Source organism: Pogoniulus pusillus, chromosome 4 (assembly GCF_015220805.1).
Source record: "Pogoniulus pusillus isolate bPogPus1 chromosome 4, bPogPus1.pri, whole genome shotgun sequence".
Classification (NCBI taxonomy): Eukaryota; Metazoa; Chordata; class Aves; order Piciformes; family Lybiidae; genus Pogoniulus; species Pogoniulus pusillus.
The window spans coordinates 28,201,312-28,273,400 of record NC_087267.1 but is presented as its reverse complement, the minus strand read 5'-3'; the positions used below and the strand labels follow the sequence as shown (position 1 = coordinate 28,273,400).

General features: G+C 37.5%; 1 long non-coding RNA gene across 2 annotated transcripts; it reads right to left on the bottom strand.

The window, feature by feature from the left end:
- Positions 1-42,576: 42,576 nt before the first annotated feature.
- Positions 42,577-47,464, bottom strand: LOC135175127 (uncharacterized). 2 transcript variants are annotated; one of them, XR_010302253.1, is made up of 3 exons: positions 47,428-47,463; positions 44,686-44,867; positions 42,577-43,143 (listed from the first exon to the last, which is right to left on the bottom strand). It is a non-coding gene; the product is annotated as an uncharacterized LOC135175127 (long non-coding RNA). The 2 variants fall into 2 exon arrangements; XR_010302254.1 differs by lacking the exon at positions 44,686-44,867 and having other exon boundaries at positions 47,428-47,464.
- Positions 47,465-72,089: the final 24,625 nt, after the last annotated feature.

The window sequence follows — 72,089 nt, the reverse complement described above, 5'->3', positions numbered from 1 at the left end:
GAAAAGACTGGATAAGGCACTCGGTGCCATGGTCTAGTTGACAGGATAGGGGTGGATGAAGGTTGAACTGGATGATCTTGGAGGTCTTTTCCAACCTGGTTGATTCTATGAGTGCTTAGTCATGAAGTAATTGAATGCTTTTCTCTCACTGTCATCTCTGACTCCATCTGTAACTCTAGTAACAGTTTCTTGACAGTGATATATGTTACAAGAGCATCTCTGATTTGTTCTTCTCTGTGTGTCCCAAAATTGCAAGGTTCATACAGTTCAGATGACTTCAACAAAAAACTTGGTATTATGAATTGAGGTGAATATACTAAATACATCTAAAGATTCCCTGATAGAAACTATTCCAGCCACTGCTCTCATATATGAAATATTCTAGAGAACTCCTTCATTGGGGTGATTTCTATGATTATTTTTGTTTGCAAAATACTTGTCCTAGTAGGGCATAAATCCTGCCAGGCCAGTTTAACCCTTGCTCTCCTCCTCCTGTTGCAGATCTGGGAGTAGATGAACAAACAATGGAGAGTTTGTTCTCAGTAAAGCCTTGAGGGCTAGGAGCTTAGCACCATGTGTCAGGTGTCTTGTGCTGCCCCTTACCATGCCTGCGTGGTTACATGAGGCACAAAGCTTTGAATTCATTGGCCAGAACAATGATGATAGTACCTTTTGGCCAGCTTCATTTTCAAAATTATGTATTTTGGGGTAATTTAGGAACTATGCCTTTCTGCACTGACCCTCCACTGGGAGCAGCACTCCATTTGTGCCTTGTTAACTGTGAATCACAGTGGCCATGTGTTTGCAGCATACAGTGGCAGCAACTCAGTGCTTCTCACCTTCCCTCTGCCTGGAATATTTTGTATTTTACCACAGGATCACTATTGTGAGTTTTGGAAGAGTCTTTGTACAGGAAACTTACTCAGAGACCAAAGTGTCATAAGTACCTGTGCTGGAGTTTATGCTAAGACTCCATAAGCACAGTTAGAATTCTCCTGTATTCACATTCCTACTTTCAAAGTTCTGATTCTTTAAACTGTTTAATTCTGTGTTTATAAATAACCTTTGTGCAACTACTTCCTGTCAACCAAAAATCCAAAGAATCTCAGGGAATTCTACCATTTAAAAATATTAATAAGAAAAAATATTAATAAAAAATCATATTCATCATTCATAACTGGTTATTAATTTCCACAATACTACACTAATTTGATAAAGAAAGCCAGAATGGTACACATATGTACAAAATTTCCATCTTGCAATGCAAATATAGTACAAAACATATCTATTTCTGTATGCTTTAGTTAAGATATTATGGCTTCAGACTTGGCTAATAGAAATTGCAATAGGTCCACAAAACCTTTATATTCATATTAGAAACTCATTCATAGAGGATTAAAAAAAAAAACAAACTTTCCAATTTTACTTATGTTAATCATTCTGTTTTCCTTCATATTTCCATGATTTTGTAAAATGTAGATCAAGAGCATAGACCTAGAAAGGATGCAATCATCACTGCTTCTTTTATACCTTAATGATAATTAACTTTCAGTTTTGATTTGCAATCATTTAAGCACAAATGTCAGTTTCTGAATAATTTAGTTGCTGCACAGAAAAGAGAGCATGCAATGTGGGCATACCTGAGAGGAAATACTGCTTTATGGTTTCATGTCAGTCTCTACAATGAGACTTTAACAGGTAAAGTATTAATAAAAGTATTCAATATGCCACTTATCTGTTAATAAAGCCTTCAGAACTCAGGAAAACCCACAAAAAATACTTGACACATTATTATGTGAGGCCGCATTTTAAAAGCCTTAAAAGACTTTAGGTTTTGAATTGCATTTCTTTATTCTTTTTTACCTTTGCATTATAGAATTACAGATCCATTACATTCCTTGTTTAAGTCTGAAAACCATTATAAATGCACTGAATACAAGTGGAGAGAGAAGACACACAAAAAAATAAGTACTACGAACCTAAAATCCAAGATTCAATGGCAAGATAGAGCAGTTCTATTACATCAACGATTGTATGTCAATTACAGTATTTTGACCTCTTGTGTTTGGAAAGAGCTAGGAATTGACAATTAAAAAAATCAATTTGTACAGTAATGAAGTTATTGATATTTATTCTAAAAGGACTACAGGACTAGGTAATAAATGACTGTTCCTCTGCCCTCTGCTATATAGATATATATAAGCGTTTTGTTACAGATTTTTTTTTCCATCCCCCCAGAAAAGTTTCTCTTTTTAAGAGTTTGGAGATGAAACAACATGCTTCAAAAAGAAAAAAAAAAAAAAAAAAAAAAAAGAAAAAGAAAAATAAGTTTGAAACTATGACCTGATGACTGGACGTTCATTTTGATGTGTGAAATTAGACTTGGGTCTCTTTCTTCACTAACAGCCCTTATTTCACCTGATAGAAAATGATGAAATTCACAGCTACAGCTAGGATTGTCAGAAGAACAGTAGGTGAGAAAGAGAAACCACGGTATATATGTACAGATACACGTGCATGTGTAGGCATTTATAGATGAATACATAATAGAACAGGACTCTGCAGAGAGATCTGAACAGGCTGCATCAATAGTCTGAGGCCAGTAGTAAGAGTGCCAATGAGGCCAAGTGCTGAGTGCTGCACTTGGGTCGCAGCTACTGCATGCAGCATTCCAAGATTGGGAAAGATTGGCTGGAACATTACCCAGCAGAGAAGGACCTAGGTGCATTAATCAAATGCCAGTTGAATATGAGCTATCAGCACTCAGGTGGCCAAAAAAGGCCAACAACATCATAGCCTGTATGAGGAATGCTGTGACAAGCAAGACTAGGGAAGTGATTATTCTGCTGTACTCAGCACTGGTGAGGCCACATTCTGAGTATTGTGCTCCTCACAAAAAGCAAGACATTGAGATGCTGGAGAGCACCCCTAGAAGGACAACAAGGCTGAAGAAGAGTCTGGAGAACAGATCTTATGAGGAGCAACTGAGGGAATTGCATCGCTTAATTTGTAGAAAATGAGGACCAAATGGGATCCATCCTAGGGTGCTGAGAGAGCTGGCGTCTGAGCTGGCCAAGCCACATGCCATCATTTATCCTGGCTCACTGGAGAGGTCCCTGAAGACTGGAAGCTGGCTGCTATGATGCCCATTCACAAGAAGGGCTGGAGGGGGGACTCAGGAAATTACAGACCTGTCAGTCTAACCTCAGTGCCAGGCAAGGTCATGGAGCAGGTCATCTTGAGCACCATCACAAAACACCTACAGGATGGCCAAGGGATCAGGCCCAGCCAGAATGGGTTTAGGAAGGGTAGGTCCCGCCTGACCAACATGATCTTCTATGATCAGGTTACCTGCCTGGTGAATGTGGGGAAGGCTGTGGATGTAGTCTACCTGGACTTCAGCAAAGCCTTTGACACCAAAGTGTGCCACAACAAGCTCCTGGCCAAGCTGGCAGCTCATGGCTTGGACAGATTCACTCTGATATGGGTCAAGAATGGTCTCGAAGGCCAAGTCCAGAGAGTGGTGGTGAATGGTGCCACATCCAGTTGGCAGCCAGTCACTAGTGGTGCCCCCCAAGGATCAGTGCTGGGCCCAGTCCTGTTCAATATCTTTATTGATGGTCTGGATGAGAGGATTGAGTCCAGCATCAGTAAGTTTGCAGATGACACCAAGCTAGGAGCAGGTGTTGATCTGTTGGAGGGTAGGAGAGCCCTGCAGAGGGAACTGGACAGGCTGGATGAGTGGGCAGGGGCCAGTGGGATGAGATTTATCAAGGCCAAGTGCAGGGTTCTGCACTTTGGCCCCAACAACCCCAAGCAGTGCTACAGGCTGGGGACTGAGTGGCTGGAGAGCAGCAAGGCACTGGGGGTACTGGTAGTCAGTAGCTGAAGATGAGCTAGCAGTGTGCCCAGGTGTCCAGGAGAGCCAATGGCATCCTGGCCTGCATCAGGAACAGTGTGGCCAGTAGGACAAGGGAGGTTATTCTTCCCCTGGATTCAGCATTGATCAGGCCACACCTTGAGTGCTGTGTCCAGTTCTGGGCCCCTCAATTCAAGAGAGATGTTGAGGTGCTGGAACATCTCCAGAGGAGGGTGACAAAGCTGGTGAGGGGCCTGGAACACAAACCCTCTGAGGAGACGCTGAGGGAGCTGGGGTTGTTTAGCCTGGAGAAGAGGAGGCTCAGGGGTGATCTTATTGCTGTCTACAACTACCTGAAAGGAGGCTGTAGCCAGGTGGGGGTCAGTCTCTTCTCCCAGGCAACCAGCAATAGAACAAGGGGACACAGTCTCAAATTGTGCCAGGGGAAGTATAGGCTGGATGTTAGGAGGAAGCTCTTCACAGAGAGAGTGATTTACTATTGGAACGGGCTGCGCAGGAAGGTGATAGAGTCACTGTCCCTGGAGGTGTTCAAGAAAAGACTGGATGAGGCACTTAGTGTCATGGTCTAGTTGACTGGATAGAGCTGGATGCGATGTTGGACTGGATGATCTTCGAAGTCTCTTCCAACCTGGTTGATTCTGTGATTGTATGATCTCTCTTCCATTAACTATCAGACCAAGTCTATGTGAACTGAAATACAGGACAAGAGGAAGTGGCCTCAAGTTGTGCCAGGGGAAGTATTAGGGAAAAAAAAGGAAAAAGATTTCTTCTGCACCGGAACAAGTTGTCCAGGGAAGTGGTGAAGTAAAAACACCTGGACTCATTTTAAAGACCTAGAGATGTGATGCTTTAGTAGTGACTTGTCAGTACTAGGTTAATGGTTGGACTTCATGATATTAAAAGTCTCTTACAAGCAAAACGATTCTGTGACTCTCTCAGTCAGTGATTTACACTCAGAAAACATGGAGCTACATCCAAAAGTGCAGGTCTATGCTGAGTGCTGGTTTAACTTCTGAAAGTCAGCTCCATGTTTCTTAAAAGCTACAATGATGCAGCTATAGTACATCAGTTCTGAATACATGTCAGCTACAAGCAGCTGTGTGACACTGTGAAGACCCATCCATGTATTCCAGTTTAAAGCATCAGAAAGTAAGGAATTGAGTTCTGCAGTGAGCACCTGGATCTCAGAGGCTGTTGCTGTTCTGGGCTCTGACAAGTGTTTCTGTGGGTTCTGAGGGTTTGACCAAAAAATAATATTTTTTTTTGTCAAATAAAATTTATTTATTTATCTCTGTATATATTTTGGTCATAAATGTTAGCAAACCAGAAAGACTGTTGTAGTTAAAAAAAAAAAAAAAAAGTAATAATAATTAATAATCCTGGCAAATGTCTTTGGTGTATTTGGGATTTAGTATTTCACTGTCCAACTATTTCCCGTTGTCAGAAGAAGACAAACATTTGTACCAGAACACTGGGTAAAGATTATCAGACTCTCCATCATTAAATCAACTACACAGAGAATAAAGTTTATAGTAATTTTATGGCTCATAGTTCATATCACACATGAGGTGAATTAATAATGTGGATATGAAGAAAAACAATTTATTAATGTTAATAACTCTTCCAATAAAATTTCCAGGAGGACCTATAGTGATAAATTGAATAATTATGAGCATAATTATGACTAACTAGAATGATAATTTCATGCTAATGCAATAATAATGACGTGAAAGTGTAGATCATGAATTTTAACTGTTCACTTATTCAAATTTCCATGAGCAGAGACCAGAAAAAAAAAACAAAAAACAAAACCAAAACCATAACCATAACAAGAAAAATTTCCACAAACACCCTCTCCACCTCAATTCCTCAACCTTAACATCTGATCAAATTATGCTTTGCTGTCAAAGAGAAACTATTAAATGCTTAAATAGACATAATTTTGATTATTTTTAATGGACTGAAAAAAAAATAGCAATCTAGTAGTATCCTTAAATCAGGAAATAGATAGTCTGTGGATCATACCATCAATCACCTGTTATTAAGCCTCTGATAGCCTCTGAGGATTATAAAGGAATACACCAAACAATTACAGTTAAATTTCATTTTCAATAAAGAACTGTCATACTTGAGTTATACTTTATTTCTGGGGAGGTGTGTGTAGAGGATAATCATCCCAGAAAAGCTGTGCAAGTGTTCAGTAGAGATATTAAGTGTAAACTGCACCCTACAAGTAAATGTAACTGAAGGTCAGATTAATTTTTTACCAAATTATGTTGAGCTGGGGGATAGTGAATTCAGCAAAAATGAGAGGAGTTCACAAAAGGTTTCTCTGAAACCAACTAATTTGATACCAAATAATTTATTATAAAAACTAATGAATCTCTCTGGCTTCAGGATAACTGAAAACAATATACTGTGGCATCCAAGCCAATTGCTGTAGTTTCAGTTTAGCATGGAAGAGACATGATTTAATGTGTTTTACTGGTGCTATAATCTGTTGCTTGTCCTTTAGAACTGCTGGGAATGAAAAGCAGTGGAGAAAAACTAATATATATTACTAGCACATGTGTCTTGAGCTCTGAATTTTATTTTATTTTATTTTATTAGGAAGAAAATGATTTCTGTTTATTCTTCACAGCATGGAGAAAATGCTTTGTCTCAGAAAATGATACAAAACATACATACATACATATATATACATAGCTACTTACTTTTTCTGTATGTGCACTCCAGCACATGAGAGTAAACAAATATATAAAAAATTATACGAAAAATACACCTGTGATTTAACTGTGTTTCTCTGATGACTAGTTGATTTACCCACATAGCCTGAAGGAAAAAAAAAAACAACAAACCAAAACAAAACCCTTCCATTTTATTAAACCACTAATCCCTGGGGTTTACTTGCAAAAGTAGCAGTTGGTATGGGCCAAATTTATACCAAGCAACATACTGATATAGTACCTGTAAGGATTTTTTTCATCATTATTTCAGCTCATCTAGTAGTCTTGTTTAGATTGAAGAGATAGCCCTTGCCTTCCTCCCATCCCCCTCCCATGTGCTGGGCTAACTGGAATATTTTAGTGAGAGAAATTAGATTGTAGGCTGTGATGAGGAAACAATGGTGATGTCTACATCACTCATAGGCTTGCTGAGATGTAGAAAATCAAGAACATAAACACAGATTACACAGTTGCTCTGTGTCTCTCGGCGCCTGCACTTTTCTCCCTGGCCTGCTTTCTGTGTAACTATTCATTTTGCTTTCTAACCCCCCTGGCTGATCCTCCAAACTCACCTTGCATGTAAGGCAAAGTCTAGGATAAGGTAGAAGAGTGGAAAGAAGGTGGAAGGGTGGTTGGGAGCCCCTTCTGGGGATTCTCTTTTCTGGGAGAGCTGTTGTGTTTCTGTATTACCTTTAGCTTGTATATTTCTGTATATAGCTGTATATATTGTAAATACCTGCTTGTATATTGTGCTAAGATGTACATATAAAGCTTCATTCCTTAATTTCCATCTGGCTGAATATAGTCTGGATGATTTCATAAGAGTGGGGGAATGGGTAACACACAAACCATCACTCCTCTCTTCTCCTCCCTTTTCCTTTTAAATTTGAGTTTTAGAAGTTGTTGATATAAAGCAGAAAAGATAAATTATTGTGGTGGTTTGGGTGTTACCCACCCTTCACACACTTTGGAAATCACCCAGACAAGACTCAGCCAGCTCTGGAAATTGAACAAAACTTATATTTACAGCTTAGCATAGTATACAAGCAGATACTTACAGTATATACAGTTATATACAGAAATATACAAGGTAAAAGGTAATACAGAAACACAACTCCCCTCCCAGAAATCTGAGTCCTCAGGAGGGGCTCCCAGCTACCCTTCCACCTTCTCCCACCCCTCAACCTTACCCCAAACGTTGCCTTGTGCCCCAAGGAAGAATGGAGGGTCAGCCAGGGAGGTTAGGAAGCAAGTGGATTAATCAGAGAGATGGAGGTTGAGGTTAGAGTGAAAATGTCCAGAGCCCAGGCAGTGCCTGAATGCTCTATGTGTGGTTATACTCTTGTTCTTGTACAACTCAGCAAGTCTATGAGTGAAGTAGACATCACCATTGTTTCTCTTTCACAGCCTGTGATCTAATCCTTCTCACCAAAACATTCTAGCTAACTTCAAACTAGCACAATTATGTGCTGTGTCACAACACTGATTTATAAGTAATATTAATAAGGAATGTCCAGTATACTACTTTAGTCCTATGGTGAGAGAGAAGATCATAGAAAACACAGGACTGTACCAGTACTTGCGATCAAGAGAACCTGCAGTGCTCCTTTATGATTGTGAAGCAACTTGTAGAAGACTACTTTTATTTAATGTCAACTAAATAAAAAGTTCATAGTTGTTTCAGCAGGATAAAGATGCTTCCAAAGAGATAGCAAGCAACACAGTGACACAAGATAACAATTAATCTAATTAAAGTGAATCCTAAAATGATTAGCCAAGGTTAGGGGTTTTTTTTAAAGTTTAAATGTTAAAAGGTATACCATCTGATCTTCTTCTATCTCAGTTTGATATCCAAATCTCCAGAACATCCAGTCTTTTACATATTTAGGCTTTTAAATAACATTACTTTTCAGCAATTCTCTTGCCATTTATGCATGATCAACAGGATAAAACTAAGACATATGCTTTCATGGTTAAGTTACGTGTCTAAAGTTGTGATTGTGGAATGAGATTTTTGAGACAATCAGGAGCTTGAAGATGATACCTTTACTCAAATCTCTGAGAAGTCTCAACAATCACCCATTGAGTCTTTCCTTATTTTTTCTTTCAAGAAAGTAAAAGGTAGCAAGAGTCACGAACCTAATATTGTACAGGGTTCATAGCAGTATGTTCGGCCAAATGACACTTGTCCTAAGACATTAAACCCACTGGATTTTTTTTTTCACCTTGCACAGCCATTTTTGTGTTATCATTAGCCCTTAGACAAGGATATTATAACAGTAGCTGGTTTTATGTTTGGTTCTTTGTTTTGTTTGTTTGTTTGTTTTGTTTTGTTTTGTTTTTTAAGAATCAGTGGAAGAATGATCAATAAAATAAGAAAAGAAATGAGCAAAAATAGCTACATGAAAGTAATGAATTGTACAGTGCTCCAAGACAGAGTTTCTAAATAACAGAATGAAATAGAAAACAAGCCACAGAATCACAGTAGGACAAATGAAGGGGATGGAAACCAGACGGAGTCATGAAAAATAGCTTCTTCCAAATTCTATGAGATTTAACACTAATCTGAATGGCCTAATTTCATCAAAACACTAGAGCAGGGTATAATCATCTCCCTTCCTGCATTTCTGGCTGTCCAGAAACTAGGAACATTTTAAAGCATTGATCACACACCTCTCCCATCAGTTTTCAGTAGCTAACAATGTTTGCTTTAAATTGTAACATGCAATGTCAATGTGGTATAAACTACGATTAAGCCAGATGACATTCCTTACTACATAGACAAGACATAAAAATGAATCTGATCAAAGGTTGATAATTAATATAATTCCCAGAAATGCTAGATTTTTTTTAATATTCAGGATGAACTTCTTAAATAAAAAAGAATAAGATTCTTGTTCAAAGGCTTTCGTGCTAAGATTAATAACTCGAGCAGATAGAAATTAATATGAAGTAGATATAACACATTTTCTCTTTCTTTTATTTTAATCTACCATTTGGGACCAAGTTAGAGAGTTATGAAATCTTAACAATGACATCTTTGAGATCTGAGTTAATATCATGGTGTCTTTGTCAGGGAAAAAAAGAAAAAAAATCTCATGGGTTGTTTAACACATTAATATTGAAGATCTTATGGTTTATGGACTCACATACTTCAACCAAGTTTTTGTATTTTCACTTAGAAGTAAAAAACTAACACAATCATGACAAAGAATTGTTAATGAATAAAATGTTTTGATGCTTTTGTTTAGGTCTGGTGTATGCAAATGAAAGAAATGTAAAGTATTTGCTCTCAAGGTTAAACTATCATTTACTTAATGTGCAGTTTATAAAGCACCTCCTACAGACCTCTGGAACACTGACACAGAAGAAAGTTCAACAAGAAAATAAATTATACGTAATAATTGTATAAGATAGTGAGGCAAGTCTTGTTTTGCTGATAGTACTTTTCTCCAAATCTTCCAGTATATTATTTATTGTTTATGGAACAAAGCTGCTGTTGAACATCCCTGCAGATAATGAAGTGTGACTTAGTGGACCAACGGTCACAGGTAGTTTTCAATACTTGGCATTAAACTGCCGTTCCAGAGCATGTATCACAGGTAGCTCCTTTGCTCTCTCCCCAGTCCAGTGTGGATGTTTTGAATGTCCAGGGTGTCTCTAATGGAAGCACATGCCTGTGTCAGCATTTACTAGCAACAACCATCATGTTAATGCTAATATGGAGGTTCTACTGTGTGCATGAAATTCATGCACAGAAATCTTATTCCATGATTTATTCTAATGAAGGGAGAATCAGTAACTGTAATCAGTTATGTTAATCCTATGAAAAAAAAAAAAACCAACACACTATACTAGGGTTTTGTAAATTTCTTTAAAGGAAAGTGGTATAATATGTCAGAGAAAGAGTACTATAGGCTGTGAGAGTAAGATAGCCACGAATATACTTATTATATATATATATATATATATTTATACATACTGCTTTTAAAAACAGAACAACAAAACCCACATCATTTTCTGTGTGCATAGCTAACAAATTCTGTGATGGAAATTCTAACAGAAATATTTTATAACACCACATTTTATTCATAACCATATTTTAAGATATCCATACTTTAAAATATATAGAAATTACCTTTTAAATGTATCCATTATCTTATCTGTACTGACTACCAATATTCTGAATAGTTTTCTAGAAACAAATGCATGCTAAGAAACCTGAAAGAAAAGTCAAGTTTTAACAGTCATTTGTGACCAGTTTCTTTTGATTGCTCATCAGATTTTCTGATCATTTGAGTTCTAATTTCAAAAAGTAGTATTTCAATAATACAAGCTTAGTAAAAATCAAGTCTGTATTCTAAAGATATTTTAACATATTAGGATGACATATTAGGAGGCCACTGAGAGACAGGAGTATTTAATCCTACATAGCTTTAGTATATTTCTCAAAAGACACAAGGGCGTGTGTTAAACAGAGACAATCAATCAAAGTTTACAAGTAATATACAAGGGATTTAACATGCTGTTTATAGCAATAGATCCAATTACTGCTAGTGTGTTGTACATGTGTTAATACAGATTTGGTGCCTTAGAGCCATACTCATTATTTTTTCTTTTGAGACTATGCAAATATAATGGTCATATCTTGATTGCTGTTCTCAAGTACTGAGATCAGATTTATTGTTTATATATTCTGAGGTGTTAACAGATGGAAAAATGCTCTGACATCCCAGCTTTAACAAGGAAGATTAAGAATGCAGTAAATACTTTTGTAAGCAGACCTCTTGGCCTTCCTCTGGAATAAAGAAGGAACTGAGGTAGTGAAAAGTATTAGATGCTTCCAAGGCTGACTAGCTACCAAAATTAATAGTTAAATACACTAAAATGTACAAATTTCTTTGTGCCTATATTGCTAAATATAAGCATGTAGAAGTCTCTTATTTTTGAAGACAGTTTACACATGCTTATTTAACTTTGCCTACAAGTTGACCAGAGGCATGCATAAGATCAGAAACTGTGCACTACTTTTTACAGAGTTTTAACACTAGTAATTTCAGTTTCTCATTTCATTATTAAAACTAGGGCTTCCAAACATTGTTAACATTCTGCTCTCCTTTTTGAGACCTGCCTTTACAAGATTTAAAGTTTTGGCACTAAGGCTTCAGAATTTTCTAGTAGTTGTAAATTTCTGTTTTATAAACACTTAGAATTATTACACAGCACTGCAACTGAATGTTGGATATACTAAGACTAAATAAAAATTGAAAACAAAACTATGAAAAGTCCAAAACATAATTTTATTTTAATAACACAATTGATGGAATGTCTATAACTACTCCTTTCATGAAAGCTTTGTCTTCAGGAGTACTGTATACAATGAGAAAATGAGGGCATTTGACTTACATCTTCAAAACCATCTGATTGTAAGAGATGCAATTTTGAAGTAGAAAAGAAGCACATGAACAACTTGGCACAAGTATTAATAGATGATTAATGTAAACAATTTAAAGAATGTGTGTGCGTATGTGTATATATATATATATAACATGAAGGAACATGAAGGCTATGTTAACTCAAAACCCTGCCTACTTTCAGAATCACAGAAACATTCAGGTTGGAAAAGACCCTTGGGATCGCTGGGTCCAACTGATAACCCTCTTCTACAAGGTTCACCCCTATCCATATCCACAAGCACCACATGTACAGTCTAAACCTACCCAGATGCAGTTTGAGGCGATTCCCCCTTATTCTATCACTAATTACCTGTGAGAAATACCCAGCACCAAGCTCTACACAGCACCCTTTCAGGTAGCTGTAGACAGTGATGAGAGCTCCCCTCATCCATCTTTTTCAAACTAAACAGCTCCAGCTCCTTCAATCACTATTCATTAGATTTATTCACCAGGTCCTTCACCAGCTTTGTTGCCCTCCTCTGCACTCACTCTAGCACTTCAACCTCTCTCTTATATTGAGGTGTCCAAACCTGAACACAACACTCAAGGTGTGTCCTTGGCAGTGCCAAGTACAAGGGGACAATCATCTCCCTACTCCTGCTGGACACAGTATTTCTAATACAAGCCAGGATGCCATCGGCTTTCTTGGCCACCTGGGCACACTGTTGGCTCGTGTTCAGCAGCCCTGGTCCCTTTCTGGAGGTGTTGGTTCCAGTGCTAAAGACTGAGGCAAAGTAGACATTGAGCACTGCAGCCTTCTCCTCATCCTTAGTCACTATGGTTTAGTCTGCATCCAATAAAGGATGAAGATTCCCCCCAGTCCTCCTTTTGTTGTTGATGAAATTACAGAAACTTTTTAAAAATTATCCTTAATGGCTGTGGCTAGGTTGAGCTCTAGCTGTGCTTTGACTCTCCTAATTTTCTCCCTGAATAGCTTTACTACGTCTTTACAGTTCTCATGAGAGATTTCTCCCCTCTTCCAAAGGCCATAAACTCTCCTCTTGTTCTTGAGGTCCAGTCCAAGGTCTATATTCTTCCATGCTGGATGCTTTCCCTGCTGACTCGTTTTGTCAGCACACAGGAACAGCCTGCTCCTGTGCCGTTAAAAATTCCCTCTTGAAGTGTGTCCAGCCTTCCTGGACTTCTAAATCCTTCAGGGTAGCCTCCCAAGAGACAGTCTCTAAATAAACATGCATTCCATTATAAAGTATCTATATATTAATTGCTTGAGATATGAAGTCTTATGCCTTAGCCATTAATTGCTATGCTAGCACAAAACCCTAAGAAATTTAATAGTCTGTTGGGTATCAGCTGTGTTGCTTCAAGCCCACTGGTACTTCCTCAAACTGTGTCATGTACAGATTTCCCTCAGGCTCTTATCTGAGATATATTTGAAGGGAAAAACATTGCAGATTTCTACATAGGCAAAAATGTTTAATATAGAACAGACTCAGACTCAATTAGATAAGACTATTTCATCTCATTTCATTTGAAATGCCTGAACAATTCAAGTTAAAGCATGTAATTAAGGGGATTGTTCAAATGCTCTTCTATTATTATTAAACATGGATTTGTAAAGTAGAAATAAAGCTGGAAAACTGTATAGTCTCCTTTTCTGCTACTACTAAATACCTAGAGGAACATGTCACAGTGACGGGAAAAGTCAGAGTAGGAAAGAACCTTTAGGTCTGATGTTGCACCAGACATCATGTGTACACAGACATAATAGAAATGAATTGTACACATAATGAATTATAGTTTAATCCACAATTACATGGTTAGAAAAATAATAATAAAGATGCATACTCTTTTGAAAAAGAATGAAAACAGAAAGTTAACCACTGTGAAAATCACAGAAACTAAATCAGTAAAGGATTATTATTTTATTCCCTGTTCTGTTCTTCATTTTATTGTAGATGTTTAAAAGAAACCTGTGAAATGCTTTGTGAGAACCTGAATCTAGTGCCTGTTAAAGCCAGGAGGAATTTGTTTCATGGTTCAGTGAAATGCTCTGAGCAAGCTTCTTTCTCAATTGCTTCTCAGTTGCTGCCATTGAAGCAAAAGGTAGTCAATATTTTGCATATTTAATTCGTTACTAAAATGGAGACTTTGAAGGCTTTGCATCCTTCCTTAAACACTGGTACATTTCTTTTTGTCAAATACATCTGGTCAGAAATGAATTAATTTGTGAAGCAAATTCAACAGTCACAGTCAAATTGTGATTGTAACTTCACTGGTACAAATGAAATCAGTGTAAAATCCCCACTTTCAGAAAATGACAATGATTTGAGTCCTTTTTACTCTTTATAATCAATTGTTTATAACACTTTTAAGCAAAAATGACCATTAAATTGTGATAAAGGATATAGCAATTGAATTTTTGTTTTAATGTATTCACTTATTTCCCAAACTGTCAAACAAGTAAAGGCAATTTCTGTGATGGAATAATTTACACAGTTGTGATAAGTTTCTTCTGTGAAGTCAGATTTTTGCAGTATCCTTTAAGTTATCCCAGTGGTAACATTATACAATTAAAACTGATACATTTGCTTCCTTCATTGCTTTTGAAGACTTTTTTGTTAAGTTATGGTACAGATTTATCCATCTAATTGAATTAACAAGGTGAAAACAAAAGCATGTCAATTAATAGGTTATTCAAGGAGATAGCAATTTTATGTAATTGATTACTTTAAGGCAGACACCTCATTTAAGACTACATTTTATTAAAGTATCATTTAAGGAAATTCATTTTCATATTTGAGAATGAAAGGTAGAGGCATCTAGACAGCCTTAATATGTCAAATGTTATTGAGAAAGCCACTGAAGGAATATGCTTCATATATGCATTTTGCACTCTTAGCTGCTTATATTTTAGAGGGGACAAAAATCTACACAATATTATTTTTCAAGACTTAATGGAATTCTGAAAAAATAACTTAAATTCTTTTGTGCCTTGTTCATCATCAACAGAACTGTCCATTACCTTTGAAATTCAACAGCAAATTCTGACATAATTTTCACTTACTATATTATACATGAACAGATATGCATTAACTCTTGAATTCCAGGGTGACAAGACTATTATCTGAAATAACTGTCTTTCAGCTGAAGCTGGGCAAATGTTGCCTTAGACAGAATCAAGGGTAGTATAAACATGGTATCGACATAATATAATTTGCAGATAATAATATTTTAGAGTGGAAATACACTTTAAGCATTGCAGTTTTTTATCTACACATGAGGCTCCTGGAAGAGCTAAAATAAAGGGAATAAAAACCCACACAAAATTTCATCCACTTGGGTTGCATATGTAGTGATTTCTTTTATAACAAAATTGCTCAGATTACATATATTTAACTTTTTAAGTTTTGCTTTTGTGTTGTCTAAGGTACATATATGATATAGGTGTTGTTGCCTCCCACATCATCCTTATTTTAATTTCTCTTGAATTTTTACACTAGTAAGCTGTTTTTCTTCTGTGCTTGTGCTGCTGAAGAACTTGTTTCTTACGTAGGTATTCTTTATTAATATTATAATGTTATTAATACAAATTTACACTAAATTGGTCATATGTTTGGTAGAGTGAGACACCTTCCATATGTGCAGAGAGAAATTCATTTAACTAAGTTAGACTTTTTTTCTTCTCCATTAAAGCATAGCAAACCACTAGAAAATACCTGCTATGTCTGAGGGAAGATTTCATCTGCAGAACGAGTGTCTAGAATCCATGTTGCCTGCATGTTAGATAAGCACTGTATCTCTAGATTGTTACATAAAAATGAGTTGCAGCAGCAGCAGTAAAGCTCTCACTCCTGAGCCACAGCATATTAAACTTTTCAGGGAAATTAGGAAATTAGAGATTGGATTACTACAGGGCAAGCACTGAACACAGTTACGTGGAAAAAATATAACACTCAAAAATAACTCACAAGTCTTTCATGTTGAGGAGCTTAATAGTGAACATAGATGGGCACAGCTGAAATGTTCTAGACAAGTGATAGAATGGATCTCGGTTATGGGACATATGTGGGTGAGTGTTGGGGCTCGAGCAGAACTGAGCAGAATTGGGCAGCCTTAAAAGAAGGGGAACAGGCAGGGTAATGTTAGGTCATTCTGATAAGGAGGCACATCTGCAGAAAAGTGGCCTTGGGAGGGCTGGCAGAGAAGCTGTGAAGGTTAGTTATTGTCTGTAGCTAGCTGCTCAAGGGATCTTGAAGGGGCAGGTTGGTCAGGTCTGTCTCTATGCATGTGGACAGCCCATATTCTGCTGTGTAACCTATCAGAATGATACATGTTGTATTGGCCGCTATATAAGCATCACTCAGCTTCAATAAATGGAATCCACTTCATCCACCATATTGGTGAGGCTGTGTCATTCTGGTTCCCTGTATGGATCCTGAAGAGAGGAACACACGCGGCAGGTGAGAAATTCTAGGTGGATGAACACGTACATTGTTATTAAATTATATTTAATATTTTTTATCTCAATTGTCAACTTCATCACAACAGAGAATCACCTACAAAAACTGAACTGTTTTCACATACTTTCAAGGGCATAGACATTGAAAGGAGAGTGCATTTGTGCTGAGTTTAAGCAGAAGGGAAAATAATTCAAGAAAATAAAGGCTAATATTTTGAGCAAATATATAACTAAATGGTCAAGTTCTGAAGCTTACGCTCAAAATACTTGAACTTGATAACAAAGATATAAAAATGTTTATGAGGAAAACCAAAATGTTCACAGAGTAATTGCTTGTTACAGTGGTAGCTCCACTGACTTCATCAGTTGTACTCAACCATGTAATGGTATTAAAATAACCTGAGGACTCAAAGTCTGTTTTTCGGAAAATAAATAATTGAGTGAACCAGAAAAATAAATCACTGTAGTGACCAATATGTAGTTAAACAGCAACTTTTGTGTCACTTACTAGGAAATTTTGGCTTCTAGGAGAGACTACCGTACTTCAAGCAAAGAAACTTTGGATCTCTCAAATAAACTCAGTGAGACAGAAGCACTGTGTGAAAGTGTAAGACTGTATACGGTTGAATGAAATAACATGATTTTTTCAATTTAATTATTAACATAATATCTTTAACTTTGGGGTTAGTGTAATAGGCTGTCAGAGATCAGCTCCAAGCTGTGACTGCCCTGATTAACTTCAGTCAGGAGTTCCATATTGGCTCAGCCCTTGGCACTGAGTCTGTTGTTGCTTGCTTCTAGCCTGGCTTTTTCTGCTCCAGAATTGTCCTTCCACTTTCTCAGTCTAACCTCAGGCCAGAAGTACATTGATGCTGCTCAGTGATGCCTTGATTATGGCTAGGTTCTCCTGCTGCCACCCCCAGTTCCTCTCACTCCCTTAGGGAATGTGAGTTTGTCTGCTTGTACTATTCCCAACACAGGAAGTGGTATACAAAAATTACTTGATTAGCAGATTTCCTGATCAAGGGAAACTAGATATTTGTCAGATATGCACTGCCTAATTCAGTCTGGCTTGGTGTATCTGACCATAAAACAGTACTTCAACGTCACAACTGAGTTCCATTTTGAAAGATCGTGGCTAATGTACAGAATCTTCCAAACTCTCTTTCAATTTTTTTTTAAGAGCAAAATAAACCACAATATATATATATATACAATGTTAGAAAGCGAATAATGATGTCATTTATGCTTTAATAATCTAATAATCCAATAAAAATATAGTAAAAATCATTATATCTAAAGCCCTTCCTTAATCTCAGTCTTTAATATCTCTTGGCATCCTGAAGATGACCATGGAGTCTTTCTCAAGAAGAAGGTGAGGATGCCCTACTTTTTAATATTGAGATCTGGGGTTTTTCTATTTGTTTCTTTCATCACCATGGACTGCTGCTTTTTGGCTGCTCCCAGATGAGTGTGAGTGTGGTCCTATGGCCTCTTACAGGCTTATCTCTCTAGGGACCTTTGTTGGGCAGTGGGCCCCTGGGTTTGCTAGGCCCTTCTCGCAGAGTTTTGCTGGTAATTGTAAAAGCTAATTTTACTGGGTTATGCATTTTACTCTTATTTGCCTGTAAACTATAAAATCACCACCAACCTGAGCACTTATACATTCATTATATTAAAGTTTTGGGGTTTTTTGTTCGTATCCCATATGTTACATAACAAAAGATCAGCAGAATTTGGAACAATAAAGTGTGTACATACACTATTACAAATAATACTACTTCTCAGTTAAAGAAATGCAAATCAAGAGAAATCCTAAGACATTTATAAATGTTATTTTTTTTTCTGGAATGTCAGTTAATCATAAAAATCTTAGCCTGACACCAAACATCTTTTTTATTTTTAGAGGTGCTCTGATATTTTTACATTACTAGTAACAGCTGGTATCTTTATGCAATTTGTCAATCATGTTGACACAACTCCAGTGTTCATAATTATAAAAGGTTATTATAGATTTATTTTAAGTTCACATCCTATGACAAAGAAGGAACATTTAATCATAGAGTTAATTTAATTCCATTTAAAATTAACAGTTGCAGCACTTTGTAGTGATTAGTTTTTAATTCTCTTGTCACGGTGGCTTAATATACAATTATTGATGTAAAAATGTTTTGGATAAAAATAAGTGAAATCACAGGGAGAAAGCAATATATTTTCTGTGACAAAGTTTTTTATTCGTGTGAAGGATATCCATACTGTGAGTTTTAAAGTTGGGCTAACAATACATGTTAATAAAAACTTAATAAGGAATGAAATGTTTCAGTCATTATAAATGTAATCCTGTTGTAAGAGACAGAGTTAAGAGTAGGGGAGGGAAAAAAACACTTATAAAGTATATTGAAGGTCTTGTGTTATCTTCTTTCTGAAAATCTTTACATAATTATCTGTCATTTAGAGATTACATTCTTAAGTTTCTTTAAGCACATTAAAACAAACAATAAGGGGCTAAACTAAACCAGGTTATTTTCATTCTTATATTGTCATGCAGATTATCATTATCCAAACAGATCTGAAGAAGAGATGATTAAGAAAAGTCAGTGACTTTTGCCTGAAAACATAAAGACTTGAGTTTTCTTTTGTGATTTACAATAGTTCACTTAAAATGTTGTTGAACGGTAGCCTTCTTCTGATCTCTGCAGGCAACAAAAAGACTACATGGTGACCCAGAAAAAAAAATTCCTTACATGTGTAGTATCATGTGAACAAAACTTTATTTGTACACCTTGAGTTCATGACTGACAATCAGCCTAACAAGAGAAGTAGGAAGCAGTGGGAATCACCCAAGTGATTGTTGATGGTATACACCTGGTACTGAATATGCTCTGCTCATGTTCACAAAGAAACCCACACTGCCCTCAACACTTTATCCATTTCAATCCTAATAAAACAAAGCAAACCAAATAATTATCTAAAAAGTATCTAAGACAGCTAAAAATCCCTAAATTATAAAATGATTAGTGTCTACAGTGGTCATTTTTTCTCAAGTTATATGAATTTTGCAAGCCACAGTGTAGTTTTTAAATGGTGAGGAGGACTCTCCCCGGCACAGTTTGAGATTATGTCCCTTTGTTCTGTTGATGGTTGCCTGGCGGAAGTGACCAACCCCCACCTGGCTACAGCCTCCCTTCGGGTAGTTGTAGACAGTAATGAGGTCACCCCTGATCCTCCTCTTCTCCAGGCTAAACAACCCCAGCTCTCTCAGCCTCACCTTGCAGGGCTGTGTTCCAGGCCTCTCATCAGCTTCATTGCCCTTCTCTGGACATGCTCCAGTATCTCAGCATGTCTCTTGAATTGAGGAGCCCAGAACTGGACACAGCAGTGCTGAGCACAAGGGAAGAATAACCTCCCTTGTCCTACTGGCCACACTGATCCTGATCCAGGCCAGGATGCCGTTGTCTCTCTTGGCCACCTGGGCACACTGCTGGCTCATGTTCAGAAGGCAATGAATCAGGAAAGAAATCTCATCCTATACCCACAAGTCCCAAACTGTCCAAGGTTGTAAAACAAGTCGCAGGGTTGGACTATATGATCTCTTTGGGTCCCTTCCAATCCCTAATAATACCCTGCAAACATTATGAGCTAACCAATACTGAAAGTGTGTTAAGCATCACAACATGGACCGATTGGTTGGGTAAATCAAGCCACAAAGAACTCTCTAGCTGTGTGGTTAGACTGGCTAAATGCATTCCTTGTATAAATTTGTTAATTTACCCTTGTCTCAAATGTTCTGGCAACACACTGAAATCTACAGTATGGAAGTTCCACCTGGCAAAATCTTTAACCAAGACCATGCTGTAATGTTAGCAGATGTTTATTAAATCTGTACTCATGGAGTCAGCATAATGGCATCTAAGTTTTGCTTTTCATTTACAAAAACAAACAAAATAAATAAATAAATAAATAAATAAATAAACAAAGTCTTCCCAAAACCAGTGAGATTTTGTAATTGGCTAGAAATAAAGTCAGTATTCAGTTCCAGTTTATCAAGTAAACAATCTATGCAAGCAATATGGTAACCATTTTCACAGGGAATGTCACCAGAAAAATTGAGATTCTCAGGATGCATCATCCTGCCACCACCTTTGTCACCAGCATCCCAGACTTCCAGAATCTGAAAAGATAAGAGAATTTCTTTGGAAGAGAAACATATAATGCTGTTTGCTTCCACATGGTTTAGAATTCATGCATAATACATACCTGCCTACAGGCCCTATAATTTTGTTTCTTGTCTCAATACCTTAAATACTTCCTTCACTTCTATATAGGAGATGACTCCCTACAAAATATTTAAGCACTGTTGTGCTTATATAAATGCATGAATGTCATGAATGTGCTCTTTCTATTTCCAAAATACAAAGTACAGATAAACACTGTCCTCTTTGCTTTAAGACATTCTTCTTTACTAACCTCAAAACCATAACTGTAGTACCTCTTGTACCTCTGCTAGAGAGGCAAGGAGTAAGCATCTTTCTCTGCGAATGTTTGTATATTTTTGCTAGTCATTTCTAGATCTAGTTATTCCTTTGCATAATGTTTCCATGACCATTGCCAAAGAACCAATTATTATTTAAAGTAGTGGTCAGGGGTGGTGAGAGTTCTGAATATAAAAATTAATAAACAACATTAATTGTGAAAATCATATCTTGCATCAATTAATTACCTCTCCATAACAGAGGAGTAATGGGTTTAAACTCGAAGAGAGGAGATTTAAATTAGATATTAGGAAGAAGTTCTTTACAGTGAGGGTGGCGAAACACTAGAACAGGTTGCCCAGGGAGGTCATGAATGCTCCCTCCCTGGAGTTATTCATGACTAGGTTGGATGAGGCCTTGAGTGACCTCTGCTAGTGGGAGGTTTCCCTGCCTATGGCAGGGGGTTGGAACTGGATGATCTTTGAGGTCCCTTCCAACCTAAACCATTCTATGATTCTATTCTATTATCTCTTTATTAAATTTATCCCCACTTTGCACAACATGCGTTCAATAAGCTAATTAATGACACTAGAATAGAAAATTATGTAGAAGAGTACAAATAAAGAATGACACTAGAAATTGTGAAAAAATGTTAATTAGTGATGACTAAACCAGATGAAAGAAGTATTTGAGAAATTGAGTCAATGTATTAGTATGATTTAGAACATTATATTAATAGTCTTATTCTGTTTTTTAGCTTGCTGGAATATTGTTGCAGTTTGTAAATGTGTAAAGTAATGACTTCATAAGATAAACAACTGATGGTATTATGTACTGATAGTGATATTAAGTCGTATAAGTGTGTTAAACTAACAAGTTAGATATTTGTTACTAATTCATAAGCCATCAGAGACTGAACTACTCTCAAAGTAAGAATAAGATAAAGTTGTGGGTATTTCACTGGACAGGGAAGAAGATAAGGTAGTGGGAGTTTTGATGCTAAAGTCTTGACAAAAGAAGTGCAAAGAGAGGCAACTGCTACAGGAACATGCAAAATTAAGCTATTGAGTCTTCAAGGACAAGGGGAGCTCTTACTGCTGACCATGGTCCCTTCAGAGTGGTAGTCATCATAAAGAACAGACAGTAGATGTCAACAGAGACTCTGAAAAACACATATTCCTTGAAGTTAGGATGTTCTAGATTAGGAGAAGTTATGTTAGATAGTTTATGTAGAAATTATGAATATGTTTGTTTTGGGGCTATAAAAACATTGCTCATTTGGGGTTTGGTGGTACACAATTCCAGGAGAGATTGTACATACACCAGTGTTGCAATAAAGAATACTGGCTTGGCAAGTCACATCGGACGTTGAGTATCAATTCTTTGTTTCAAAGCGGAACGCTGTGAGTTAAGTGAATCTGCTGATAGGGTTAACAAAGAGAAATGAAGTACAAATGCACTGTAAAGCTGCTAACCAATGAAGGAGAAGCAATGGAACAGATTGTGTTAGAAAATATTAAAAAGTAGCTTAAATCAGATTCAAATCTGAATATTCAAAACAAGTTTAAATCAGATTCAAATCTGATATATGAGAAGGAAGAGGCTTTCTTCTACGAGTATCATATACTTCATAGGGGTAGAAGTAAGGATATTTGTCATACCTCCACTACATTCTTTTAAAGGAGTCTTTTTGAGGAAGAATAGCTATCACCATCTACCTAGGGTTAAAGGGATATTGTAAGGATAAGCACAATACTCTAGAAAAAGTAGAGAGTTGCTAAATGTTGTCAGACAATGACAGTTTTAACTTAATTATCAAGAAGTATTTTTTGTACTGATAAAATAATTTGGACTAGAAGTGTTAGTACTATTGTTATTGGACTAATAAAACCTCTTTGCTATATTTTAATTACACTGTTAAAACATTAATTGTACTAACAACAAGTTCTTGGCTCTGCATACAGCATGTATTCCCCTGTGCTCATAACAAGATTTTGAGAGTAACAGTAACCATCTGCGACATGTTGACCATATGGCAGATATGGCAAGTGACCTCCTTGTAATACTGTTGGGAATCCTTCTGACAACAGCAGTATGAAAACAACGGTGAGGTCCCTACAGGTAGCTGATCTCTTCCAACTTTTTTGTGCTGATACCTGAGACAGAAAAATGAATAACGAGATGACTTTTGCGACTCTCCAGATTGCTTTCTTACAACACTGTGATGAAACTGGGACATGTACATTGTATGAACTAGTCTGAAAGTATATGATTTACTGATGTGAGTGATGATGAGTGCAGAAACGATATAAGAAAATTACTTCAAGTTTGAGAAACCATTGGGTGCAGCTATGGGTGTGTATGGCTGGCCTGCTTCCCTGCCAAGTAAAGAGTTTGATTTCTTGCAGGGCAGAGTCCAAGAGCAGACTCACATCTTTGCAGGTATGATCAGGAGTCTAGAACACTGAAACAAAGCAGAGAAATTATTTTGTAGTACAGGCGCAAAATCTGTGTTTCTCCTATAAAATAGTGACTGCTATATTAAAACTCAAACCAAGAGCAGATTTTATCCAAATGTTCTGAAATTCTGAGTTAATAATTTTCTTGTTCAAAATGAAGTATTTTAAAGAAGATGCCAGTAGAACAAGCTTTTTATTCCATGATGGAATATCTACTAGATTGTAAAAGAACATAAACAAACAAATAACACCTTTCCTGATCACCTAAGCTCCATGCTTTCTTTGCTGTCAATGAATAAGCAAGACCTAAAGCTGTGAAATGCAGCTTTATTTTTCTTTTAGGAAAACAATCACTGGATTTCACTTAGCTGTTTTCCTGCTTTCTGTAGATTCATTTAAGAAGCACCTATATTTCACTTCTCAATAGAACACAGTCTGCAGGGTCTGACAACTAATAACTTGTAGGATGCTTGAACATCTGTGAGGTAAGGACTCACAGATGTTCTTTTAGCTACATGAAAGAAATCCCTTGTCACCTCTCTCCATGCAATTCCAATTCTCAACTAATTATGAGTTTGTATATAGTGATGATCACTCCCAAGTGTCACTGAAGGAATTATGAATAAAAAATGTATGCAAATGAAACTCTGCCTTTCTCCACCAGAAGATGGAAGTAGAAAGGTTGTTTTTTTTCCATTGGAATTACATATGTTTGGGGTTCTCAATGAATATTTTCTGTAGTAGTGTATACACATAACTACTTTTTGAGTTAATATAGGGATCGGAGAAGAGATCTTCTTAGTGTAGAATGGTACCTTTAAGTATTTCCATTTTATTCATGAAAATCAATGTTATAGAAGAAGAAAGAATTCTGCCCTGTGAGCTTGATGTCTCAAGAAGAGGCTTGTTTTTTCTGAGTTAATTTTCCTAATTCTTATTGGTAGAAATTTGCTATATTAAAAAAAATACCCATGGTAAAACATTTCATAAAGTAGTATTTATATTACTTATAGAATTGCTGATTTCCAAAAAAGAAAAAATTCCTCTTTATCACCCCAATTTCATTATGAGTCATTGATACCCTTAATAAACAAATAAAAGAAACTTTTAAAAGCATCCATGAAGTTTTAACATGAGAAAATCAAGGCTGAATCTTCCATTTTACTTTTGTGTTAATATTTTTATCGACCGTATCTAACTTAGTATGGCATAGAACATAAACTGTAACCAATAATTATGATAACTTTCATTGATTTGGCATGGAAGCATTTTTAAAATTCATCTCAGAGAGAAGTGAAAATAGAGTTGTGCTATTTTGAATCAGGCTAGAATGTTTTGGTGAGAAGAACTAGATTACAGGCTGTAAAAGGTGATGTCTACTTCACTCATAGGCTTGCTGAGATGTATAGGAACAAGAAATAAAAACATAGAAAACCACTCTCGCTGGTGCTGCTGGCTGAGCTGCATCTTACTCTCTAATCACTTTGCTTCCTAACCCCCTGACCGAATCTCTATTCTCCCTTGGGACTGGGGTAAGGTTGAGAGGAGTGGGGGGGAAGGTGAAAGAGTGATTGAGAGCCCCTCCTGGGGACTCAGGTTTCTGGGAGGGGAGTTGTGTTTCTGTATTACCTTTTTACCTTGTATATTTCTGTATATAACTATATATACTGTAAATATCTGCTTGTATATTGTGCTAGCTGTAAATATAAGCTTCATTCATATTTCCAGAGCTGGCTGAGTCTAGCCTGGGTGATTTCTACAAGAATACTGTACAATCCGCAGTTAAACTGGAGGAAACTTTTTGTTAAGTAGTATGTCAAAACCTTTGACCCATTTCCACTCGAGGTTAAAACTGGAACTAATTTCTAGTGAATAAAATTCATTCAAATTGCAAATGAAGGGTTGGCAGGAATGTATGAAGGAATGCCTTTATTAAAAAGACTGAAAGAAATTATTTCTTCCGAAAGTAATGATTATAGTTATACTATCATTAGGAAAAGAATTATCTGAACGTGAGAAAAGACTTCTAAAAATATTGTTACAATTGAACTATACATGTAGAAAGAACATTAGACTGAAATATACTGTCCTAGAGGAGGTGAGACAAAAATACTGGCAATATTAAAGTATAAGAAGGGTATATGGAAAATTGAGATCATCTGCTCCTTTAACAGTATGTGGTCAAGGAGCTTTTACAGCACAAAACGAGCTAACAAAAGGGGAAAGCCATATACATTATCATATAGAGACACAGAGCTGATCAGGCAATAATGAGAATCAAACATGGTCAGAAACACTAGCTATAACAATAGATGGAACATAGAAATATTTATTTCAGTAAGACTATCTGAGGACCTTGCCAAATAGGATACTAAGTAAAAGAGGTAAGCCACAGACAAATACAGAGAGACAGAAATCTGGCAGTCAGTATGGAGGCAAAGATAAGAAACACAGCCGGTCATTTGCACTAATTAACGGGCTATCAGGAAACTGCAAGAAAAAAAGGACTTTGCGAATGTAAGGAAGAAAACCTGAGAGACCAGAATGTTCAATAAGATCAGTGGGACCGGTAAGGGAACACGCAGAAGTAGTAAATCAGAGTGAAGGGAGTATCCCGGGTCAGCGCAGCCCGCTCTTGCAAGCCTGCACACACACACACACACACACGGAGAGACAGAGACTGTCAGCTTAAACCAGTACAGTGAGCAACACGCAGAAAAGAGTTCAGAAGGCCTGGTTCCGTGTGAAACTGGTCAGTACATTCATTTGGCTGGGGCCGGTGCCTCACCATTGCAGTCTATCCTGTCTTCCAGTATCTTCTTATTAAATATTTACTTAATTATCTTTCTTTGTAATCTCACTTTGTCCTGTGTGTGTTTATTACAAAGAACAGTGTGTGTATGAGTTGAATTCAGTGCCAGCTACTAGAGTCAGGCTGGGGCTGTGGATGTCTTCAGCCTGTAGTGTCAGCCACAGAAGTGAGCAGAGTCTCAGCATGAGCAACTGAAATAAGCAGCAGTTTCTAACCTTCAGCTACAGGGTGGGCATTGTGAGCATCCCAAACCCCAGCTACCAGGGGACTGGTGTGACTGAGGAGCTCAGTGCTGGCAGCTGGAGTGCAATCTCAGGACACAGATGGTGCATGTCTATCTTCTCCAGTCCTGGTGTGCAAGCAATTAGAGGGGCCTCAGGTTGGGGCAGAGATATCAAATGAGTGGAGGATCCACACTAGTATCCATGAGACCCATGACCACGGGGTGCGTGTGGGATAAGTGTGCAAGTGCAGCATGTGTGTGGGAAGCATAAACTGGATCAGTGGGTGAGTAGGAAACCAGTGGGGTGGGTGTGGTGGAAGGCCTGAACAGGCCAGAATAGGCCTGAACATGTCCTGGCTTCCCCAAACATGTTTTTCTGCTCTCCCTCCTTCTGTTGTGGGGAGAAACAACCACGGGAAAGGAAGACAAAAGGACCTGGTGCCACCATGTCTGCCCAAATTTGTTTACAGGGTACCCACACATGTTTATACACTTGTTTGTGTTCTGCCCTACCTTCACCCAATATAGTTAAGCTTGGCTAAGTGTATAATGTTGTGTACAATGTTTTGAAGACCATTGCACAGAACCAAGTATTATTAAAAATGACTGGGCAGGAGGTGAGAGAGTCCTGAATATCAAATGTAATAAACAACATAAATTCTGGAAAAATCCCACCTCACACAGATTAATACCCTCCATTACACTGGATAAAGGGACCAAGATGAACAAAGGAATCCATGAATAAGTGTGTGTATGCTTGTGAACCTGGAAAGTGCTGTGTGTGCTGCAGTAGTGACCTCCTATCTCTGGCAGACCGAGGGGATGAGGTGACTAAGCTGTCTGTGCTTGTATTCTACACATCTTGTATGCAGATGCTGTTGAAGGCAGAACCTTGTCTGCAGCAGTTTGTGCAACCTGCCATGGCAGTGTCCACCTTGCGTGTCCATGTAGATCTGTATGCTAAGTTTCATTACTGGTTGAACCTGCAGACAGGAAAGTGACAGCTGCATCCCTCAGCCTGGGTGGAGAGCCCAGGTCCCCCAAGGAACAGGGCTGGGCTCTCGTGGCTGATGGGAGGAAGTCTTGGGCTGGTTCTGCTGGAGGCAGCCTCACTGCTGACACACATTCCTTAACATGAAGTATTAGAGATACTATAAAGTGATCTTGTAACATGGTTTTCTCTTTCAAGAACTGATTCACTTGAATGGGAAAAAACACCTTCAATGTTTGTTCACTAACTCTTATCTTTTTGTTGTTGTTTCTGCAGAGACTTAAACCATCATAATGCTCTGATACTATGTATGAGACATTCATATATAATTTATTTCATTAATTTATTTGTATGGATTTTTCAATGGCCATAAACTTCAAAAGACATTTAGGAAAAGGTAATATGTTCCCATTTCTGCTACACATGCATAATGTGGCACAATGAATCAAAACTGACTAGAGGACTGTTTTCAGGAATGCTGCCATTATGTGTCTACATTTTGTCTGAGAGATAAGGTAAGTTGGTTTAGATATAACCATTAATTTAGTAATTATCTATCTTCACAATTTTATAGTTAAACAAATAAATACAACTCTTACATTTAATTGTTTTAAAAATTACTTGTACATTTAATTTTCAAGTATGTTTACTAGTCCATTACTTCATTCAAGTGATGACTAAAGTTTTGTTTATGTTTTATTCATGCCACTCTCCAATTCATTACTGAAATCACCTGAGAACAATTTAGTTTTCTTAAAATCTGAAAAAAGGTGATCACAGTTGTTTTACAAATACTTTGCTGTATCATCATATTATGCAGAAGAAAAAAAAAAACTTTTGAGAAACTAGACAGTGCCTTTTTGTCAAAAATTCATCTATGAAAATACTTCAGTTGTAAAATAGCTTTCAAAAACTTGCACCAATACTCAAAAAAGTGCAGTTTCCAGAGTCTTTCCTATAAATTACAAGTAGAGTGTGGAAATATTTTTCAGTAAAGAAAATAGAAGCATTATGAATCCTCTCCAAAGAAAACTAAATGTTTTTTTTCTCTGAAAGGCAGACAGCAGAATTTTTAATCGACCACTTCCTGAGAAGTCATATATTATTTGGATACTGGAGAAGCTGATACATCTACATAAATTCCATTCATTCATTTATAATGAGTAAGTTTGTTATACTCACCTACTCACCAGACATTTCTCTCTCTCTCTCTCTCTTTTTTTTTTTTTTACTTTATCATTATCATACATAAACAGGATATTTTCTTTTAAATAAACATCTGCTACCTTTCATTTCTGAAGCTATGCCAAGTTCCTTCTCAGAGAAATGCATATTAGTTTTCTTATTTATTATATAGAGAGGTACATAATTCTTCCATACTGTTATTCATACTGTTGTCCTACTGTAGAAATAAAATTCAGGAATGAATCCAGTGGAGGATCAGTGCTTATAAACAAAGGGTGAAATGGAGCAACATCAGTGGCCACAAATATGGCCCATGAAACTGTGAGGAGAGGGAGTGTAAAACTACCTCTAACAACTTTTCTCAAACAGCAGATCTAATACTTGGTGGGAGTTGGTTCAACACAAATTTTGTACTCTCTGCTATGATTCTTCCTTGAAAGGATCTCTTTCTCATGATAAGGAAGTGAAGTTGTAGGAAAGAACAGGAGAAATAAGGCTTAAGAAAAGTATTTGACAATAGAAAACTGATGGGTACATAATCACTTTGATATTTTAAGAGGGTCTTCACTCTACTCAGGGACAAGAATAAGGAAAAACTAATTCGCAACTCAACTTAGTTGATGTTAATAATCTACTCTGAAGTTATGCTGTGATAACTCACCTTTCTTCTGTGATCAGTGATAGACTGGATGCTGTTGCAAACATAATTTTAATTAGTCTTTTTGTCTTTAATATAATCTTGGTTCAAAATTTGCTGTAATATACAGAAAGGGAATATTATTATTCTAGTGCATACCTTGATGTTGAAGTTCTCTCTTTCCAGTGATAAAATGAATGGGTCTGTATTGTCTGATCATAAATTCACTTTTAATATGTCATATACAAATTGAAAGCTACTTTTCTGATTATGTACCTATTCAGACTGTACTGATGGATTTTCTTATCCTGACATTTCTCCTGGATTATTTCTTTGACTGAGCTTTAGATGACTCACATTACATCTGTAAGCTTTGCCTAGATGTTTTAAAATTTAAACTTCTTTTGTTGAAATATGAATGTAGTGTAAAAAGTTAAGATTTTTCTAAAGCCAAACTTAATATGATTTACTCTTGATGCTCTGTCATTTGCTGTGAGCTGTTCAGTTTAAAAAAACCTCAGGATACTACTATCAGAAACTCCACTGTCAGAAAATGGAGCAAAAGAGAGACAGCAGGAGAGATCGAAAAAAAAGTTACTACTACAGAGTCCTCCTTTGGGGGGTGGAGAGAGAATTTCTGGGAATCTGAAGATGATATTCTGCTGTCACTTTGGCTGACATTCCTCCAGCTCGTGATGTTTCTCAGTTTTTGACATCCTGAGTATCTTTCCCCATCCTAAGCTGCATAACTCAGGATTTTTATACTGTTGCTGGTTCATTCATCATAGCTCCAGCTAGGCCATGCCCTTGTCACATTACAATGCATTTGTGACTTCAAGGTGCCTCACAGTGGGCTTTCAGTGGTCTACTCCAAGTGATCTCTGTCTTTCTTAGCTGTTCACCACATCCCCTGGACAATTGTTATCTTGATGGGTGAGGATGACACATCAGACCGGTCCTCCTTGACAATCTTATTTTATTGAGATATTTCTTGCATTCTTGATGTAATAATTATGCTCACAAGGTGATTTTTTGTAGTCATGAGATCATTCTCATAATTTATGAATTTTAATCATCTATTTTATAATTTTTAACTCAATAAAATACTGCATAAGTGGAGTCGCTGTCTCTGGAGGTGTTCAAGAAAAGACTGGATGAGGCACTTAGTGCTATGGTCTACTTGATTGGATAGGGCAGGGTGATAGGTTGGACTGGATGATCTTGCACGTCTCTTTCAACCTGGCTGATACTATCATTCTATGATAAGAAACCATGATGATATTTATTCTGTGTAAACTGAAGATTTGATATATTCACCAGTGTGTGATTTATGTAGAAAAATTATGAACATTTTTAAGTAGCTCATATTTGTTTGCTCAGCTGAAAACATTTAAAAATGTTTGATTTTAAGGGTTTTTACTGACAAATACTGAATTTTAATGATTATTTCTTAAATCATTCTAAGTAAATTTGTTCTTAAAATTGTAGCACTTTATCATACTAATAGTAACTACTGAAAATCCCAAACAAAATATCTTTGTAAGTGCCAAGTCACCTTGATAATTTTCAGATGTTGTTTCATATTATGTCTAAATGAGATGGATTTGACTTTTTAGTCCATTTATTGTCTCTGAGATTGCACTGAGACGCTGCAGCATATACTGCTAAAGCTGCCATATTTCACCCCTGAATGGAGAGGTTTTTATATAGACCATTTAATATTACCGTTGCTTCCATTAATTTAAAGTGCATGTCATTTGATCCAGGACTGTGAAAAATATATGCAGTTACATACTAGTGTGGTTGCAACTGAACTCTGTGTTTGCAAATGAAAAGGTATGATTATCAGAATGTGTTGATAATGCTCACCAAAATAAGATAATCAAATAAAAGTGTTTGAGGGTTATTTTTGTTTTTGGTTTTTTTTTTGTTCCTTTGTGTCTCTAGACGCAGATGTTCTCTAGGCAAGACAGTTTTAAATAAGTTACATAAGAAAAAGCTGTGCCTCTAGAAAGCATTTAAATAGGGGCAGAGTGAAGTCTGTCATCTTCAAGTAGATTAGCCTATCCTGAGTGAAGTATTTCTGTAATGAGTGACTTCTATAATGGGATTTCTCTAAAACCTTTTGAAGCTGAATACTTCACTCAACACTGCACAACTTAAATCCTGTTATCACAACATCACAATGCAATGATGATAAGATATGCCACAGCTCTTTCAGATCTTTATTTAGTAGTAAAGACTCAGACTCTTTCAGATTCAGTTAAAACAGATTCTCAACTGTCTGGAAACAGGAAAATTTTTAGGACCTTCAGCTTCAGAAATCAGATGTAGTAGGAGAGAAAGCCCATGTGCTGTCAGTGTATGTGTGCTCCATTAACATTTCTTAGATTAGAGAACTGGAGAATGAATTGGACAGCAGATCTAAATAAATAACTAACAAACAATTTAACTTTTCTTTATATGTTGACTGATAAACATTAACTGAACTGTAAGAATTAACTGATCGATTTTTTTTAACAGCATACCTACATCCTGAAAAAAGGTATCTTGTTCATTTAGATCCAACTCATGGTCCTAGCAGGTTAATTGGGAACAGCGGACTATGTTCAGAATTAAACAAACAAACAAACAAACAAAAACAGAGCAAAATATGTCCAAAATAGATAATTGCATAAATATTCGCACTAGATGACAATTTCTGAGAACTTACAGTAATAAAACAGAAAGAAGGGTTATGATGATGAATTACTTTTGCTAAGAAAATACACATTACAAAGAGATTAGGCCTTTCTCTTTTGTTCCTACAGCTGCTAGATTCTTGAACACAGATAAAGCTTATTAAATTTTTAGGGTCCCTAGACTAGTGAGTGTTGTAACATTTCTATATTTAATGGTTTGAGCATGTCATAATTGTGTAATCTAATGTATCCATTCTAACCTTTTTTTGTCTTCTCAAAATTTACAAATTTCACCTAATCAATGTTAATTTAAAAAAAAAATGAAGAAAAATCATCAGTTTGATGAACTAGTTGAACTAAATGTGTTTTGGAGCTGCCAGGATTCACAAATTGCAGTGGAAGGCAATTAAATGACCCTATATGGATATATCAGAAAGAAGTTACCAAAGAATTTATTCCACCCACAAGTTTAAGAATAGTGTTTCATATATAAATGCTTCCCGTTATCCATGCTGCCTTTTCTGACAAAGAAGGTATATAAATTCTATATTATTAAAGTTTAATATAAACTGTTAAAGTGCTGATACAGAAGTCATAACTTTTTGTTTTGATAATTATCAGTGTGTCTTAATTTCAAGCCTTCAGATATCTCTGGTCTTCTCTGATGACCAGGGAGGTGATTGTCCCCCTGTATTCAGCATCAGTGAGGTCACACCTCTAGCATTGTGTTCAGTTTGGGCACCACAGTACAGGAAGGACATCCAGGCACTGGAGCAGGTAAGGGTTACTAAGCCTGGAGAACAAGTCCCATGATGAGTGGCTGAGGGAACTGGTGCAGTTTGGCCTACAAAAAAGAGGCTGAAAGGAGACCTTACTGCTCTCTACAACTATCTGAAAGAAGGTTGTAAATAGGTAGGAACTGGTCTACCCTCACAAGTAATTAATGCTAGAACAAGAGGGAATGGCTTCAGGCTGCACCAGCAGAGGTTTAGACTGAACAACAAGAAAAATCTTTTAATGGAAAGGGTTGTCAGGCACTGGAGTGTCCAGGGAAGTGACTGAATCACCATCACCACAAAGCCATATAGATCTGGTGCTTGGGGACATGGTGTAGTGACAGATTTAGTGTAGTGAGCAAAATGGCTGAACTTGATGATCTCAGAGGTTGTTTGCAGCCTGGATGATTCTGTGATTCTATGACAAATTTTATATCTATAAAATCCAGAAGGAAATAAAAATATCTGTACTATGACCTATTATCGTTTGACTTAAACATCATTCCAAACCTCTTTATATTCTCGTTGTATCTACACCAGCTTTGGCCACTGACTTCTGTAATTTAACTCCTAGAAAAAAAATTGCATGGATTTCTGAGTTTGAAAATTGTTCCATGCCTATATCATAATTTGATTTTAAGAAAAAAAAATCATATACTGCACAGTTCTTTAGAAAAAAATAATATCTTGATAAAAATGCAGTTTCATATTGGTACAAAGCACTGTAACTAAGACCACAGTGGCATTCTTAGAAAAGTCAGTGTCAAGATCTAAATCCATCAAGAGTTGAATCTGAAGGAAAATAATTCATTTACCCTCAGAGAAGATGTTGAAAGTTTGCCTGTAGATATGTATAATCAATAGATTCCTGTTGCATGCCTTTGTAGGCAAATCAATCAATTAATAACAAGATCAGAGAAAAAGAAGGAAATCATGTGATGTAATATTTAAAGGGAGTAAGAAGAATCTACTGAAACCACTGATGTTTATTCTAACAGTAGGAAACAATAATAGTTAGCATAAAATGTTCCCAGAGCTATTGATCCATTCTTCTATCTTCTGACAGCAATGCTGACAAAACGTTTATTAAATACTTGATGAAAGGAATAGAAAAGAACAGAACAAAACAGAGCAGAATAGCTATTTTCTTCTATTGAGCTAGAGACATTGTGCCAACACTTCCCATTCCTCAGAGGAAATGGAATTATTTTACATGTCTTTTCTATGTAGTCTCCTCCTCTGACCAAAAGCCTTGTTAAAATACCATATCCTCTGGGCTTCTCTGTCTCAAAATCCTGTTGTTTTCTTTATAGGTGAAATCCACCTTTACAGCTCTCTTAAGACCTGTTTTAACAGCTACTACACTGGAGGACAGTATAGTTTAGTGATTCAAATATTCTACTGGGAAGAACAGTTTTAAATTATCTTGAGGGAAGCAAGCTATAAGCCAGCATTAACAATTTCTAGTACTGCTGGGAATTTTCCAGTAGCTTTTAAATAGAGCAACAGAATCTTTCTCCAAGATGAGCCAAACTGCATTTTTGTTTGATTAATGTAGTATAAAACAGTTTTTAAAAATAGATATTTTTCTTCAAACTAGTGCATAGAAGTTTTTCAAAGTCAGAGTACTACCAAGACTAGAATGTAAAATGATCTGGATCGACAACATAAGGTGAAATATCAGTGTACAGAGAAGAGTCAGAAAAGCCACTAGCAGCAGCTGGAGAAATGCTATCTTTGTAAACTTATTTGTGTTTTGAGTATAGTAGAGGAGGCAAAATAAGCTTAAGGTCATCATGTGTTGTGATAGTAGATGGACAAAGTGACACACACCAAGCTAAGGGTGAAAAGCAGTACCCTGTATGCCAGGCAAAAGACAAAAAAAGGTCCCGGCCATCTCGCAGTGCCTCTTTTTATCCCATCATGCAAACAATGCATTAACATAACAGCCCCATCTTTAACATACATCATGTCCTGTTTTTCCCCTCATCAGGGAACGGTATCTTTCCTCTCCTGTGGGAGGAATCCTAAAACTGTGGGAATGAAGATTGTATGTTTATACACAGCTCGTTAGGAAGTATGGGTTAGATGAGTGGATGGTGAGGTGGATTGAGAACAAATTGAATGACAGAGCACAGCAGGTTGTGACCAATGGCACAGGGTTTAGTTGGAGGCCTGTAACTAGTGGTGTTTCTCAGAGATCAGTAACAGGTCAAATCTTGTTCAGTATTATAATCAATGATAGTGTGTACTCTAACTGATGTTACAAAACTGGAAGGATTGAGTGACACACCAGATGGCTACTGTTCAACAAGACCTGGACAGACTGGAGAGATGGAGGGGAAAGGAGAACTTCATGAAGTTCAGCAGGGGCAAATAGAGAGTCCTGTACCTTGGGAGGAGTAGTCTTGTGTACCAACACATATTAAAGACTCATCTGCTGGAAAGCAGCTCTGTGAGAAGGACCTGGGAGTGCTGGTGGATAACTAATTCACCATGAGCCGGCAATATGCCCTCTTGCCAAAAAGACCAATGGTATTCTGAGGTGCATTGAAAAGAATGTGTCCAGAACCAAAGATGGTTATGCTCCCCTACTACTCTGCTCTAGAGAGATCACATCTGGACATTCTGTGCTAAACTTTTATTTAGAAAAAGCCTGTGAAATATTAGCAGATAATTAGCATCACAGCAACTAGATTTCTCTGAGCACTGGTAGCACACAGTCAAATTCAGTCAAGGTATTGCAATATTGAACATGAAGGACATTGTATGAGAAGTGATTAATTCATATGGTCTACATCACACAAGGAATTTAATGTAAAAGTGGAATACTGAAACATAGAAAAATAATACTAGATTCCTGATCCAACAAAAGTTTTAGCAATAATGCAGGTTAAGAAGACCTTATTCCTGAATTCTATAAAGGTAATAAGCTGCACTGAAAACAGCACATTGAGGAATAACACCAGACACTGCTACAGACTAGGGGGCATTGTGCTGGAAAGCAGCTCCATGGAGAAAGACCTTGACATCTAGTGGACAGCAAGTTATTCATGGGACAGCAATGTGCCTTTGTGGCTACAAGAGCCAACGGCATCCTGGGGTGCAAAAAGAAAAGTGTGTCCAGCAGGTCCAGGGAGGTTCTCCTCCCCCTCTACCCTGAAACCATAGCTAAAAAACTGTGTCCAGTTTTGGGCTCTCCAATTAAAAGAGAGAAAGATCTGCTGGAGAGAGACCAATGTAGAGCTGTGAGCATGACTGAGGGACTTGAACAACTCTTCTATGAAGGAAGAGAGAGAACTGGACCTATTTAATTTTGAGAAGGCTGGGAGGGGGATCTTACTAATGTCTATAGATATCTGAGGGGTTGTCCAGTGATAGAATAAAGAACAACAGACATGAATGAAAACACAGGAGGTTCCACCTCAACACGAGGAGAAATGTCTTTACAATGAGTGATTGGAGTGGGCTGTCCAGCGGGCTGTGGAATCTCCTTCTCTGAAGACTTTCAAAAACTGCATGCATGCATTGCTGTGCAGCCTGCCCTAGGTGATCCTGCTTTCGCAGGGCAACTGGATTAGATCATCTCTAGATACCCCTTCTAACCCCTAATATTGTGTGTCTTTCCCCTGGAACTATTCATTTGAAATTAAAGAAAAACAAATCAGAAAAAAATCATAAGACATTGTACTCTAATAATATTTTTTCTCTCTGAACTGATGCTTATACTGCTTTGACATTTCATGTTTGTAGATGTTAAATTACACAAATATACTCACATTCAGAGAAGTAATTGATGAACATAAAATGTTAGATCCTTAAGTGCTGTAATAGCTATATTATTTTTGATGTTTAGGCTTGTGACCAAACGGTTTTTAGTCTGTTAGATTCTCAGGTATTTTTATCTGCCTAACATAGAGAGTCCACTGACAAATCAGTTATTCTACTAATTTTCACCTCAGAGTAATATTTTTAAATTTATATATATTACACTTTTTGGGTTTCCCCTTATTGCAGTGTCAAATAACTGCAATAGCATATTGTTTGGTTATTCTATTCTCCAAATATAGCAACACATCATAAAAATGTTACTCTAAGGAATGTAAATATTGGCAGATGGAAAATTACTAGAATAATTGGATCTTATTTTTGTTGTTCTTTAGCTAGTTCCTTGATGTAATTTCTTTCTTAAAGCAATGTAAACTATATGAAGCTGCTATTGTCTCACTGCAGGAGATACTGTTAGTCAAAAGGCCTAAAGCATCATTACTCAAGTGAACTATGATTGTTAGGAAAGCCTTAACCAATTTCCTATGCTTTGCCTTTGGCAATAAATACAGCAATGTATTTTGCAGATCTCTGGCTTCCTCTTAGCTTTCACCCAGAAGCTTTGAAGCTATTGTAATGCATAAAGGAGAGACAGAACTTTAATGACATTGTTTTATCCGATTGGAAAAAGATTCATTATACTTACATCAAAAAGAAAAAAACAACACAACAAAGCAACAACAACAACAAAAAAAATCAACAGTTGTTAATTTCTTTAAAATCTGCTTTGCAAGGGAAAATGAGATTGTTAAATGCATTTAACCAGGACAAAGTGATTTACTCAAACATTATTTATTTTAATTTGTCCTTCAATCTCATTTAGTACATGTATCGCCTATGGCTGCAGTCAGAGCTGCTTAGAATCCCTTGAACCAGATTAAAGATCAAAATCCTTCTTAGTGCCAGCTTATTGAATAGCAAATACAAACTCAATGCAATCAGCAAGCTTAAAATGAGACTTAGATGTTAGTTAGCAAAACCTGTAGAGATCAAGGGAAAAAAATACAAAAAACAAGGTGACCCAGAACAGAGTATCAGAGAGTCTTTAGTATTTTTTGGTTTTGACTAAAGCTGTGAAATCATTGTTGTGCATATAGAAATATCCCCAAATGATATAGCTGTTCTCAGGAAATTTTTCTACTTCCAGCACATAATTTCAATTGAATCTATTTTTACCACTACTCACACAGAACTACTTCTGTATGCTTTGCACATAAATACCAAATCATTCTCTACCAACTTATCACAAGCAGAAGAAATGGCTCATTTCTTCATTGTCTGACAGAGGGATTTTTTTATGTTTGTTTTGCTGGGTTTTGTTTTGTGGGGGGTGGTTATTTTTATTTCATTGTGGGTGGGTTCTTATTTTGGTTGGTTTGAGGGTTTTTTGGTGTTTTGTTTTGATTTTTTTCCCATTTGTTTTGGGCTTTCATTCTTTTAGTTAGTTGGTTTGTGTTTAAAATAAAAGATGGGTTCCAGAATTGCTGCAGTTTTGGTATTCTCTAAGGACCAGAAAGTTTCTTCTTCAGCACTGTGCTACCAGTAATATCTTATTATTTTGTCAGTGCTTCATATCATTAGTTACAATTTTTTTAGTTTGTTTGGGCTCTTTTTGTTTTGGGTTGGTTTTGTTGGTTTTTTTTTTGGGGGGGGGGGAAGTGGGTTGTGAGATTGTTGGGATTAACTTGTAAATATTGCTCTTCCGCTCATTGTGTGGGGGGAGCAGACAGGTTAGTCCTTACACTAAACCATTACAACCCCCTTAAACATTATTAAGCACAATGTTGTGCTACGAGAACTCCTGGCTTATGGAAATGCATTCATGATACTGGTGAATAAGCTACAATAAGTAGAGATTTAACTTCCTAACACTGACATTCACAGCAGTTGATACCCAAAATGCTTGCAATAGGATATATATGAAACAGACTTTGATACTAACAGGAGGGTGGAGAAAAACATATTTATGAAGCAAGATCCAAAGTCTGCAATCATTTAATTCCTGTAGAGGCTTTGGACACGTGGGAATTCATCTGATTAGGTCCACAGTTTTGCTTCTTCCATAGATCCCAAAGAGGACCTGCCGCTGTCAACATTTTTTACAAGAGATTAAAAATGTCTTTGGCTATTTGAGTTCTAGCTCCAACTTGGTCTGCTGGATTTGAACTCATGTCTTCCCTATTCTAAAAGAAGGCCATTTGCTGGCTGCAGATTTCATTTTACTCTGCAGTTTTACAGAGATTGTTGTGCAGGAAAATTGAATTAAAAAAAAAATACAGTCTAAACACTAGAAGCAGAGGAAGTAAAATCAGCGAGTTTCAAGTTATTTCTGCTCTGGCACTCAGGTAAGAGGACACAGTCCAGGCTGTTGCTGCAAGAGAAATTTAAATGTAGTCAGTGAAGTGTCCTTGGAGTAAAGCCAATAAGCAGCACTCCCATTTTTTCCGCTTAGGTAAAAATGACAACTAATGAGTTATTTTGGGCATCTGATATACATAAAAATATGAAAGAATCTAAGTGCACAAAACCTTAAAAGACATTGTATCTAACAAAGTTCAGTATACTAAGCTGTCTTTACTAAACACCAGATTCCCCTGCCCTAAATACAATTATTATACTGAAGGTGTGTGGTAATTGTATATTTCCCATATATTTATCCATATATATATATATCTCCATGACTTGCAGTATTTACTGTACCTATGAAACCCACCTGATAGAAATACTTTCTTTTGTTGGTCAATAAATAGTGATACAGAAGAATCTTGGACAGTAAAGGTCATTTTGCTTTGTATTGCCTAATGGCAATAAACAGAAGAATGTAATTAAAAAAAGAATAGATCAGCTGTTTTAAAATAGTAAAATATGGAAAAAAAGTGTGCATACTGAGATTTTGCATTGTAAAAAAGGTCGATATATGCAAAATGAATCTGTTGTCCTTTCAACTCAAAGCTGGAATCCAGAATAAAAAAAAAATAAACCCATATGTTTTCTAAAATAACATTGCTGTTGTGAATTCAAACTTTAAAAAGAAAAGGATGAAATATTTGACACCTAGACTTCATCAGTGGTAAGTGTATGTTATCTAGGTATAAGGCAACAACTCTATTTGAGTATTTAGAGTATTTTTGACCATTAGATAAGATGGTTAAACCTAAAATTCTCCTGCATCTTATCCTCATAGATATTCAGAATTGTGTTTTCTGAGTAGTTATCTATCTCTGAGAGCTATATTCTGGTTCAAATTTGGTAGCCAGCCTATCTTCTTTCCTTAGAAGACATTTGAGAAGTTAATGGGAACAATGCAAGAGGTAAGAGGTAGTGTGACAGCAAAAGTAGTGCCATTATGATCATAACAGCTTGATGGAGCTCACTGAGAAGTGACGAGTCTCCATATTTCAATAATATAGACTTTAGCTACTGTAAGTACACCAGTCTGAGAGAAGTAAAACAACACAGCTCTAATCAACAAGAATAATGAAAATAATTGCTTCAGAGATATTTATCTAATTAAATTATATGAATATAAAGTATCATATTAAATCATAATGACAAAATTGTGGATGCTTTTTCACAAGTTATTGTTTCAAGGACCTCTTGAACTAATGCTATGACGAGGGCAGAACAATATACAGAAAATGCTGGCCCAGTCCAAATGAAGTAGGAAAAAGCTCTAATTATTAAAAAATTATTTGTTCATGTATCCCTTATATAGTCCACAATGAGTTAAATGTACATGTTCAGTTCTAGCTGTGCAGAATACTATACCTCTGCTGTGGACTTCAGGTAGCATCAAAAGACATTTGTGCACAAGGAGCTATAGAACTGATTTATAACTGTTTAGTTATGCATTTTAATATACTTTAATTTGAAAGATTATTTTTTACTTCCATGAAGGCAGATTTTTTCCTTTAGGTTATTGAGATTCCTTTAGGCACTTCTCTATTGCTTTGCATATTTTACAGAAGAGCTATAGCAAGTTACAGAAGTGAGCATTTGACTTGGAAAGGGAATTGTGAACAAGAGCTCAGCATCTTTAAATTGTGAGAAGGCAAAAGGTTTTCAACTTTAGAGAGAAATTTAAGAAAAGGGACCATTTCATTCATTTAATGGAGTTAATTTATTCTGTATTTGGTGAACTTAGTTGCATTTTGTTTTGAGTTTTTTGGTTTGTTTGTTTTACATGGGAAGTTTTCTGCATTTCCATGAATAGATTATCTACTGTGTGAAAAAAGTAGTTATTGTAATAAATGTTTTATTTCTTTCCACAGGAACAGAAAAGATTGTTATCTGACATGGTTTGACCACAGCTGGCAACTAAGCGCTCCTGCTGTGAGGAAAGGAAAATCTTAAAAAAAAAAAAAACAAAACCAGTTTATTATTACCTTTATGGGTTTTTTTGTTTGTTTGCTTGTTTTTGAGATATTAATGATTTTAATGAAAGGGTGAATTAATCAAGTTGCAACAAAAGGAGGACTAAGAAGAATCCATATCCTTTAGTAGATGTGGAAGGGGGAATACAGTGGTCAAGGATGAGGAAAAGGCTGAGGTACTCTATGCCTTCTTTGCCTCCATTTTCAGTAGTAGGTCCAGATGTTCGCTGGGTACCCAGTCCCCCTGATTTGGAAGGTAAGGTGGGGACCAGCATGAAGCCCCATGATCCAAGAAGAGATGGTTAACAACTTGGGCATACACGAGTCTACAGGAGTGGATGGTATATACCTGAGGGTACTGAGAGAGTTGCAGAGTGCTCATGAAGCCAGCTCTCTTTTCATCATCTACCAACAGCCCCAGGTAATTAAAGAGATCCCAATTGGCCTGACACTGACAAATGAGACACAGAAGAGCCAGAAGAAGCATACATGGAGCTACAGATCTCTCACTCTGACCTCAGTACTGAGAAAAGTCACAGAGTGGATCATCTTCAGTGCTATTAGGCAGAATGTGTAAGATAACCAGGTAATCAGGCACTGGAATGAACTGCCCAGGGAGGCGGTTACATCAGCAATCATGGATGTGTTTAAGGGTTGTTTGGGTATGGTGTTTAGGGATATGGCTTAAAATGAATCTTGTAGACTAGGATTGTAGGTTGGATTTGGTGATTCTGAGGGTCTTTTCCTCCCTGGATGTTTCTGTGATCAGACCCAGTCTGCATAATTTCATGATGGGCAGGTTCTGTTTGATAAATATGATCTCCAAGAACATGGCATGCTTAATGAGGGAAAGACTGTGGATATTGTTTACCTGTACTTGAGTAAATTATTTGACACTGTCTCCCACAGCATCCTCCTGGAGAAACTGTCTGCACATGGCTAGAATGAATGGATGCTTAGTTAGATTTAAAAAAAAAATGGCTGGCTGGGCCCAAAGAGCCATTGCAAGTGGGCTTAAGTCCAGTTGGTATCCAATCACAAGTGGCGTTCCCCAGGGCTCAGTTTCAGAACTAGATCTGTTTAATATCTTTACTAATGATCTGGACAAGGGCATTGAGTGCCACCTCAGTAAACCTGGCAGGTGACCCTAAGCTAGGAGGGAATGTCTATCTGCTTGAGGGTAAGAAGGCTCTACACAGCCTGATCTATGGGCTGAGGTCAATTGTATGGAGTACAACAACACCTAATGCCAAGTCCTGCTCTTGGGTCACAGCAACACCCCATGCTTGGAAGAGTGCCTGGAATATTGCCTGGCAGAGGCAGACCTAGGCATGATGAACAACAGCCAGATGAATAAGCCAGCAAAGTGTGTGGGTGACTAAGAAGGCCAACAGCATACCAGCCTGTGTCAAGAATGTGTGACAAGCAGAACCAGGGAAGGGATTGCTCCCCTGTACTCAACTGTCTTTACCACCCTCCACCTTTTTCTATACTTTGATTCATTAACTTCCCATATTTATCCACTTAGACTTCTAGAATAGCCACACTAATAAGCTTCATTCTTACATAAGTATTAGCAGGCAGAGGTGACAAGCAAAGCAGCAGAACAGAAAGATACTAATGTACTTGTTGTGAAGGGAAATTAATTGATGAGAGATTATATTTTTCCAAAATTAATATTGCTTATTTATTTTGATATTCAGAACTCTCACCACCCCCAACCATTAATTTTGATAATATTTCAGTGCTTACACAGTCATGAAAACATTCCATGGATAATATCTAGGTAATAACCAGCAAAAAATATAAACATTAATTGAACTGGAAGAGAAGATTCCCACAGTCAAATGCCACTTGCCCAGTAGATGGGCTCAAGGAGCTCTTTTCTGCTCATGGTAGAAGGCAATGGAGAATTACAAAGAGGCATTTAAGCATTTGCTCAGAAATTATTACTCAATTCATGGGGCTTAGCCACAGCCCAGACAGTGCCCAAACACTTTCAGGGGACTCTTGTTGGACGCTGAGACTTAATTCTTCTTGGCCTCTGGGGAAATGATGCAGACAATCTCTGACCTTGTCTCCTGGCTTCTGGACTTCTAAGAAGGACTTTCAGGTGCAGAAGGCAGGATGTCATACAATGTGCATGATGTCACACTGGCCACACAGGCCGATGGTGTGCAGGCATCCAAGATCTGCTCCTGGTAACTTGTGACAGTGGAGTTTACTAGGTAAACAATAAGACAGTGTGTAATTGCAGCAGGCAATGGCAAAGCATGGCTGAGCACAGGAGAGAACGCACAGTGAAGAATAGGGAAGCAAAAGCATGTTGTTCACCTGCATATCTCCTTTTATCAGTGTGGGCCAAGATTAATTGCTCTTTGGACACAGAATAGCCAATCAGGGTGTCATAGGCTTGCTTTTACCCAAATTTGGGAAAAGCACAGGCTTTGTGCAAGGCAGGCACAAGTTAAGTGTGTGTACCTTGTTTACCAGAGGACCCTGGGCAGGCCAGACTCAGTGGCTCCAAGTTCTTTTGTGTCCTTTTCCCACACTTGCCTCTCTGGTGGAGCAGAAGAAGATGCCTAGACAAGGCAGGACATGTATAAACCTATTTTTGGCTTATCAAGCCTACCACAACAGTACTTCAGTGTTTCAGAAAGATTTGTGGGCTTGGACACAAACTACTTCAGTAATATTTTGATGTCTGAAGAGGATCAGCATATTCACTTTCTTTAAAAAAGTCTGTTTTTTACATCAAGTTAAAATTACGCATCCTCTTATTCTTTCAAAAGGCAATATCTTTATAGTTGCTTAAACCTAGCAAGTTGTCTGATCAGAATGATGGTCTCTACCAAAGAGCATGCAAGAGGTTTAGTGACTAAATCAAATACTGCCAGTGTCTAACAAATGCAAAGTTTCAAAGAGAAAAATACAAAGTTAGTTGGAAACAAAAAGCTGTATAATGGATGTGATATTTTTGCATCCCACTGACCTATTTTAGCTGTCAAGTCATTAGAATAAGTTCATAAATCTAGTCTAGGTTTTTTGCCAGCATTGTGAAAATTTTGATTAAAGAGCTTTAATAAGAATGGGTTTGGATTAAAATATGATTGTGCTTATTAAGATTCTTGATTTTCGCAAGTGATGTGAAGGAAGTTTTAATGTGAGCTCCATTAGTGAAAAAGGATTTTCAGAATGCAAAAGGAAGTTACTATAACAGAAACTTAATCCCACAGGATCCTAGAACTCTGCAGGGCTGCAACATTGGGACCTTATTTGAACAAGTCATTAATTACTAGAGAAAGGTTTTAATCTGAGTTACTACTGCAAGAGGTGTTGCATGGTAAAAGAGATAAAGTAGAATAGCCTATGGCAAAAAGTCATTAATTCTTAGATTTAAACTCTTTCAAAATCTAGCCCATTACTTAAAATGAATAAACCTTGTCAGAAGATGTGAGCTATCTAGAATTAGCTTCATAGCAGTGACTACTGTCATGTAGGGGTAATGGCTAACTGAAGAGTTGAGGCAGCTGTACTTCAGGAGGTTATGAGGTTTAAATGAAATAGGGCTACTGATTTTAAATTCTACTGAACACAGATATGTGTGTTTTTTAAAAAAGATGTCAAGAAGCAAACTTTTTTTTTCTTTTGTCAAAAAATTAAAATCTGGTCCTACAAGCTTTTACTAAAATTACTATTCACCTCAAGATCTTCCCTTTTTTTGCCTTTCTGCTGAGAGAGATCTAGGATTCAAAAATGCATATACCTGGTTCCAGCTGCTGCAAGAAAAGTGGTAGTCCTGAACTGTAAACATCGTTCTGATAGTGCCTTGGAATCTCATGCATAGATTCTTTGGGTCTAGTCTCTTTAATTTCCATCTCGAATGCTCCACTTCTTTGCTATTAGTGTGAATCTTTGGAGACTGGTCAGATGTGGGCCAGGTTCATTCTTCTAATACAGAAAAAAAAAAAAAAAATCAACATTCTGACTTTGTGCTTCCTGATGCAAGGACAGGGACTTGCTGGAGAGAGTACAGAAAAAGTGTGCTAGTTTGAAGCAGGCTAGAATGTTTTGGTGAGAGAAAGTAGATAATTTAGCTGTGAAAAGGAAAACAATTGTGATGTCAACTTCTCTCACAGTCTCGCTGAGAACTATGGGAACAAGAAGGGTAAACATTAGATAACATTTGCCATTTTCTCACTCTGCTTCAAACTGGACTGCATCTCCTTAACCTCACTGCCACTAACCTTGCTCCTTAACCTCTTGGCTGCACCTCTTTTCTTTCCTGAGAACTGGGGTAAGGTTGAGAGGGGCAGGGGGAAGGTGCAGGGGTGGTTGAGAGCCCCTCCTGGGGACTCAGGTTTCTGGGAGGGCTGTTGTGTTTCTATAACTGTATATACTGTACATATCTGCTTGTATATTATGCTAGCTGTAAATCAATAGCTTCATTTATATTCCCAGAGCCCATCTGAGTTAGCTGGGGCATTTCTAAAAAGAGTGGGGGGGGGGGGGCGGGATAACAGCCAAACCACCACAAAAGGGCTAGAAAGATGATGAGGGGACTGGAACATCTCTGATGAAAGTTTGAGAGAATTTGGGCTTTTCAGCTTGGAAAAAGAGCCTGAGGGGGGGTGATCTCATCAATGCTAATCAATACTTCAAGGGTGAACATCAGGAAGATGGAAGCAGGCTTTTTTCAATGGTTCCCAGCAACAGGACAAAGGGTAATGAGCACAAATGTGAACATAAGAAGTTCCATTTAAACATGAGGAAGAGCTTCTTTAATTTAAGGGGGGTGGGACACTGTAGCAGACAAGACAGAAAGATGGTGAAGTCTCCTTCTCTGGAGACATTCAAAACTCACTTGGATATGTTCCAACGTGACTTTCCCTAGGTGAAACTGCCTTGGAAGGGCTGTTGGACTTGATGATCTTCTGAAATCCCTTTCAAACCCTACCATTCTGTGATAAACTTCTCACAGCCAGTAGACTAAAGTTAATATAAATCCTTTCCTTGCAGCTAAGTCTTACAATTCTCTTAATTCTGAGTTACACAATTTAACCCCCTCCAAATTTATCTGCAGCTGAAAGACAGAAATTCAGAACCAAAACAGCATCTGTAGCAATGATTAGGCACCTAAGCTAGAAATGACTCTTCAGGAGGGTTTGTGGCGAAAAGCCTTATTAATCTTTCATGTCATGCAGATGCCTTATCCTTGCAAGCATTTAAGAACAGCTGGGATGAGGCTTATAGACCGGGTATAGTAGGAGGTGTCCTTCTCTATGGCAGAAAGGTTGAGACTAGGAAATCTTTAAGGTCCCTTGCTACTCAAGCTGTTTGATGATTCTGTGTAGGGCAGTCACTCTCTGCCATTAGAGTGGCCTCTGATGAATTCAGTGACAAAAAAAAAAGTTATGAGCTTCTCTGTATTGCACTCAGACAGTGCAGACGTCAGCATTCCCATTTCTCCTGAGACTGTACAAGTATCACATCACATTTACTCCAGACTACAAATTCCAACAGAGAATGTTCATACTAATTCACAGAAAATTCATTTTGCCTTGATATTTTGTCTGCCTAGTAGCAGCCTCTTAGAGTGGCTTCTTGACAGTCTTTGGAGAAGACTGTTGAAATACTGAAGTGACCAGATACAATTTTGCAGATTCTGGGGCTTTTCATATTCTTTTCCTACTGACAGGCTCCCATTGCTTTGTGCCACCCTAGATTCCTGAATGCTCTCAAAATCCATGTTAAAGGAATTTCTAAGTGCTGCTTTCTCACATCCCAGAGCTACCTCCACAACTAAAATTTAGGGGTATATTTACCCTACTAATACCTCTGCTGACTTGAATGATACTTCAGAAACCTCACACCAGAACCATAGAATTGCTTTGGTTGGAAAACACCATTAAGATCCCCAAGACAAGGGAGACAAGGTCCTACTGAAGTCAGTCCAGAAGTATTGACTCCTCTGATAAGATAAGAGGGCTGGAGCACCTCTCCTATGAAGACATATTGAGAAAGTTAGGGCTGTTCAGCCCGGAGAAAAGAAGGCTTCAGGGAAGCCTAGAGCTGCATTTCAACATCTGAAGGGGACTTATAGGAATGCTGTGGAGTGACTGTTTGGAAGGGTTTACAGTGATAGGATAAAAGTGCAACAGTTGGAAACTGGAGCAGGGGAGATTTAGGTTAGACATCAGGAGAAAGCTCTGCACAACAAGAGTGGTGGAATAGTGGAACAGGCAACCCAGGGATGTGGTTGAAGCCACAGATGCCACTCTCCCCAAGCAGCCTCTACTCCCACCCTTACTCTGCCTAAACAGCTCCATCTCTATCACCACAAGACATCCTCATCCAGCCAAGATACCACATAGAGAAATACAGCCAGCACCTGTGGGTGATGTTAGAATGAATATTAAGCCCCTTCCTAATGAGCCAGGGGGCCCACCAGGCCCCCTGGCCTTTGATGCCCTTCACCAATCACCCAGTGCACACCATGGGGACTCACCAATAATGACAGGAAGAGGATGCCTCTGCCCAGTTGGGCAAGCTTAGGGCTTTTGTCTTTTCTGGAGCCACTTAAAAAGGGGAGTGTGCAGGGAGGGCAAAGTGGTCACACCTTGGGCGGGAGGACACTCCCACCAAACCCAGGTGTTCTGGGTTTGGAGGAAAAAAGGGGGAAAATGTGGGGGGGGAGTGGGGTGGGAAAGGAGAGGTGGTGCTGAATGGAGAGCAAAAAGATGGAGGTGGAGATGAAAAGAGGAAGATGGGGGAAAAAGAAGGGGAAAAAAAACATAATAAAAATGAGAATTGGACTGGAGTGTTTGCACCAAAATCAGCCTTTTTGTGACCAACCCTTTGTCATTTCTGCTCAGAGCTGTAATCAGACATCTTCACTGGCTCACTATGTTGGCTGAAGAAAGGCAACTCACACCTGTCCAAGAGGAAAAAAATTTGCAATAAAGAAATAAACCTGAAAAAGATGAACAAATACAGTGTATGTATATCTATAGATATATGCACACAAAGCATGAGTTCGTTCAGCAAGTTCTCCATGGCCCAGCAATGTACCTTTATGGCCAAGAGAGCCAATGACATACTGAGGTGCATCAAGAAAAGTGTCAATAGGTCAAGGGAGGTTCTTCTCCCCCTCTACTCTGCCCTGCTGAGATCACACCTGCAATACTGTGTCCATTTTTGGACTCTCCAATTTGAGAGAGACAGGGACCTGCTGGAGAGAGTCCAATGGATAGCCATGAGGATGATTAGAGGTCTTGAGCATCTTCCCTATGAAGAGAAGCTGAAGAGCCCTGGTACTATTCAGTCTGGAGAAGAGAAGTCTGAGAGGGGATCTGATCAATATATATATTGATCTATTGATATATATATTGGTCTATAAATATCTGAGGGATGGTGTCAAGTGGAGTGTGCAAATATCTTTTTGGTGGTGCACAGTGGATACAAACTTGAGCATAGGAGGTTTCACCTCAACATGAGGAGAAACGTCTTTACAGTGTGGGCAACCAAACACTGGAACAAGCTGCCAGAAAGGTTGTGGAGTCTCCTCCTCTGGACTCTTTCAAAACCCACCTGGATGTGTTCCTTTGCAGACTACCCTGGGTGATCCTGCTTTTGGCTGGGAGTGATGGACTCTATGATCTCTATTTCTACTTTTCCTTTTTATTTGTTATATTGTCCCTCCAACAGGCTTTTTCAAAGTTCCAAAATATTGTTGTTGTCACTATATGAAGTAATACAATATTTATACACAATAATTAATTCAAAGTCATCCAGGGAATTTGTAGACAATGACTACATAGAAGCTTTTCAAGATTTTTTAACTAACCTCTTGCCCATTGTTTTGTTGTTGTTGTTTGTTTTGTTTTGTTTTTTTTGATCTTCAATTTACAACAAATGTCTCTCAAGTTGGATTGTATATAGACATTATCAGTCAAGATTATTTTGGACTCAGTTTCTAATTACCTGTAAATTCCCTGAATTTACAACAGCAACCCTGATATTTGACTAATATAGTGAAGCAGTTCTGTCTGTGGTTAATAAATAAGCAGAGGATCAAATCAATTAATGAAAAAAAAAACAACAACCAAAAGAACTCTTTATTCCTTTCACCTCATTCTAAGTTTCCTTTTGGTCCATGCAAATTTACAAAACAAACAAACAAATTTTATTTTATTTTATATAACACAGAAGTGTTATTTACAGGGATACTTTTGCAATATTTTCATAGAATCATAGAATCTCAACCAGGTTGGAAGAGACCTCCAACATCTTCCAGTCCAACCTAGCACCCAGCCCTATCCAGTCAACTAGACCATGGCACTAAGTTTATTGTTAAAGTATGAGAAAACTTTATATATAAATAATGTATGATACAGATATGAAAAAACTGCAGCTGCAGGAGAATGAACTAATCAAGAAAACAGGTTAAGATGATTATCACATTTCCCCTGTTTCTCATTTGATTATAAAGATATTTCTAAATCCTTACCCAAGCAAAAAAAAAAAAAAAATTAAAAAAAAAAAAAAAGCACATTTTATCTGAGTAAAGTCTAGAGAAATGCAAGAATTAATATTGTGGAAACAAACATTTTCTATCATGTCTGAGACAATGGAAAATCTCAGATAATTTCAGTATAGTCTACATCACCTTGGTTGTAGATAACGGGAGAAAGCTCATTACAGGGCAGGCTTTTATAATGATAGGAAGGAAAAATGCTTACTTTGCAGATGCATCAGATGGAAAAGACTGTTTAACCCTACACTCTAGAAACACTGAATGATATTTTTGCTTTGTATTCTGTTTCTGATATTCCATTTCAGACATTGCTATGACTATAATGTGAGCTGAGTTAAAACAAACAAACACAGAAACAAATGACAACAATTAAAAAAAAAAAAACAATCAAAACCCCCTCAGGATTTATGCAGCATTGTGTGCTACATATAGAATTTAGAAAAAAAAATCATTACAATTCATACTTATGCATTTTAACATCCAAGCTTCAACGAGATAAAAAAAAATCTAGTTAACACTGAATCTTTTCATCATCATTTCAGACTAATTTCCTCATGTTAAAACAAAAACTAGAAAAAAATGAGGTATAATCAAGAGTGGAATAAAGATCTTGATTATTGTTCATATGAAATTAATTATCTTCTCCTTGTACGGTAAGAAAATTATGAAATGTATTTTTGTAGAGGATGTTTAACTTTTAGAAGTTTTTCTATGTATTTTTTAAATACAGTTACACCAGAAATCTCATCATTAATGACAAGATCTCAATTAATTTCAATATTTCCAACAGTTTTTCATCATCAACCTTAAAAAATGCAACTTGAAATTTTAATGAGAAGTTAGGAATCTAAATAGAAGTTAGAATTTTAAATGATCTTGGATTCCCTGTTCCTAAATACTACCTTAAAGCATCTTTAAAATTTAAATGCTAAAACTGTGAAGTCTCAAATTGTTAAGTAGTTTTATTAGTTCAGTTAATGGTTACCTTTTAAATAGTGAAGAAAGCCCCAAACCTCCAGCCTCTCAACTTAGTGTAAAGTTGCATTTGTGTAGAGAGAGGCACTTAGCTTCCTTACAAAATTAAGGGAATTTAAAGTAATTTATTATGTTGTATGTATCTGTGTTTTGTGTCAAGCCATATACATGTGTATGTAGCACACATGTACATGCCTACATGAAAACGTATATCCTAATCTGCTAAAGATTTACTTTCTTCATTGTAGCATTTGTTTCTGGCAGAAAGTCAAGTCAGAAGTGCAAGCTCCTATTCTCTTCCTCTGGACCACCTCTCCTAAAAAGACAGGCTGAGAGAGTTGAGGTTGTTCAGCCTGGATTAAAAGCTCCAGGGAGATCCGATAGCTGCATTTCAGTATCTGAAGGTGACCTACAGGAAGGCTGGGGAGGGAGTGTTTAGAAGGGCATGAAACAGTAGGACAAGGGGCAATGTTTTTAAACTAGAGCAGAGTAGATCTAAGTGTGACATAAAGAGAAAGTTCTTTACAATAAGACTTGTGAAATACTGGAACAGGTTGCCCAGAGATGTGATTGGTTCCCCATCTCTGGAGACATTCAATGTCAGACTTGATAGGGCCTTGAGCAACCTAATCTAGTTGCAGATGTCCCTGCTTACAGGGGGGTTAGACAAGACGACCTTCGAGGGCATTCTGTGATTTTGTGATTCTGTGCTTCACTGAACGTGCTATTTGGTTGCTATTTCTTTCCTAGTTGGATGTGATTTCTTTGATCCTTGTCACAACTGCTGCATTAATCACCTGTAAAGTTGATAAAATGAATGGCTTCTGCTAGGATGTGTTGATTGACTCAGCAATGATGTGGTTTTGCAGCATGATCTTCAACTTATTGTGCTATTTACTGAGACATTAGGTATACATTTTCTGTTTCCCAAAATGAGGAACCAGAACTGATCTTCACAGCTGTCCTGTGATATGGCTCACAGTTGTGCCACTGGAATGGTAAGTGAAATAAAATTTATGACATCTGATGTTATAAATTGTATCACTAATTGCAACTTTGGGAATATTGGTGTTTTTATTTATTTAAAAGAAAAGAATGTGGAAAGAATGCAGAACTATAAACACAAGAAGACCAACTGATCTATTATGCCTTAAGAGCTGATGGCATTTGTCATGTCGTAAGAAAGAAAGAATATTTAGCAGACTTGTATTTGTCTCTCTGGTTCTCATTACTTTAGCTAAAATCTAGGAGAAAAACCCCAAAAAGCCAAATCTTAACAATCCAACAGTGCTCTCTGGTGGTGTACACTTTATCCTCTAAAAAAAACTTTGACAAGTCCAGTACACAAGTCCTTGAACACAGATAAGTGACAGGAATTCTCAACATGTTCCCCAGTGATAAGGAAAATTGAGCAATAAACAACTTTAAAACCACTAAAGCATGAAATGTGAGACCTGGTTTACTAAAGGCAATGTAAATAAAAGTATTAAAAAATAATATTTCTTGTCCAGCATATGTATTAAACTGTTCATATTCACAGGGAGAAAATTCCTTTATGACACAATATACATCCTAAAAATAAGAGAAATATACTGCACAGTAGCATATTTTACCAGGAAATTATTTTCAACTTGAAATAATATCTTCTTCACATTTTGGTTTAATTTCTATTGTCCCTAAGTGTGAAGGAGCAGAAAAAAAATGATAAATTTGAGAAGTGGGATGGGTGAAAGTGCAATTATAAATCAGGGTCACTAAGCTTCTGAGTTCAAAATAATTTCCTGTATTGCTTCCAATGATTCTATCTTGGATGTTGATTATATAAAAATATTTGTAATAGGAATAGATAAGTATCCCACACACCACAGGGATCCACCGTTTTTCAGACAGCAAGTATGTGAGGACATTGTACATGTTAGGCTGGGCTTGGTGTGCAGTTTGTGTAAATAAGAACCCATATATATATATACATACATACATACACTGTATTTGTTCATCTTTTTGGGGTTTATTTATTAGTTTTATTTCTTTATTGCCTCATTTTTTCCTCCTGGACAGGTGTGAGTTGCCCTTCTTCAGCCAACATAGTGAGCCAGTGAAGATGTCTGGTTACAACTCCAATCAGAAATGACAAAGGGTTGGCCACAAAAAGGCTGGTTTTGGTGCAAACACTCCAGCCCAATTCTCATTTTTATTATGTTGGGTTTTTTTGTTTGTTTGTTTTTAATCTTACTTCTCCCCCACCTACCTCCTTTCCTCCCCATCTTCTATTTTCCCTCATCTTCCTACTTTCCATCATCTTCTTTTCCTCTCCATCTTCATCTTGCCCCCCCATCTCCCTCCATTCCACTTCACCTCCTTCTTTTTCTCCCATCTTCCTCTTTTCATCTCCATGTCTCTCCTTTCAGCACCACCTCCCCTTTCCCACCCCGCATTTCCCCCTTTTTCCCCCCAAACTCAAAGCACCTGGGTTTGGTGGGAAGTCTCTTCCCACCCCAGGTGTGACCACTTTGCCCTCCCTACATGGTCCACTTTTTAAGCAGCTCCAGGAAAAGCAGAAGCCCTAAGCCTGCCTTACTAGGCAGAGGGATCCTCTTCCCATCATCACTGGTGAGTCCCCATGGTGTGCACTGGGTGATTGGTGAAGGGTATCAAAGGCCGGGGGGCCTGGTGGGCCCCCCGGTTCATTAGGAATAGGCTTTGTATTCATTCTAATATCACCCACAGGTGCTGGCTGAGCCTCCTTACCAGGCCTGAGCTCCTTTATGTAGTGTCTTGGCTGGGTGAGAGTCTTGCCCTCTTATCTTTGTGGCCCTCCTATGGACTGACTCCAGTAGGACCTCATCTCTCTTATGTTCATGATCTTAATGGTATTTTCTAATCAAAACAAGTCTATGGTTCCAATGTGAGGTTTTTGAAGTATCGTTTATGTCAGCAGAGGTATTTGTGTGGGAAGCATAGCCCTAAATCTTAGTTATGGAGGTAGCTCTGGGATGTGAGAAAGCAACACTTACAAATTCCTTTAACATGGATTTTGAGAGCATTCAGGAATTTAGGGTGGCACAAAGCAATGAGAACCTGTCAGTGGGAAAAGAATAGGAAAAGCCTCAGAATCTGTAAAGTCAGATCTGATCATTTCAGTGTTTCAACAGCCTTCTCTGTAGGCTGCTATGATGGTTTGGGTGTTGCCTACCTCCCACTCTTATGAAATTACCCCAACTAGACTCAACTGAGCTGGAAATTAGAATGAAACATTGTATTAACAGCTTAGCACAGTATACAGGCAGATATTTACAATATATACAGAAATATACAAGGTTAAAAAAGTAATATGGAAACACAATGCCCTTTACAGAAACCAGAGTCCCCAGGAGGGTCTCCCAACCACCCTTCCACTCTTCTACCTTATTCTCAGACTTTGCTTTACATGCAAGGTGAATTTGTAGAATCAGCCACAGGGGTTAGAAAGCAGAGTTAGTTAGACAGCGGGTTAGGGGGAAAAGTGCAGGCAGCCAGAGAAGGAGAGCAACTCTCTTATCTATGTTTGTATTCTTGTTTTTATACATCTCAGTAAGCCTATGAGTGAAGTAGACATCACCATTGTTTTGTTTTCACAGCCTATAATCTAATGCTCCTGCTTCACTGAACTTTGGCCTCATTGCCTTCTGCTGTTGCATCCTGCCATGCTCTGCTAAGCTATAAACTAGTTCTGCTACATAGTAACAAGCCCTGATACTTTTGGTTTGTATACCTGGTATGATGGTTTGCTTGTGATCTGCCCCCCTACTTTTATGAAATCACCCAGACTAGACTCAGCTGGCTGGCAATTAAGGAATGAAGCTTGTATTTACAGCTTAGCATAATATACAAGCAGGTATTTACAATATATGCATCTATATACAGAAATAGACAAGTTAAAAGTGATACAGAAACACAATACCTCTCCCAGAAACCAGAGTTCCCAACTACCCTTCCACCTTTCTACCTTATCCCAGGCTTTGCCTTATGTGCAAGGTGAGTTTGGAGAATGGGCCAGGGGGGTTAGAAAGCAGAAGGATTAGTTACACAGAAAGCAGGCCAGGGAGAAAAGTTCATACACCAGCTGTGACAGAGACTCACTGTGTTATCTGTGTTTATGTTCTTGTTTTTATACATTCCAGCAAGCCTATGAGTGAAGTAGACATCACCAGTGTTTCCTTTTCACAGCCTGGAACGTAATTCTCTCAAAAATATTCCAGCAAGCTGCAAACTAGCACAATTTGGAAACTGCCTTGTCTCAAGTTTGCCAGGAAATTGGCATCAAGTGTCTTCATGCAATAGGCTTGCTTAGCCAGTGTGACATGGCGTGCATCTGCACATCCACAAGACATCCTGCCTGTCCCTCTGCAAAGCTCTGTGCTGAATCTGATGTCCAAGAAGAATCAGGATCAGGTCAGAGATTGATTGCCTGCCTGTTTCACAGCACCTTGTTAGAGCCTGGGAAGAACTAGTAGCCTCAACAGCTGACAAGACACCAACAGAACTCCCTGCAAGTGTTGGGTAATGTCTGGAAACTGTAGTCAGTCAGTTAATATTTTGTGAGTAAATACTTAAGCCTCCTGGTAAAATTGTAAGTGAATTCAAGCATTCTGCCTTAAGCAGAAAGGTGCTTCTCAAGTCCCTCTAGTGGGCAAGTGGTCTAATTGACTACAAAAACCTCTTCCCAGTTCTAATGGTTTAATGTTTGGTGGATTATTGCTAGTTATTTCCTAAATGTTCTAGATTCAGTTTTCCTGTGTGTAATACTTTCCAAGACTATTGCAAAGAATCTGTTATTAAAAGTTGGGGCTGGTAGTGAGACTCCTGAGTATAAAAATTAATAAACTATTAATTTTTGAAGAATCCTAATTTGCACCATAGTACTTGTTACTATGTAGGTGGACAAAATATCACAGAATTAGGTTGAAAAAGACCTCCGAGATAGAATCTAACCCATCACTTAACCCTTGTAATTAACTAGACCATGGCACTAAGTGCCTCATTCAGTCTCCTTTTCAACACCTCTGGGGGCTGTGAATCCTCCTCCTCCCTGGGCAGCCTATTCCAATGGCAAATTGTTCTTTCTGGTGCAGTTCAAGGCTGTGTCCTCTTGTTCTGTCACTGGGTGCCTGGGAGAAGAGATTGATCCCCACCTGGCTACAATCTCCATTCAAGTAGTCGTAGAAAGCAATAAGGTCTCCCCTGAGCCTTCTCTTCTCCAGACTGAACAACCCTAGCTCCCTCAGCTGCTGTGAGCTTACTGATGGTCAACTCAATCCCCTAATCCAGATCATCAATGAAAGTATCAAGGCAAAGCTATGCAGAAATGAATTTTCTGTGAATTAGTGTGGCCACTCTTTGGAATTTGCAGTCTAGACTAAGTATCCAGTCTCAGGACACTTAGTCTCAGGAGAAATGGGAATGCTGACATATGTATTGTCTGAGTGCAATACAGCAAAGTTCATGAATAGATGTGTCACTGAAGTCATTAGAGACCCCTCTAAAGTAAGGGCAGAGAGTGACTGCCCTACACAGAATCATCAGACAGCTTGAGTAGGAAGGGACCTTAAAGATTCCCTCAACCCCTCTGCCATAGGGAAGGACAGAATATTAGGTGGGAAAAACAAAAAAATTGCCTAGTAGAGCAGGAAATGTTCATCTCTTTTGTTTCAGATGAAAAAAAAACTAGCATTCATTGGCTTCTTATGTGCCTGTCATACTGAAATGACTTAATATTTATTCAGAGTGGATCTTTTGTGTGTGAAAACTTCATGTTCTGCACATAATTTTAATTTCCCAAAAAGATCTGCATGAACTGCCTTTGGAATCTTGAGCCCTCATTGGAAGCTTGGGACACTTCACTGCCTCTAAACTTTGATGTGGACTGCTTCCCCTATGGGACTACTTCTGGAGTTGGTTAGTCCTTCCATATGTAGGATAGCTGGGTTCCTTCTGGAATGGTTTGGTCCCTTTTTGATGTCTGTTTAATGAATTGGTGTTGTATATATTTATGTAAATCTATCATATCTACTGCTATATTGTTGATAAGTTGATTTAATAGTGTATTAACTTCTAATGTTATATATACTTATTGCTGCTAATTTTATTCCTGTTAATATTAATAGCAGCAATAACTACTGATTGTTGTTCTGACTGTTGCTCTTACTAATTGTCACCATACTGTTGACTGCTGATAATAATTTGTAGTAGAGCTGAATATATGTATTTACTTTATTAATCAAATATTTACTTGTCTGTGATAACTTTTTGTGTGTGGTTCTGTGACAATCTCTAAGTAGGCCAACTTAGAGGATATAGGGGTTTTGCCCTTGTGTCTTGTGGATTCTTATGAACCCACAGTCACAATTTCTTTCACCAGCAGGCTGGGTTATTCTTTTGCTTGTGATGTCTAAATCATTTGTAATCATAGAAAAATAAAGAACAAGAAACATAGCTTATTACTGATATTTGCCTGGACTGAATTCTCCCAGCAATAAGAATTTCAGGCTTAGAGGCAATGAATGTTTTTTCACAGACATATCTCTATGTAGCTGTAAATTTCTGTTGTTCAAGATGGAGTGTAAACAAACCATAAATGTATACATCTGTATATAGCACTGAAAACAACATGAGGTCAATGAAATTCAATTATCAGTCAACTTAACACTAAATAATATTAAAAATGAATACATTTTAATTTCTCTAAATTAGTAGTAACGAGCAGTTACTACACTAAAAAAAATTACGTTTGTTAACCTGAAAACACAGCAGTTAAGTGAATTAACATTTAATGTCAAAGCAAGCAAGAGATGTATTATTTGCAGCTAAAGATGTTTGACGGGAAATACTGTGAATGATCTTTGCACAGGACATATGGTTATGGCAGAAAGCCTGCTCAATAAAGTAAGGAACTAAATAAGATTTCTGTCTTTGTATTGTCTTGTTCTTTAGAGGTTAAGTGTATAAACCGTACTGAGAACAGCACAAAAACTCTGGGAACATATTTGCGTTGAGATGGATGCTGTCAATCAAATGTACACCACTGATAATGAAAAAGAGTGATTACTGTTTGGAAATGATTTGTTATTGAAGTTCTGTCCACTTCAACTTAATCCATAAAACCATTTGACTCTGGTGAAGGGACAATATTCCTTGTAGTAGCCTGACAAGAGCTAAAAAAGTAGAATATACTGTTGTTTGCTGTAATGGAAAGAGCAGCAGCTCCCATTCTCTTTTTAGCATTCTAACTGCAAAGGGTCTCTTTGTCTCTCTCTCATGCCTGTCATTAAATATGGAGTGATCATTTTGTAAATCAGCTCTTATATTTTATTTCCCTATTTATAGAGTCAGTCAGGATTGGAAGGGACCACAAGGATCATCTAGTTCCACAACCCCCCTGCCATGGGAAGGGACACCTTACCCTAGATCAGGCTGGCCAGAGCCCCATTCAGCCTGGCCTTAAACACTTCCAGGGGTGGGGCCTCAACTACCTCCCTGGGCAACCCATTCCAGGCTCTCACCACTCTCATGCTGAACAACTTCCTCATGTCATCTCCAGCTTCTCTCCATTCCCCCTAGTCCTGTCACTCCCTGGTATCCTGAGAAGTCCCTCCACAGCTTTTTTTAGTAGGCCCCCTTCAGATACTGGAAGGCCACAATAAGATCATCTCGGGGCCTCCTCTTCTCCACACTGAACAGGCCCAGCTCTTTCAGTTTGTCCTCGTAGCAGAGGTGCTATGTGTTCAACTTTCTGAGCAGAGAAGTTAACAAGGCAAGTTCTGCAAGGGTGTAGGGTGGTGCAAAGCTGGGTACTGTGCTGGTTACTGTGCAGAGACACCAGAAGTTGTCCACGTGTCAGACAGAAGCAAATCCAGACTGCACCTCTCACTGCACAAAGCTGACACTATCAATGACATTTTTGATGCCTTTGTGGTAAGTTGATTAGGAAAGGGTAAAAAATGCTTCACAATAGTGGCTGCAATAAGAACATGTGAGACCTAACGTGCCCGAGGTGCCAAGCTGACATTCCCCTGCATCCTAGAAAGAAAACCATGGTGATACAAGTTGTCTCCAAAAAGCAGACAGCAGCAAGTGGAGATGCCCTGAAGGAAGATGCAAATCCTTCACCGCCTGTGTTCGAGCAGGATTTCTGCTAGGACCTGTGGTCTCTTGGGGGAATCACAATGGACCAATCTGTTGCTGAAGGACTGCACACTGGGAACTTTTTTATTGGAGACACTACTTGCTGCAGATTTTGTAGTTCAGACAATCATCAAAAGAAGGACGCAAAAAGACACTCCTGATGATCTTGGAGGTCTCTTCCAACCTGGTTGATTCTATGATTCTATGAAGCTGCTTGTCCAAGGTCAGGTATACACTCCTGTGGTTGTCTTATGTACACAGACGTCCTATTTCATAGTCACGTTATGCCACTCTTCCGTGTAAATTATGATCCAACATGCATATGTTTATTTGCAGTTCTGTTGTACTTACATATAAATGAATGAGGATTCTGGAAAAAATGCTAGCAATAATTTCTGTTTAGTTCATTTTGTCACTCTCAAAAAAAGAGTTAAACTTTCTTGATGTGTTCTAGCAATAACAATAAAATCTAAAGGCTTAAAAACTGTGATCAAAAAAGTGACCTGCTCTTCTTTACAGCTGGTTTCTAATGCATTTCTGAAGATTTTTTTTAAGTGTTTGTTTTTAAAGCTCTATAAAATTTTATTGGCTTGTTTATGGCCATCTATCTTGACAAGACCTACACAAGCAATGTTTTGTTTGTTTGTTTGTTTTCATTCATAGTGCTTAGAAATCATCACAATTAAAATATTTATTTTTCTGTAACAAATTTGTTCAATTTGGTGGTAACAGGTTCTTTCTGTGAAAAGTACTCAACCATAAAACTAAACCACTTTCTTTTATTGCATATCAGAATTAGACTTTAGATAAGCAAAGGTTAAAAAATCAGCAGTGTTATTTGAAAGAGTATTTCAGTGTAATAAAACATCTTTTTTTAAGTGTGATCATATTTGCTAGTCTCATAACTTCAATATCCTGCTGGTGTGTCTTAATAGACTCTTCAATTAATGACCAATTGCTATTTAACACAGTCCAAGGGGCATCACTGAACACAGTAGGTACATACAAGACAGAAACATACTGAACCTCCTAATGGGAAAAGACTCAGGCTCCTGTAATATGTTGTGTGCTGTTAGACTGTGGAATCATTTGGTTTGGTTTAGTTTGTTTGCCCTTTGATATAGAAAAAAATCTAAATGTAATATTTGTAACTGCTGTCCTATCTCAGAAAGATACAATAGCTGTATAAACATATCTATGACATTTATGGAAGTCAAAATACATAAATGAAGCAATGAGCAAGTGAGATACATTGAACCCAAATTTAGGTTGATCTACTCCTATTTTCCTCTGTTCTTTATGTAACTTTATTTTTCTTGGAATTAGTTGATGTATTTTCAAAATTCTGTTATATTTACAGAGTTGCTAGGCCTTTGGTAATGAAGACACAAATGAAATCTACACTGAAAACATGACTTATAAGGCTAAAAAATGTCACAGTAAAACTGCAGTCATTGAGACATGATAAAGTCCTGTTCTCTGCAACATTTTCAAAATCTACCTGCTAAAATGGCGTTAAGACAGAATGATGCACTATCCAGAGAGTAACACGGATACTGTGGATTTTAGGACAGCATTGCTCTACTATATGTATGGCTTGGAAGATAATTTTATTTATGAGTTTCATTTTCTACCTTGCCCCTGAAAATATTCTATGCCTTTAACATGTTTATATTTTCATTACAGTTAATGTTAAAATTAATAAAGAGGTAATTTATTTTTTTTTCTCCCTTCCTATGTAAAGTTGTAGTCCAGCGTACTTGATTCAGGATTTAACACTCTACCCTGTAAAATATTTAAAGTAGAATTTATCAAAATGTTGGTAATGAATTGTGTGCAACTGCTTCAAAATCAGTTTAATAGAATCATAGAATGATTTGGATTGGAACAGAACTTAAAGATCATCTACTTCCAACCCCCTTGCAGTGGGCAGGGACATGTTCTAGTACATTGGGTTGCTCAAAGTACAATCCAATTTAGTCTTAAATTCTTCCAGGAAAGGAGGGGATACTCACAACTTCTTTGGCAGCCTGTTCCAGTGCCTCACCACTTTCACAGTAAAGAATTTCTTTCTAATGTCTAATCTAAATCTATCTTCTTCCAGATTGAAGTCATTATACCTCATCCTACCATTATTCTACCTGATAAAGTCTCTCTCCATCTTTCGTGTCTGCTGTCTTTAATTACTGGAAGGTCACTAGAGTGTATCCTAGGAGTCTTCTTTCTAGGCTAAACAACCTCAAGTTTCTCAGCCTATCTTCATAAAAGAGACGCTCCAGCCTTCTGACAACCTTTGTGGCTCTCCTCTGGACCTACTTGAGGTGGTGCATATCTTCCTTATGCTAAGGGCTACAAAGTTGAAAACAGTACTCCAGGCGGAGTCTCACAAGAGCAGAACAGAATTGGACAATCACTTGCCACAAAGTGCTGATCACAATGCCCTTGAGGCAGCCTAGAGTGTGATTGGCTTTCTGGGCTGCAAGTGCATGTTACTGGTTTGTGTTTAATTTAGTTTTTTAACTACCAACACCCCCAAGTCCTTTCCTTGCAGGGCTACTGCAAATACATCCATCTCCCAGCCTGTATTTGTGCTTGGGATTGCCCTGACTCAGGTGCAGAACCTTGCACTTGATCTTGAACTTTATGTAGGTAGTATTGAATTAAATATACCATTGACTGCTTTGAGTGGCTATCTTGTCTCTGGCCTCTCCCAGCTGCTTTCAGATTTTCACTCCCAGGACTGTACTTAATAACTTTTCAAATCTTCCTGTCAACCATTCTGTACCTCAAAATATTTTGTATGCCAATAGATGCTTTTAAAGTCCATTTATAAATACTCTGATGAAATCTGCTTTAAACACTCTGTGAAACAGCAGCAAAAATCATTCCTTAATGTGACACTGGAATGGATGGCTGCAAACAGCTTTGGGACAGTTGTGTACAACTTAACCTAGTGGACACATGTTCAGTACTGATTTGGTCTGTCAAGCCTCAGTTATAATGTGATACATGCTTCACTGTATCTTTACACAAACACAGTGCCTCAAATTGCATTGAAATCCTGATGGGCAGATGTCCACGCACACACACAATACATCAGTGAAGTCTATCGGCCTCCACTAAGGCACAGTGCCTCTTGAAAGATCAGCAAATGGATGTTTGAAGTATTTTTAAAATATATATTCATATGTTCTATCTACAGCTCAGTGAAATTATTTCTCATATTTCTTGATCTGTTTGAAAATTAACCATCCTGTTTTGTGATGACTCTATTGGCCCTTAGGGTTAACATTTCAAAGCTGTTATTAGTTTACCTTTTGTGCTTGTACTGCTTTCTCAGGGTTTGTAGTTGCTGAGCCATCAGTCACTTTTATATGATAAGAAAAAACCTGGACATGGTGAGAAAACATCCGATAGAAACTGCTGTTCAGCTCTGGCAGATATTAATATTTAATACAATCTCAGTAAGAAGCTTTCTTAATCAAATGTCAGAGACATTTTAAATCTATCAGTACAAGAACTTAATTTACCCAGGGAGCAAAATCAACAAGAAAGGCAAAAATCCCAAAGAAAAAAGCCTGTAAGAATTATATTTACAGTGTCAATTATTTTGAGTTAATTGTTAATAGCTGCAATTTAGTCTGTGTATTAGAGTGATGACTACGTAGAAATAGGTCATAAGCATTAGCGAAATCCTGATACTGTGATACTATAGCCTGATCAATACATTTAAATTCCACCAACTTAAACTTTGAATTCCTTATGAGTGAAAAAGCAATATTTTTGCATGTACAGCAACTAGTTAATAGCATATATAAAAGAACAGATGGCAACCCTTTTGATAACTCACAAGTGCTGCATTGGACTTTACACTTTTTTCTATAGGTTGAAGCACTGTTCAAAATTTCTTATACATCTATGCACTATGTAAAAGAGACACTTCAAATGCTGGGAAATGACAGTTTGCCTTTCTATTTAGGAATTCACTCTGTTTTCTGTTGTGAAGTGAACAGAACACAAATACTACCATTCATATTAGCAGGATATTGAAATGTGTGCTCAGAGATGCATTTTGAGTGCAACAGTCACAGCAATGGGAGTAACAACTGTCGATGGACTGTAGAAGGCTGAGGTGAAAAGGCAACAGTTTTGCATGTTTCACTTGTCTGCTTATAGGTATTTGTTCTTTCCTCAGAAAGTGTTTGTTGATATGATTTTTGGAAACAAAGAACAATATATATATATTAATTGTTGTGTTTTGGTTTGTTGTTTTTCTTTTTAATATTAAAATAGTAACTTGGAAAGCAATCAACCAACAAAACCCACTGGAAACCAAGAGATGTCTATGAATCAAAAAATGCAATAATAATCTGATAGTACACCCATGTTTACATTATTTCCTTTGACTTGGAAGTAATCAGCCACATTCAAATGAATAATACAGTGAAAGAAGCATTTAACTGAAAAAGGTAACAAAAATTAGATTGCTAATTACTCTTTTGATCCCTATACTATGAAGGAAATTAATTTCAGATATATGATTAATTTTATTTGTTTCAGTAAGATTAGTTATCTCCTCAAAGATAAATATACAGTAGCCCTTTTCCTTGATCAAATTTATAAAGCAATACTCAGTAAGAATGCCATATATACTGCCTCTGGACAGCCTGCATTGATTCTTCATCCATGTAATTCCAGACTTTCTACAGCTTCCACTGAAACTGTCTATACACCATTAAAGTGACACTAAAATACTATGAACAGAGAATATTAATTATTCCCTACCACTTTGTCGCTTTTCCTCATACTTTTTCCCCCCCTTAAGACATCTTAATTTTAAAAGAGGTTTAAATGAAATGTGTCTGAATATACATAGTTTAAAAGAGCAGCAAAAAAACTCTGAGATGTAGGATGTCTGACCAAGGTATAACAGCAACTTTCAAGTCTCTGCAGATATTTTTCATTTTCTGATATACACAGCATCTTTTTATGTAGATTTTGAAATCCTTCTATTTTCTACAAGAACTGTGTGGAAGATTAAAGTCATCTGAATACTGTCTCCACAATTTTATTTTTAATTATTTAGCCTAGAATAAAAATATCTGGGGAATTAAAATCTGTTCTAACACTGTCTCATTCCTCTAATTTCAGGGAAACTCAAATATGAATTTACTTAGCTGCTTACCATGAAGGACACCTGTTTCTTTAAACATTCTAGGTACCACAGAAATCAGATGTTTGCTATGCAGTGTCGGTTTTTGAAAGGTCACAGGTCTCTGTGGAGCTCACCATATATGCAGACATAGGGACTTATTTGTAGTCCACTTAATGTTTTAACACTCTAGTAATACAAATTACATTATTAGCACAGATACAAGTCTCATTAATAATCTGTTATGAAATACCTTTATGCCATTCTGGCAGCTACCTCTTATCCATTATACTGTGCTCATACCTAAAATGTTCCTGTGGGTCCTGAAATTGACAGGCTCTGTTCCTGGTAGGAGGGCCAAAGAAGTGTAGGAGACATGCCAGCACCGTCCTTTTCTCACACTATAAACTCCATACATAGAACAAGAATTTATCTTTCTCATTGAGTGTGTTTCTTATGTGAATGAAATGCCTTTCTGTATTTTTTCAGGCCCCCCCAGCACATGTATTACATCAGTCAATTTTGCCACCCCATTTGTTGTCTGACAAGAAACATGTGATGGTTTGGGGGTTACCCCGCCCCCCCACACTTTGTATTTGCCCCAGCTAACTCAGACGGACCCTGGGAATATAGATGAAGCAATTTATTTACAGCTAGCAAAATTTACAAGCAGCTATTTACAATATATACAGTTATATACAGTTATATACAGAAATATACAAAGGATAAACAATACAAAAGCACAACTCCCCTCCCAGAAACCTGAGTCCCCAGGAGGGGCTCTCAAACCACCCCAACACCTCCCCCGGCCCCTCTCAACCTTACCCCAGTTCTCAGGAAGAATAGAGGTGCAGCCAAGAGGTTAGGGAGCAAGGTTAGTAGGAGCAGGGTTAATGAGATGTGACCAGGTCTAAGGCAAAAGCAAGAGTGAGAGACAAAATGGAGAATGTTTTTTTCTTCTTCCCAGAGTTCTCAGCGTGACTGTGAGAGAAGTAGACACAATTGTTTTTCATTTCACTGCCCGTTATCTAGTTCTTTTACCAAAACATTCCAGCTTGCTTCAAACTAGCACAAAACAAAAGTGTGACGATTCGTAATTTCCTCAAAGTGATGATTTTAATAAAGAGACACTCAGAAATGCTGCTGATAGGTTAGGAAAGACAGAGAAAGAAGACTCAGTGTAAGTATGCATGTATGTATGAAAGTTATATGTAGTCAATCAAGAAATAACTGAGCCCTAATTGTGGTCACCATGTTTTCCACTTATTTATTCATACATACCTATGTGCTTATGCATCAACTTCAGCTCAAATTTACCTGAAGACTGCAGACTAGTCTGTTTTTATTCCTTGCAGGAATCAAATTTAACAGTTTTAATCATAGTTGCCAACTTCTAGGTTGTCCTTCACATCTCACTGGTCAGCTAGCAGTAATCAACACACATTACTCACTAGGGCTCAATCCTAATTACTCTTCTCAGCCTACAATACAAACAATCAGAAATGCATGATCTGAATGCTGACTCAATTTTTAAGCTTCCTGGGTTTTCTCAGCTCCTCTATGAACTCCAAATATACTGAATATGACCACAGTGGATACACCAAACTGACTATAATACAAGTATACAGGGCTTTAAGATCTTTATTTAGACTACAGAACAGACCATGTGATTGAAATAGAGAGTTTATTTCCTTGCTTAGATCTAGGAGGATTACATAGTAAATTAGATCGTTCTTAAAGCCATGAGAGGAGGAGCAATTTGTTCTTCATCACTCTGGGCTGTACATACACTGTATTACTACAAAAAGTCATTAATCCTGGCTCTGACTAGTACTTACCACAGAGTAATCTGGAAATCCTGTTATAATAAAATGCAATTTGACATGATTTTTTATGGTGCTATTGCTAGAGGGTTGAAAACAGACTTTCTGAGTTTCATTAGTACCTCTAGAAAAGGAAGAAAAATAAGATAGAAATATGGGTGATGATTTTGAAGATGTATTTTCTATTTACTTCATAAATTCCTCAGTTTATGGATAAGAACATTTTGAACTGAAGATAAAATCTCCAGAGACAGAAAACAAGGGATATGGGAGAGGAATGATATGATAAAACTTGTTCATTGGAAAAAAATGGCAATGTAAAGCATGATGTGACTCTGAACTGTAATGTTAACAAGAATGGTACTTCAGTCTTGTAATCATACATCAAAGACATAAATGCTAGCATAAAGATGAAGTATTCAGCAGGCGTGAGACTAATCTTAAAATGAAAGAGAGAATTTTTTTAGATGAAAATGGATTTCCAGACTAACATAGTTAAGAATTCCTGAGGAAAGAAACTGCCTATCAAGCTTTGTTTATATTGTGTTCAAAAGGAAAAGTGTTTGCAATTCAACCCTTTCTAAAAATGAACAAGATGGAAGAGAGCATACTAAGCTAGTATAAGTAATTTCTCCTCTTCACAGGAAAATGCTACTATAGTTTTATAAACTATAGTAGTAACAAAAACCTCTTTATTGACCTCAGTAGGCTTTCTGGGAACCTTTTAATGTGTCTGGGAACAAAAATAACAAAAGTAGAACAGCATTTCATTTAGTATCCCTCAAAAATATTTTCATTCTGTTTTCAGGTTGTCAGAGAACTTGAGTATCAGAGAACCTGATGTGAACAGAAAACACAGGGTTTTCTACACTCTTCTTTTGCTGGTGTACATGTAGGATTACAGATTTTAAAATGGGTTATGTGGCACACTTGAACTCTTAACAGCAACTGTGGCAAATTAAATTAGGAAGAGAAGATGAGAGGACCTCAGGACAAAACTGCAATGACAGACTTCTGGAGAGAAAAGGATAAAACAAGGATGTAGAAATGGAATTAAAGTCTTGGCAAGACCCTCTAATAAATGTTTGAAAGCTGTGATCCTTCAAACTTGATTATAGTCAGCCAGATTCTTAAATCATGTAACCTACTAAAACAAAAACTGCACTATTTTGTAAGAGAAAAATGTTTTGTAGAAAAACATGGAAAATGTAATTTTCTTTGGTTTTATTTCATTTGATACGACCTTAAATAGTGTTTACAAATAGGATTTGTAAAAACCATGAAAATGCAGAAGGAAAAGTTCCTCATAAATGAATAGACAGTAAAGTACTAAAAAAAAGTCCAATAGCATTTGAACTCTTTCAATATAATTATTTTTTGTTTGGTTAATTTCATGTGACTTTATTTATTTCTAGCTATTTAAAGGCTTTATTTTCATATATGTTTTATTTTTTATTTAAACTTAACCCAGAGCCACCATTTATCTGTTCTTAATTATGACAAAAGTGTCTTGAATTATGAAAGACTGAAGAGCAAACATCAAGCACCTTCCCTGCCTCAAGTCTTTACTAGCAATATTAGCTTTCAGGAGTCCACAGTTCCAGAGACCAGGGTGAAAGGCTGAAGCAAGGAAGATGCACATCTGATAGGAGGCAATTGAGGCAGGCAATGCTTCAGAAAACCAGACATACCTCAATCTATGGACTCTGGAGGAAGGCACTCACAAGTGCTGAGGGATCTGACTGATGTCGTTCTGATGCCACTCATCAATCCGTGATCAGTCATGATAATTGCAGAATGTTCTTGAAGACTGTAAGGAAACAGATCTCACCCAATTTCAGGAAGGGAAAGAAGGAAAATACAAGGAACTAGATGGTCAATTTATCCTGAGATGGTCCACAGTCCTCACTCTTACCAGAGGGTACATGAACCCTTTTCACAAAGTGACAGAGACAATGACTAGGATGAGGCATAAATGTCTTCAGAGATTTCTCCATGATATGCTATTAGGGAAAGGAGAAAGTAGGAAGGATACAGGTCTGGAAGGACCAGTTCAGCTGAGAGACCTACAATCATAACCTAGTCCAACTAGACATCCTATTTTTGGAATGACTAAAAGTTCAAACATGGTACAAATTCTAGCTGGAAGCCAATGGCTGGTGGTGTATTTCAAGGGCCAAGAGTCCAGTCTTGTTTGTCATCATTAATGGTCTGAATCACAGAGCAGAGTGCAGTATTGGCAGACTTGCTGATAACAGGAAACTAGGAGGAGTAGCTGATGCATCAGTGTTACACTTCCATCCAGAGGAACATTGACAGGATAAATTAGCTGAATTGGGGCCTCATGAAGTTCAACAAGGAGAATTGGAATCCTGCACCTGAGGAGGAACAGCTCCATGTGTCAGACATTTGTTTATGGTAGATGAGATGTAAAGCCTCTTAAGAGTCACAATAAACTAGTTAAATAATTGTCTGATGGAAAATTTCTCTTCAGAAAAGACTCAGTTAACACTTTTCCTGTTTATGTTGCAGATAAATATTAAAGTTATTACTGGCAGTAGTGCCAGTAATTCTCAAATGTAAGCTTAGGACATAATAGAGAACTGTGTGTCAGTATGCTTTAACACGTGATCATCTGAGAAAGTCACAACATGCATTTTATGAAACTGTGTATTATTTTAGTTGACAAAATTCATTTTCAGGGTTGTCTAAATGGCTTAGATATATGGTGTAAGCATTTTCTAAGCTGATACATAATCTTCTGAAATAAATTCTCAGGTCTGGATTCTAACTATTTGAGGACAACTCTCTTATCTTGTACTTATCAACATACTTGGGACAATTTCCATTTGTTTCTGAAGCCTGTCAAATGTATAATTAGATTTGAATCCCATGGCTTTAGCTGATATTTTGACAAGCTGTTTTAAGATGCTAAGGGCTATTCTCTCTCTTTATCTTGACAAAATGAGCGCAATGTCCAAAGATTTTTGTATCCTACAGGTAATATATTTTCAGTGTGATAACTATATCGAGGAAGTGACTTTGATGCTTAAGTACTGCCCGAAGAACACTATACATATGTAGAGATATATGTCAACTGTATTACTGATTAAATGCATAGATTATACAATTTCTCCTTCCACTGTTGTAGGGTAGTAGTAATTCAGTCTTTCAAAAAAAAATCTGTCTGCTGCTGTTAGGTATACGACAGAGACACCAACAAGCCTATACAATGTGTATGATTGCACACAATGTTTTCAGTTACTGTGGTATAACTTTTTAAATATATGACATCTATATAGGAAAACTTTACTGCTCTACTGCATCAAAAATGCATTTCTCTGATCTGGGAATAAAATCTGACCAAGAGCTGTATGACCACTTTAAAAATTTAGACCCTAGAAAGTACTCAAGATCAGTGACACTGTGAAACAATTTCTAAAAAAACTAGTGAAGGTTCTGCTTCCTAGAATTGCTTTCTACCTCCAGAATACATGAGCTGACTCAGCTGGGGAGATGATACGTGCAGAAAAATTTGATTGCTCTCTTACAGCTGCAAAAGATGTGGAATTTGTGGCATGGTCCAATTTGTTTCTGTTTGTGGTTTCATTCTCTGTTACTGCTCCATTGAAAGAGACTCTAATTTAATATAGCTCACAAGATTTCATAACACATTCAGGTGTACTGATTCGACTGTGTGGCCTTGCTCTAAACCACATGAGTGAGACAAGCTATTTTGAGAGTGAAACGTGCTACATCTTTCTACTTCTTTCAGTGGATTATTCTAGGAAATGTAGGTTATAGTAAGGTGACGCAGAAGCAGAATAGGGCAGAGATGGTAATCGTTCCTGGGGAATAAGCAAGTGCAGGAACAGAAGATAATTTCTGGTGCTGATGCTGGGTTACTAACATAATCAGACAGCCAACCATATCCTGGGGTGCATCAAGAGAAGCGTGGCCAGAAGGGCAAGGGAGGTCATTCTTTCCATTTACTCTGCTCTTGTCAGACCCCACCTGGAGTACTGTGTTCCAGAGCCCCCAACACAAGAAGGACATTGAACTGTTGGAGTAAGTCCAGAGGACAGCCATGAAGATGATCAGAGGGCTGGAGCACCTCCACTATGAGAATAGGTGACAAGGGTAGGGGCTCTTCAGCCTGGAGAAGAGAAGACTTCAAAGAGACCTTATAATGGCCTTCCAGTATCTGAAGGGGGCCTACAGGAAGGCTGAGGAGCACCTATTCACAAGGTCTTGTAATGACAGGACAAGGGGTAATGGGTTTAAATTGGAAGAGGGGAGGTTCAAACTTGATGTTAGGAAAGGTTTCTTTACAGTGAGGGGGATGAGACACTGGAACAGGTTGCCCAGAGAGTTTGTGGATGCTTCCTCCCTGGAGGTGTTCGAGGCCAGGTTGGATGAGGCCTTGAGTGACCTGTTCTAGTGGGAGGTGTCCCTGGCTATGGCAGGGGCTTGGAACCGGATGATCTTTGAGGTTCCTTCCAACCTAAACCATTTTATGATTCTGTGATAATTTCATAGCTTTTTCTCATAAAATTAACTCATAGCTTGTTTTAGTGGTCACAGGGCAGAGTATACATTTTGAGTGTTCTATATTAAGAGACATGGGAGATTTTGTTTATTTTAAAGCTGTAAGATGAGAAATACATTTATTCTTTTCCACATCTGAATATTCTATTTGTTCTCCAGCTGGCAGTAAATGACAAACTACCTCTTCCTCAAAGTAAAAAAAAAATGTAACCCTGCTTATATATCAATTCTCTTTCTGGATTGCTATCTGAGAAATAAAAAAAAAATACTGGTTTGTCAAAGTTCTATGTTACTATATGAGCTTATCATACAGTACATTTTTACAGGAAACTTTTGTGTTATTCAGCTCTGTCTCTGCTGAGCTGTTTCATCTCTCTTTCTGCTGCATTGTTTCACTAAAGACTTCTCCATATATGGAAAAACTTTTAGTGTTAACAGTCTGTCCTTTAGAAGTTTTTTTTTTCAGTTATTATTCTACATATTCTTATGATACATGCAGATTGCTTTCTGATTCCATGCTCCTTTTGTCAGTTAATTTTAATGGGGAGAAACATGGCTATTATATATTTCCTTTCTATGTGTGTGTAGTGACCACAAAATTAGAGTTTTTAGTCTTCACAGAAGTGAGGAAGTGGGCTCATCAGAAGTACCCCCTTGGGCCTTTGGAGAGCAGACTTTGGCCTATTTAGGAGCCTGGCTGATAGAGCCCCTTGGGAGGCAGTCCTGAAGGGCAGACTGAATATTCTTCAAGAGGGAAATATTAAAGTTTCTGGGACAGGCCATCCCCACATGCTGAGAGATGAGCCAGTGGGAAAGAAGACCTTCAACAGCTTAATAAAAACATCTATACACTTTTTATCCCTCTCAGAGTTTGCAGAGTTTTACTTTACTATTATGGACTCATGTGATCTTAGGTAGTCAAAGAAATGTTTACTCAAATTGATAGTTTCACTTGAATTCAGAGGAAGCCATATGAAAATGAATGTTCCACAGGAAGCTGGTAAAGGATCTAGAGAAAGAGTCCTGGGAGGAGCAGCTGAGGGAACTGGAATTGTTCAGTCTGGAGAAAAGGAGGCTGTTACTCTCTGCAACTATCTGAAAGGAGGTTGTAGCAAAGTAGGTGTCAGTCTCTTCTCCTGTCAACAAGTGACAGGACAAGAGGAAATGACCTGAAGTAGAGCCAGAAGAAGGTTAGGTAGACCGTTAGAAAAAAATTCTTCAGTGAAAGGGTTGTCAAGTGCTGGAACAGGCTGCCCAGGAAAGTGATCAAGTCACCTTCTCTGGAGGTATTTGAAAGATGTGTAGACATGGTGCTTAGTGACCGGGTTTAGTAGTGATCTTGGCAGTGTTCGGTTTTATGGTCAGACTTGTTGACCTTAAAGGTCCTTTCCAACTTAAATGAATTTATGATTCTCTGATTCAGGTGTAAAATGGCTCATTGCCAATTAATATACCCAAAAATGCTTTGGAAATATTTGAGCTCTGTAGTGATCCTAATCTGAACTTAGAATATTTGAAGAAAGTTTCAGAAACTATAATAACATTCATGATAATTCAACAGTCAGTGCTTTCCACACCATGGTGGTTACATTGTTTTGCTGTAATAGACTTTGCTTTTATAGCTATCATACTACAACAGATGATTCGGTATCTTGCTTGGTGAAATCCATGGCTATCAATCTGGGTCACCTTAGAGAAATTGACAGCCTTTCTTTTCACTCTTATTTTGTTTTTCTCTTTGAAACACCAATGTTATATGAATTTCCTATTTTTTACCAAACAGCATACAGAAACTGAGAGGCTGGTTTTTCATGATCACTTTATTTAATAGGATGCTACTCATCCAGGACACCACCTGTCTGTCTTTACTACTCTCTTTGGCAATTACTCTTTATTTCAGATTTTGTGTTCAGACAAGGTAAACATATAAGCAATATTTTTTTAGAAAGAATGTAAATATTTTCCCACTTCCCCAA